General features: G+C 31.6%; 8 protein-coding genes across 10 annotated transcripts in view; 1 reads left to right on the top strand and 7 right to left on the bottom strand.

Annotated features, from left to right (window-relative positions):
* The window catches only part of LOC105628059 (electron transporter, putative (Protein of unknown function, DUF547)), a 4,860-nt gene extending 543 nt beyond the window's left edge, over positions 1–4,317 (bottom strand). The window contains exons 1-10 of one of the 2 annotated variants that reach the window (XM_089725984.1): positions 4,210–4,317; positions 3,989–4,102; positions 3,850–3,900; positions 2,874–2,993; positions 2,020–2,475; positions 1,182–1,627; positions 781–880; positions 609–668; positions 413–496; positions 202–321 (exon numbers count right to left, since the gene is read on the bottom strand). In XM_089725984.1, coding sequence (XP_089582110.1) covers positions 202–321; positions 413–496; positions 609–668; positions 781–880; positions 1,182–1,627; positions 2,020–2,475; positions 2,874–2,993; positions 3,850–3,900; positions 3,989–4,042 — 1,491 coding nt within the window. In that variant the 5' untranslated portion in view covers positions 4,043–4,102; positions 4,210–4,317. Of the gene's footprint in view, positions 1–201; positions 322–412; positions 497–608; positions 669–780; positions 881–1,181; positions 1,628–2,019; positions 2,476–2,873; positions 2,994–3,849; positions 3,901–3,988 lie in introns of both variants that reach the window. The other variant, XM_020676853.3, reaches the window with a different exon arrangement.
* Positions 4,318–5,371: 1,054 nt separating this feature from the next.
* Positions 5,372–13,409, bottom strand: LOC105628058 (OVARIAN TUMOR DOMAIN-containing deubiquitinating enzyme 12). The gene is made up of 11 exons (XM_012209374.4): positions 13,219–13,409; positions 11,880–12,318; positions 11,596–11,768; positions 10,889–10,962; positions 10,629–10,683; positions 8,219–8,293; positions 8,050–8,123; positions 7,915–7,963; positions 7,000–7,084; positions 6,172–6,228; positions 5,372–5,834 (listed from the first exon to the last, which is right to left on the bottom strand). Exons 2-11 carry the CDS (start codon positions 12,205–12,207, stop codon positions 5,749–5,751), a joined length of 1,056 nt encoding a protein of 351 aa, XP_012064764.1. The 5' UTR covers positions 12,208–12,318; positions 13,219–13,409; the 3' UTR covers positions 5,372–5,748.
* A 5,076-nt stretch (positions 13,410–18,485) lies between these two features.
* LOC149498854 (uncharacterized) lies at positions 18,486–20,339 on the bottom strand. Its single transcript, XM_089718629.1, has 5 exons — positions 20,246–20,339; positions 19,953–20,146; positions 19,314–19,889; positions 19,044–19,238; positions 18,486–18,827 (listed from the first exon to the last, which is right to left on the bottom strand). The coding sequence occupies exons 1-5, from the start codon at positions 20,337–20,339 to the stop codon at positions 18,486–18,488; spliced, it is 1,401 nt and encodes a 466-aa protein (XP_089574755.1).
* A 4,381-nt stretch (positions 20,340–24,720) lies between these two features.
* On the top strand, positions 24,721–32,672 carry ABCG28 (ABC transporter family protein). The gene is made up of 14 exons (XM_012209713.4): positions 24,721–25,147; positions 25,234–25,310; positions 26,363–26,638; positions 27,420–27,483; positions 27,572–27,718; positions 27,892–27,926; positions 28,142–28,215; positions 29,026–29,891; positions 30,001–30,297; positions 30,437–30,916; positions 31,134–31,282; positions 31,556–31,845; positions 31,931–32,061; positions 32,152–32,672. Exons 1-14 carry the CDS (start codon positions 24,915–24,917, stop codon positions 32,306–32,308), a joined length of 3,276 nt encoding a protein of 1,091 aa, XP_012065103.1. The 5' UTR covers positions 24,721–24,914; the 3' UTR covers positions 32,309–32,672.
* A 1,316-nt stretch (positions 32,673–33,988) lies between these two features.
* LOC105628057 (ATPase GET3B) lies at positions 33,989–39,314 on the bottom strand. 2 transcript variants are annotated; one of them, XM_012209370.4, is made up of 11 exons: positions 38,906–39,297; positions 37,665–37,876; positions 37,469–37,531; positions 37,278–37,364; positions 36,888–36,962; positions 36,725–36,793; positions 36,581–36,646; positions 36,177–36,251; positions 35,997–36,095; positions 35,098–35,238; positions 33,989–34,441 (listed from the first exon to the last, which is right to left on the bottom strand). In XM_012209370.4, the coding sequence occupies exons 1-11, from the start codon at positions 39,039–39,041 to the stop codon at positions 34,304–34,306; spliced, it is 1,161 nt and encodes a 386-aa protein (XP_012064760.1). In that variant the 5' UTR covers positions 39,042–39,297; the 3' UTR covers positions 33,989–34,303. The 2 variants fall into 2 exon arrangements, with proteins under 2 accessions (XP_012064760.1, XP_012064762.1); XM_012209372.4 differs by lacking the exon at positions 35,098–35,238 and having other exon boundaries at positions 38,906–39,314.
* Positions 39,315–40,908: 1,594 nt separating this feature from the next.
* CRR2 (Tetratricopeptide repeat (TPR)-like superfamily protein) lies at positions 40,909–43,290 on the bottom strand. The gene has a single exon (XM_012209369.4). It carries the CDS (start codon positions 43,079–43,081, stop codon positions 41,123–41,125), a length of 1,959 nt encoding a protein of 652 aa, XP_012064759.1. The 5' UTR covers positions 43,082–43,290; the 3' UTR covers positions 40,909–41,122.
* An 826-nt stretch (positions 43,291–44,116) lies between these two features.
* Positions 44,117–47,631, bottom strand: LOC105628055 (DNA-directed RNA polymerase II subunit RPB7). Its single transcript, XM_089716049.1, has 6 exons — positions 47,391–47,631; positions 46,328–46,493; positions 46,178–46,228; positions 45,231–45,296; positions 45,056–45,124; positions 44,117–44,364 (listed from the first exon to the last, which is right to left on the bottom strand). Exons 1-6 carry the CDS (start codon positions 47,504–47,506, stop codon positions 44,302–44,304), a joined length of 531 nt encoding a protein of 176 aa, XP_089572175.1. The 5' UTR covers positions 47,507–47,631; the 3' UTR covers positions 44,117–44,301.
* A 2,440-nt stretch (positions 47,632–50,071) lies between these two features.
* On the bottom strand, positions 50,072–50,800 carry LOC149498855 (transcription factor TCP7-like). Its single transcript, XM_089725467.1, has one exon. It carries the CDS (start codon positions 50,768–50,770, stop codon positions 50,198–50,200), a length of 573 nt encoding a protein of 190 aa, XP_089581593.1. The 5' UTR covers positions 50,771–50,800; the 3' UTR covers positions 50,072–50,197.
* Between the last annotated feature and the right edge of the window lie 9,670 nt (positions 50,801–60,470).

Genomic DNA, 60,470 nt, shown 5'->3' on the forward strand with positions numbered 1-60,470 from the left:
CAAATCCATTAACTTTTCCTGAGAATTAATCATTGAAACTTCTCAGAGGATTTTCATTGAAACTTCTGCCAGGATTTTCATTGAAACTTGTGCTGACTTTGGGTTTAGTTTCACTCGGTTTTGGTAAGTTTTTTCCCTTGTTGTTGTTAATTTCTAATAGAACTGATTTGATTGCTGACAAAAAAAAAATAGAAAACTTACAGCAGGAGAAGAACGGGTTCCGCAGCAAAGAGCGAAGGTGAGATTAGGATCCATAGATTCGAGTCCATAAAGTTTGCGAACAGTGGCTTCTTTATCATCTTTTTCATTCTTTGTTTGAATCTATACAGTAAGTTAATGGTGTCAGTTGAATAAAAATACATGCTTGTAGTAGTTTACAACATTAACAGGTAATTAATAATTATTAAATCACCTTGTTGGAAGATGTTGGCTTCCTCAGAATGTATTGCTCTATTGCCTGAGCATTTATTGTGTTTCCACCAATATCTAGAGTTGCCTGAAATAAAGCAATTCATATATATATATATATAGGTTAAAATATTGTAATTGTTGAAATTTCTCCTTAGCATTTTTAAGATCGTCCATTTTTTCAAAAGTTTGAGATGCACCTTGTTCATTAATGTCAACAGTTTTTCTGTAGAAGAAGGCACTCCATATTGGAGAAATCCCTGAAATATGTTACAATATATGTGAGATTATAAGTAGCACATCAGGATTAGCCAATATTATCTCTATGGCATATAACAAAAGAAAAATAAGAATAAAATTTTCAAAATATACATGCATGATACAAGCATTGTACATGTTGATCCAGAAAGCTAGTTTCTGTTGGTATGTCAAGAATCTCAAGTCCACAGTCTGCAGATTGTCCATTAAGACCCTGCACTCCACAAAAATCTTTTGTTAGTGCTTTAATTATGTCACTGAAATTAAATTAGCTGTGAAATTATTGGATATTTCCTTATAATTATTAAATGATGTTCAGCTCAAGTACTCATAGAGCCTTACCAATCTTTTATATACTTATATATAATATTTATTTTAGGATACTCAAGCCTCAAGTCGAGCCAAAAATTTTTAGGCTCGTTGAGTTTCGAGCTGAGTTTCAAACCTGACAGATTCATGCTCGGACTTGGCGCATTCAATTAATATGTGTTAAGTGTGCAATTTTTGAAAGATACCTTAACCTTCTTAGCAAAGGAATAGAACTGGAACTTGAAATGCATTTTGGGTCCATGGAGCTTGATGTGAAAATAACCAAGTTCTTGTAAGGACCAATATCTCTTGGAATTGACTCTTCCACATTGAAAATGCCATATGGGTCTTGTTGTCTTGATTCCTTTTGTAATAAAAGGTTTGTCTTGGAGTTCGAGGTGGTGTCTGTCCTGAAACTTCTTGAAATTAAAGAATTCTGCAAAGATCTAGAAATTGGGCCTGACTTTTCTAACTCCATAGCTCTTGATGTTCTTAGCAACCTAATATATATGAAGTTCAAACACTTGATTATGTTTTCTGATAGTTTGTTGGGCTGACATTGCTGAATGTTGCTGCTCTCTTCTGATAGAATTGCATTAGATAGTGATTTTGGTAAGTGGTCCAATGAGAATTCCACATGTCGCTCCCTTTGCTAAAGCCCAAGAAACCAAAAATATATATAATAATTTAGAATCACTAAATGGTTTACCATAAAGATAAATGAAAATGGAAGTGTAAATAATAATATAATGCTTAAATTTGACCGGCGATTTTTTTTGTAGCGCTCTGAATTTTGTAGGAGACCTATTATAACCTTGAAGTTTCATATTTTAATAATAAATATGTCTCTCGACCAAAATAAAATGTGAAAGTGCAAGATAATGATTAAATTCCAATAAAATTATTTCATTTTGGCGATAGACATAATTAATATTGAAATATGAAAATACAGGATTATAATTGAACTCCTCAAAATTTAAGGGATCACAAAGATAATCCAACAAAATTCCGAGTCAAAATTAATAGGAAAAATTTGAGGCGTACCTTAGGTGATGGATGTCGAGGGTCTCGCAAAGGAGAAGGAGACTTGAGCAATCCACTTTTTCTTGGCACTCTATCTTGAAATTTGGATTCCTCGTAGAAATTATTTTCTTTCTGGTCAGGAAATATTCTTGAGCTTCCCATCTTCTCATTGAAAGTGAAGTCATTAAGATTATAATCACCTTTAATTGCTTTACTTATGAAATGCAATGCCTTGGTCTCAAATGCCATTTTCTCTTGATGAACACCAACACCACCGCTATGTAAAGGGCTAGGCATCCATAAATGACTTTGAAAGTTGCTTATATAATTACTTCCAGCTTGCTGCCATTGTTGTGGTTTTGTCTCTTTAGTAATTTCTTGTTCACGTTTTAACCCTAATTGAAGTTGGCTGATTTGGGATTCTAATCGAATTATTTCACTTTCAACCATGGCTAATTCTGCTAAAAGCTCCTTTGCCTGTATATATAAACACAAATTTTTCAGTAACAACAGTCTTTGAACATATATATAGTTTTTTTTTCTTTTTCAAATCGAAATTTATACTGAGTTACATTCGAAAATAATAATAAAAAAGAACGTAGAACTTATAATTAAATAGGTTGTGGAACTAGTACAAATCAATATGTATAGGTGATTCTAATATATTCATTCACTCAGTTATAACTTATAAGATATATCATATTTAAAACAAAAATTTAGACGGAAATTATAAGTAAAAAAAAAAAAAACAATATACTCATATTTTTTTTCCTCTTTTTTTTTATAAAAAAATGTTAAAATTTAAAAGGTTTTATTTTCAACAATTTTGTGCTTTTTGCACATGAATAAAATGAGGAAGAGGAGAAAGATAATACCTTGGGAGGAAGGAAGTTAGGGATAGAGATCCCAGAGTTATGGTTACTCTTATTTTGCAAATGCTCCAAAATTTCATGGACCTTCTCTTCTTGTTTCAACATTTTCTGAAGGGCGGATACCTATTTTTATATATTTATATATAGGGCATGAAATATGTTAGAAATATAAACTATTTTTAGCTATAGAGTGAGTTTTTCTAACAAAAAAAAAAAAAAAAAAAAAAAAAGCTACAGAATTGAAATCGTTAAATTCCCTATTGTTAACCTGTTAATTAACCCTAGTTCAATCAGTTCATACAAAAATTTTCTTTACACGTAAAAATAAAACTAATTGACAACTAAAAATATATATTAAAAAAAAAAAAATTTAAGTCGTGCATTATGTGAGATAATCTGTTGTAACTTAGGCATGGTTGTCTGCGTGGCAATGGGCCCTAAAAATTTGAAAAAAGAATGTTATAATAAATTATATAGCTCACAATCAATTATAAATAATGTTTTAGTTTAATCGATGACAATTCTGATAAAAAAAACAAAATAGATATATTTTTTAATATATATATAAATATATTTAATTAGCTTGATATATAAAAGTACGTGTCATGATAGACAAGAAATTTCCTATATAATATATTTCATCCTTCTCTTTCTAGTTTGGCCACGTCTACTCTTCTGTTTTCACAAAATAAAACTAAAATTTATTACAGTTCTTGGGAATTAAAACCTAGACCTTTGCTAATTTTATGAATATCTTTTAATTATTTGCTTCCCTTAATGTAAATGATTGGCTTCACCTGGTTATCTATTTTTTTTTTTTTTGTTATATCTGAAATTGAAAAAAAAAAAAGGAAAAAAAGAATGTTACAGAATTTGAATCTCTATAACCACTGATTGGCTAGTAGTTGGATGGTATGATTCTCATTTATTTCTACGTACAATTTCTGGAAAACAATCAAACAGTATTGCAAATTCATACCTCTCTTTCAAGTGCCTCTCTCTTTTGCTGCTCACTGATCCTCTTTCTTCTCTGTACTTGCAAAAAATCCCATATTTTACGGTCAAAAGAGAGAACAGGAAAAAGAAGAAAGCTATAAAACAGAAAACGAACTGCTTACAATATCCAGAGGCACATTAAGATTGGCAGGTGAGTCGCCCTTATAACTAGCCATGAACAAATATAATAACACTTGTATATAGCTAAATCCTACTGTATCTCCAACCTCTTACGCCTTCAAGCAGGCATTAAAAGAACAAAAGAAACAATAATGAGCAACAATTAGCGTTGGTGATGGTCTTTTTTTAAAAGAAAAAAAAAAAAAACTCAAATTTGGCTTACAACGAAAGAAAAGAATTGGGTTGTTCTTGAAATTTGATTTGAGCAAGAAAAAAAATGTACATTAATGGCTATGCTTTTTAGGGATTTGAAACAGGAAGAGAGGAGATGAGAAGGAGCTTTCAAGGGTACTGAGGTTAGTTGAGGTAAGTCTTGAGTAACTATCTGAAAAATGTAGAAAGAGTAGCAACTCAGTTAGTGGGACTTTCTTGGTTTTGCTTTGGCGTAGCTTGCAATTGTGGGTTAGTTGTTATACCTTCTTTAACTAATAAATACTTTTTTTTTAAGGCTTTATGTGGCATTTGAAGAAGAAAGTTTAATAAATGATGTATCAGTTATATCGATCAACCTTCTTTAATTGCTTGTCTTTCAATCAAATTTATTATGAGATTGAATTTTCTACTCTATTGTACAATAATATATACTCCTTCCGTCTGAAATATATAATTTCAATTTTTCTTTTTTCATACAGTTTAGAATAGTTAGTTAAATTAGTTTAACCGCAATTATTTTTTTCCATATATATCCTGAGAGATTCTAAATATTGTTTATTATTGATTTATTGAGACTTTTATAAAATAGGATGAATAGTTAGTAATTATTTTTAAAGTATTTTAGAAATTCATAGTCACTGAACAGAAACTAACAAATAGATTTTATAGAGTAATGGAATTATATTTGAAGGTCTAATAGTATAATTTTCAAAATCAAATTATTACAAATGTATTTGAGAAAAATTCGATCGGGACAAGTATTGCAATAGGAGTGTTAACAACGTGGAAAATGTATACTAGGTACAACATAGAGTGATTGGTCAAATATAATTTCAATTATTTAGGGATAATTATATTGGTGTCTGAATTTCGTTAGTTTTTAATTTTAATTTTGGTGTCGTAATTGTATTATTTTTTATTAATTAAGTACCTAAATAGACAAATTTTTTCGATTAATATATTTGATCGAAATTTTTTACCAAAAAAAAAAAAAAAAAAAAAAAAACTCAATAAATTAGATCACAAGTAAGGATCCATTCATTTCATTATTGTTTCTTAAAATTTTTTATTGTCTTAAAATTTCTAGTTCTTAGAATGAAATCTAAAAGGTTCCCTAAAATATTTTTTCTATTCCAAATCACAATCAACAAAATTAAAGGGATCCTGCAATCTATCTGTACAATCAACATTTAATAAACACAACCGAGGAAAATTACAAAATTCTGAAGAAATTTCCCATTGGGAATCAACTAATTTCTTCAGTAAATATAGATATGCTTCCAGCAAGCATGCGACCGCAAAAACTAGCATGCGCAATATAAGAACATTCAGAAAGGAGAGCAAGAAAAGAGTGTATCAACATCAGTAACAGTCGAAAGGAAAAGGAAAGTTTAACATTTAACAACATATAATTTTGATCTAGAAATAATGTGGATTAGAGCTGCATCAATGTGTTCCTGAATCTGCTGTTAAATCTGGCAGAAAATAGGAATGGGAAAGTTGCTGCTACTTCCAAAAGCCAATAATGAACTAAACTTTGTTGTTACAGTCATTGGTATTCATCTAGTGAGTCCAAATGCTTGTTCCGAAACATCCGCCATTTTTTCTTTTTCTTGGTCTCACATACTGGCCAATCTGGATTATTGACAGCATACCATGACTCAAAAATAGTTTTGTTGAGAAAATCACATTTAAGAAAATTCAAAGCAACAAACCATATCCAACTAGAAAATCATAATGCTAATCAAGAAAAAAAAAATCATAGATTTGGCCCCATGAAATCAAGTTTCATCAAATTCAAGTAGTTGAATTGTGGCTTAACCCTAAACCTTTGTGAGAATATAGAACAACAAAGACATTTTATAGTAGTAATGCTATGAGAAGTTGAACCGGTGCAAACTGTACCATCCTGAACCTCTCCATGAAAAAAAAAAAAGAGCGGTGAACATTTGATTGTAGAAGAAAATCTTACCTCCTTGTGGAAATATTGAGTTGTAGTGCACCTCCGCCCAGAAGCTCAAAAGAATTACTGCACAGAAGATAAATCAATAAAATTCATCATAATTTTCTAAAGGAAGCTGGCATAGGAACTAAGAGAGATGTCATTTTGATATTCTTTTGCATCTGACTTTCAAGGAAGCAACATTTTTTAGCTTTGCCAGTGACAAAGGGACAATATTAAACTTGCATGCCTTGTGACAACTAACAACCATAAGAAGTAGACAAGAGACCAACTTTTTCTGCAAATCTAGCTCAAGACGAGGGAAAAGACGACTCAAACTAGAGCAGCATGCCAATTAAAAGAATTTCTTTATTGACCTTTCAGTTTTGAGCTAAAACAGAACTTTACCATACATCAAATCTTCAAGAGACAAGCTGGCCTATATACTTGCAGACTTTTTTACAAGTCAAAGAAGTAGCTCAATTCTTTAGGAGGCAAATAAGAGCATAATCAATATGCAAGAACATCAATCAAAATTATGTGTTTTCTACTTTAGCATTTTATATTATGAATATATCCTAAAAAGTCCTATCACTGCAAAAAGCATAACCACAGTTGCTACTACCAGCTTTTTCCAAATTTGCGTACTTTTATCAGTTGACATACCATGAGAAGGGTTCTTACGTGCACACATGTTCTAGGAATTCAAAAGCACTGATGCTTGAAGGATGATAGAAAATAAAACATGATGTTATCAGAATGCCTGAAACTATAGTTGCTTCAGAATTATTTGTAACAGTACAGAAAGATTCACTCCAGAAATTCTTTCCAGATAAACCTTATTAAGATAGAATGTACCTCTTTTTGATTGTTGAACATTTGGAAGAATCTCAATATAGCAAGTATCCTTGAAAGATGTTATGACAATTATTTTGACCCCATACTGCAATAAATTGCTAGAAAAATTAGGAAGAGAAATGGCCATAATCAAGCATGCAAGTCTTTTATGGAGGTCTAAGCACTGGAGAACCTTCAGAGGTTCTAAAATTTGATTGCAACACACTTGTGAAAATATTTTTGTAATATTCTTCACCTATGATGACTGTATCTCTGACCACTAATTTCATAGTAAATTTTTTTTTGAAAAGGGAACAGAAATACAAACTATATATATTTGTTAAGAGGCAAAATACATGGTGGTGTTTATGTAGCCATTCTTAATTAATAAAGAGAGGTAATACAATATCGGATGTTAAACATCATCATTTAAAATTATACTATTATTCCATTGCAAAACATTCTTTGCAACACTAATTCAGAGTTTTAATCAGGTGCTCCCATCCAATGGATGATACCCACATCGCATTTTACCAACGCATGCTGCTCATACTTTAAGCAGAAATGTTCAGAAACATTGATTTAAACAACTTTAGCTACTTTTTTATGTGCATTATATTCTTCACTAGCAATTGACAGTAATGTGAAAAATGGGAAGGTCGCCGAATCAGAGCATGCCTCCAAAATTCAAGATTGCACGTGATGTCTGAGGCTCCAATGCCAATGACTTAAACTTTTGTCTATTAGTAATGTAAAAGGCCCAGTAGAAGAGTAAAGAAAAGTGGCAAACAATTTCAGCAACTGGAATTCTGACATTAGAGAAGTAATATGTTGCAAGCTATGGAACCTGTAAGAACAACTAAAGAATGACACCATATAACAATTTATAATCACAGGAAAGGGAAGAGTCTCATGCATGGACCTCTAAAAACATACCGAATCTGCAGCAGCCTGTAAAGTGACATGATCACCCCATTCACCACTCCTATTTTCATCCAAATTATGGTAAAAGCAAGGTCAAATTTCATCCAAAGAAAATGATCAAGTCAACAAAAAGGAGAAGAATAATACTTGGACATCTTCTCCAAATAGTCTCCATAGGCCATGGGAACATAACCCTCATACGTCTCAGGATAAGATTTAAGCTGATGATCCATAACAACATAAGAAGTCCACAACAGTTACATTGGTAAATTTAATCAAACAAGCAGTTGCTTTTGAGGTAATAAGAATCGCTAACCTGATTTACAACTTCTTGTCTCACAAATTCATGGTGTTCAGGAGTCAGATAAAATTGATCTGACAAAGCACGAAACTGTAAACATCATTAAAATATTAGCAAGACATTATGTCAAAAATACATGCTCTCATGGAACATTTTTTGGTCTCAATAGTTTCATAACAGCACTTAGCATGAATTGATAGCATTTACCTTCTAGACTAGCATCTCAAGGAAACAGAAATATATCATCAGTACATCCACACAAATAAACATCAAAGCATCAGTAAACTTTTCAAGTGACGAATTTATAATTTGATTTACAGCCACAGTAATTCAGGACCATATAAAGTGTAACAGAAAAAGAGACCATTTATTTAAAGCATAATCTGGATTCGTAATTTCACAAGTGAAAGCAACAAATAAGGCATAAACAAGTTTAAATGTCTCATGACATATGACATTATCTGTGAAATAAGCTGCATGCAAATGGTATCCAGTTACAAATTATTAGAAATATGTTGTTTTAGGATGGATAAAGATTTTTGCTCAAACTCTTTGAATGGAGTTCCATACATCCTTTAGTTGATTAGATTCATGAATCGAAATAAAATTAATGAATGCGAATGATAAGTTTTTTGGTTTGGATTTCAAATGAAATCCTTTTACACATATTTCACATCCACCATCATATTATTGTTTTTTTCCAATGTACATTATGAATTTACTTCTATTTCGTCATTCTAATCAATTCAAATAAATTCATATAAAAGTCTTCCATTCAAAATCAACAACCATGAATATTTTTCCCAATCTAACATTCTATAGATCTTTCCAGCCAATCAAGTAAAAGAAACAAAGATACCATACAATGTACTCCCTCCTTCCCCAAAAGATAGTCCACTTTCTATTTTCACATAAATTAAGAAAGTAGCAAGTATTATAGTTAAAGGACAATTTTATTCATATAGCTTTCCTATTAACCATCTTAAATAACACATGAGCAATTATTATATTAGAATAATAAGTAAGAATTAATGAGGATTATTGAAAAAAAGATAAAATTTAATAAGAGCATAATAGACAATTTAAGGATTAATTATAACGCAAAAAAGGAAAGTGCATTATATTTTGGACAAACCAAAAAAAGAAAGATGGATCTTTTTGGGACGGAGGGAGTACATGATATGATACCATGCCAGAAAAATAGCACAATAAAAGAGTAGCTATTCAGGTGACATAACCAGGTAGACTAGATCATTGTAAGATCATATACCATGTGCAAAAATAAATTAATAGAGATGCCAACTAAAAAGTATATCATGTCTAACAAAAATAGTTGCAAGTATCTGCTGCTAATAATTTCTCTTCCTAGTCTTGTGACAGTAAATTACTAAATAACACTTACTCCAAGCTAAAATATAAATCGCCGAGCAGCATCACAGAACTAGTAAAGATGCAATTTAACTGTTTCCAAGCCTGATAATTATTTGATAAATGTATGATTTTATATTCATATTTCCAATAGAATCTGGTTTGATGTTACGGGTTCGGCCACACACATATATGCAAGTCTAGCAGCAAAACACATTACAGATAGTAATATATTTATAGTACAGCCAGTTAGAATGGGATATCATTGGGTGATATAACAAAAGTATGATGACGCCAACCAAGGGTGCATAGTTACAGGGGACAAGACTATATCCAGATTAACCTAAATCCAAGTTTGCCTCTCGGGACCATGCAGTCTTGATTTACAATTATACAAGAACATCACACTTTGTTTCCAATACAATTACAGCACTGGATTTATACATCATACCAAAACAAATATTGAAAGGATGACTAGAGGAAGTTGATATATTGGTAGTGAACTGATCACTTGAGAAAGAAAATTGGGATAGGATGAAAAAAAAAAGGACAAATTGTTAGTTTTGAGGAAGAAGCCATCAAGCAAGTATTTGGTAAACCAGCAATATGCAGAACTGGAGAGAAACCTAACCATGGAAACGCCTTCTCTGCAAAAGTAGGGGGATGGTTGCACACATCACCTCTCCCCAAAGCCCACATATGTGGAGTGCTTTGAGCACTGGTTACCCTTTTTTATGGAGAAAAGCCTAATCTCATACAGTATTAGTGGCCCATTTTAAGAAACGATAATGAAAATAATTTTAAAAATCACAGCCATGTGGACAGAGAAAAAGTCAACAGATCTCAAACATCTTCACTAGGTATTTTTCTCAACTACTGACTAATGCTTCTTTAAGCAGACTCTTCAGCAAAAGCAGCATCAAGGTTGCATATCATAGACAACCTCTCCCGGACCCCCAACCCTGACAAAGCTGGGAGCATCATGTACTAGGTACACCCTTATTTAATGCTACAAGAATATGGAATCCATATATATGCTCTAAGGTGAAAGGCTAACCTGACAATTACCATCTCCTTGAACTTTACGCTCAACTAAATCATATACCTGCAATCTGACGAGGAAAAAGCATTTCAACAATCATGTAACTCCCATAGGTAAAGGGGAAGGTGTCCTCACTATATATCTTACCAATTAACCAAAAAACAATAACCAGGGCAATCGCAAGATAGAAGATCATGAAAATGGAAAAAAATAAGATTGACGAGGGAAAGTAAGCTCCAGACAAAATTCTGCATCCAAAAGTCAACAAAGACTACCTGTCCAATAGCCTTTGGTGATCTACCGTTGCTTCATCAACAGAGGGTATTTCTCCATTAATTCTAGGCACATGCTGCACAATGCCAAATATTGAGGTAACAAATTACATTCCACCATTTGGATGTCATAATTAAGAAGCCAATGCATGCATATATTGGACCAATTCACAAGAAGTGTGTGCAATTTCTAAATTCTTAGTGTGCAATTCATTTGTTAGTTTTTACTGTAATCATTCATTTACTGATTGAAACTAACTCTAAAGAAGCTCCAGACGAACAAAAATTGAATTTACTAAAGGCATCAAACCTTTGGAAAATACACCATTGGGTCAAGTATCAACATTTAACATAGTGATGGTCAAATCAAAAGCAGGGAGATGACCACAGGAAAAGGTCATAAAACCAACAAGCATAAAGCACCTTTAACAAAATTATAGAAGGCAAGAATTTTCAATCAACTTGAAGTACAGGTTGAAAAGAAAAGGAGTTCATATGACATGTGATCAGAAAACAAGGATCCAATAATTTCAACAAGTATAATGAAAGCATCACGCAATCTAGGACAGCTGGGTGGCTTTACTTTTTCTAGAATCTAAACTTAGCAAAATTATTGGAAGGCAGCATTGGGATAAAAGTCCATTGCAAAAATGAGAGAATCATTCATAAGACAGGGACCAATAATGGCTTTACTTTGATGCTGCACTTACAGGAATGGGGGCCATTTCATTCAACCATTTTCCCACTTCATCTTCAAAAGCATATTCCTCTGCTAACTCCAGTGAGTATGACCAATCTTCTGTGGGATAAGAATTTTCTTGAGGACTAGAGCATGAACTAGAAGGCTCCACATCATCTGCCCCTTCCTGACCACCCTCTTGCCCTATATGTTACAGATAATATAAGCATAATGGAGTGAAGCAAAAGCAATAGAACCTCGCCACTCCCCAAACTAAATAAATAATCAGATTTGTGCCTTAATTCTAGAATTTACCAGAACCATAATTCTCTACAGATTGACTATGCCAGTCCGGTTGGAAAGAAGAAACTTGCAAATGTTCATCTCCTTCATGTGGAGACTCAGGTACTTCTGCAACCGAAAGTTGTGATAATTCTTCTTGAAGAGCTTGTGCGATAAGCTCATCATGGTCTACATTGCAACATGCTGGATCATAATAGCCATCCTTGAAATGCTGCTCAGCATAATAATCAATATCGTCTTGTATAGCAGCATCACAATACACATAATTTGAATAAGGGTTGCTTTCAAACAACTGGAGACCCCACCGAACAACATCCGGATCTTGTTCGTGTGTAATCATTTGGATTTTATATATTTTCTTAACACAGATTGAAATCACAGAAATAAATAATGATCAACCCTTAGCCATTATTTATATGAAATTGCAAGAAATGGTTTTCACAGCTTCCACCTGAAACAAAGATCACAAAAAAATTTTTTGCCTTAAAGGGATTGAGAAACTTGCTTCAATATGCATGAACAATGCAAACAAAACCAAAATTTATAAGTAATTTTTTTCAAATTGCATTAAACCCAGATATCAAATCCCAAATAAAAGAAAAAGATCAAATTCAAAACTAACTCCTCTAGATCACATAGAGCCAACGAACTTAAGATATATAATCATCGTAGATCTTACCCATAACCACACAAAAACACTTGCCACTCCGCAACTAGAAAATTTACGTTAATGAAGGGAAAGATAAGTCAACATCTGCAACGATCAAACTAATACTTCACCAGTTCAAAACCTAGAAAAAGAATACTTAAAAATGAAAGTCAGCGAACTAAGTTTAATCGATAAAACTAATAAAAATAGAGAATCAAATGATATACGCATTTAGGCATTTTGATGATTAAACTGACCACACAAGTTCAGTGTACTAGAACATTTTCGAACTCAGGTACTAAATTGCTCTACTTTTTCTTGCGTTTTCTAGTAACCAAACAGACTGTACACTTCAATAAGTAAAATCATCAAAAATTAAAAATAAATAATAAACACCTGGTAACTAATAAAAAAATACTTCAGATCATCGGATTTTACTCGTATGCATATATCAACCAAAAATTTAAAAATAATGAAGAAAGAAGAAAAAATCGCAAAATTGCAGAACTGAATATTTCACTTTCAGCTTCGAATACTTTTTTATTATTTTTTTTTTTTTTGGAAGAAAATTGATATTGTAAAAAATAAATATGTATTTAAGAGCTGATTAAATTAGTGAAAGGTTTATAGATAGAAAGCGTCGTCAAGACGCCACAGAAAGAGAAGACGACGTGAACAGTACTCATTTGTTCACTGACTTACAATGGAGGTAGTGCGTGGTGACTGTGACGGACGTCACGATGCTAATGGTACTGTGAAGGTGGTGGTGGTGGTGGTGGTGGTGATTATGTTTGGGGCGTTTGTTTCAGAGACTGAGCTGACAGTGAGAGAGACTGAGACTGAGAGCTGGAAGAGGAAACAAGAGACGTCAATTGACGGCGAAGGGTCTGAGATTTGGCTCGTTATCTCTCTCAGTTTCACTTTCTTACGGTCACTCCGCTACGGTGAGTTCCATTTTTCCCTTTTTTTTTTTTACCAATCTTTTTTTTACTATAAATATAGCATTTATTTTTATTTATTTAACCCAAATAGACAGAAATAATATTATGAATTATATCAAATATATTGTGTTAGAAACTAACATTAATTCCATGATTAAACCTCGAGCCAGATTAAGCGGTCCTGGTAATGAGGTCCTGATACCGATAGTTTGCACAATAAAAAACTAACATTAACTAGTTATTTAAATAAAGAAAAAAAATATAATAAATGAAAGAAAAAAAATTAAATATTATTAAAAATCTGTGAAATTTTCAAGTTTTTGTTACCAAACCATTAGTTAAATTTGTATTTAATTTATTTAGAGATCGTTTGTTCTGTCTTATTAATAATTTATTAGACTTTAAGCTTATTTGGTCAGACAATGATAAAATAAATTTGTTTTTATATGCTACAAACTGAATTTTTTTGAATGAAAAAAAAAATTTAGAGTTGATATATTAAGTTGTAAAATTTATTAGATAAAAAGAATTGCACTTTACAATTATTAAGCCTTCGACTTTTAATATTAATTTTGAATCATTTAATTTAATAAAATATTAATTTATATTAAAACATTCAAAATTTCGTCTGCACAACGAGCTCGTAAATTCTAATTTATTAATGTGATATGATTAAGCATATTCTTAAGGATTAGAGCAAATTAGAATTAAGTAAACAAATTCAACTTAACACAAATACATACAAATCGTTAAACAAAATTTTTGAACAACAATACTTGGTAATTTTGGATTTGGGTTTAGCTCATAATATCATGATGTGTCATTACAGCAAATCAATAAGGTTGATGGCAGAATATAATAAGAGTTTCGATTATAAATTGTATGACAGAAATAAATAAAAAAAAAAAGTTATTTTGATGATTTGTCCATTAAGAAAGACATTTTTCAGAAATTTTGTGATTCATTGTGCATTTATGGATAAAAATAAATAATTAATACAATTTATTATTTTATTTATATAAAGCTTATTTAGTTTTAATTTTAATACTAGAGAAATTTTCCCGCGCAATGCTGCAGGTAAATATATATACATGAAGACAAAATATATGTCACTCACTTGAAATTTTAGGGTGTATAGGATTTTTTAAGAAGTCAAGGGACATATTTATATATTTAGCGAAAAACAAAAAAACCCGACTAAACTGCCATTATAAACTATATACCATAAGAAAAGAAAAAGAACAACTTTAATATTATCCATCCATCTATCTATAATCTATAATCTATCTATTTATCTATCTTTATATAAAAGTGAAAATAACGGGGAATAATAAAAATTACCGATATTGTCTTTGTAAAATTTAAGATATTATAAAATAATCTTAGTCTTAGCCAATTAAAAAATTTTAACCTAAAAATATATATAATGTTTCTATAATTTGATTGGATGTTTTTTTACCTTTAATTAATAAATAAATATATACAAATAATTAAGCATTTTAAATATTTAAATTTTTACTGTTATTATCTTATTATGTTTAATTATATTCTATTTCATTATATTATTATGTAGATTATTAATAATAATTTAATAATTTATTATTATTATTATAGTTTATAATTTAGCTTCAATGTTATTATTTTAAATAATATATGTAATTATGAGGCATTTGAAAATTTTTATATATATTTTTTAATTTATTTGAAAAGAATATATCTAGATGATTCAAATTTTTATTTTAAAAGGATATAATTAAATTTCTTTAGTTACAAATTGCACTCTAATTTGATTGGCCAAAAAGTAAGATAAAAAATTATTATTTTTAAACATCTCAAATTTTATTACTTATACTGGTATCTATATAATTCAAATCCTATTTCTTTTTAAAGAATATAATTTTATTAATAATTTTTTAAATGATTTCATGATTTTAATCAGCTAAAAAAATAAAAATTTATTATTATTAATATATATTTAATTTGATTTATTAGATTGATTCTTTACTCTATTGTTAAAGTATATTTATTTACTATAAAAGATTATAATGAAAAGTTATTAATAAAACATGTAAAGTTATTATAAACTTATAATAGAAGTTATATAATGATTTTTACAAATCAATTTGATTTTTCTTTAAAAAAGAAAATAAAAGCAATTAGCGTATAATAAAAACTATATGAATCAGCACGTTGACATATGACAAAAAAATATATTTATTGTATCTATATAGTGTAATGTATTTTAACGATTCAATCTAAATAAAAATTTATACTTAATATTATATAAATAAAAAATTAAACGAGTATAAAGAATGAGTAAATAACGAGTATAGTCAACATGCAAGGCACGTCATAAAAAATACTAATATATATAAAAGTACAAATGAGGGAGAACTACGTCATAAAAAAGACTAATATATATAAAAGTACAATTGAGGGAGAACTTTGAATTCCTAAAATGTCTCTGCTAAGTTTATGAATCAACAAAAATATCATTATTAATCTTATTCTAATTATGATTTCAATTTATTATTTTTATTATATTAATATTATAAATTTAATCTCATTCTAATTAGGAATTTGTCTCATCATACCACTATATATATATATATATTTAATTTTAATTGTTTTTGACTATAAAGAATTTTTACATCAAGCCTTTACTAATTTGAAATTATTGAGTTTGCAATCATGTATTCTTCTTGCTGTCAAGTATAACCTTTAACTCTCTATCTATTTACCAATTAATATAATAGTTTTTATAATATGGATTTATATGCTAACTGTAATTATTTAATAATTGTGAATAATTACAAGCTTACAAGCGTTTTCTCCTAAATAGTATTATTATGAAATAATTTAAAGAGATAGACCCTCTAATTAGAAAAAGTTTAATTTTATTTATCAATTAAAATTATATAATTATTTGTAAATAGATTGATTATATTAGTTTCCTTAATCATATTATTTTTATTAATTAACAAATCTTGTTTCATTATTTCCGTTGCTAAGAGCTGATGAAGGTTCCACAAGCGTGTTATCAACGGAATTTTTTTCCGTTTCTGTAGTTATAGCCTAAATTAATTTTTGGGAAAATTATTATTTAATCCCTCAGGTTTTACATAATTATCTAACTAATCTCGAGGTTTGCGTTAATATATAACTAGTCCCTCAGGTTTAACTCCGTCTAATTAAAAGGTCCTTCCGTCCGAAAAGTTAGTTTTTTTCCATTAAAATCAGTTCAAAACAAAGGCAGACATTTTATAATGACGAAGAATGCCCTTACTGAACTGTGCATGAAAATAAAGGAGGTTTGACCAAATTTCATTCTCACAAAACGCAAAGAAAGGAAGAAAGGGAAAAAAAAGCTCATCTCCATTTCATTTACAGGTAACAAGCAATAGCCTACAAGTCTTCTTCAAGCGCAGCCGATGGAGCATGGGAAGGAAGGTATGTGAATATGCATTGCAAGTGTGGGAAAAAAGCAGGCATTAGGATCTCAGAGACACAAAAAAACAAAAATCGATTGTATTATTACTGTATTGAAAATGCATGCGGGTCTTTTCTTGATTGGTGTAAAGCTATAGATTCATCAGATCGATCTCAAGGAAGCGAATTCGAAGTGAGGCAAAGAAGTGTCGCTACTGACTTGTTTGAATTTATGGAAGAGATGTTGTACATGAAGAGGGAGATGATGAAAATGTACAGTGAGATTGTGACCATTGGAGGAAAAAGGGAGTGCTTGGAGTCGAAGATTGGCAGCTTGGAGAAGTTGATTTTCATATGCTTGATGGCTATCATGATGCTTTTCACTTTACTTGTAATGTTGCTGTTCAAGGGTAACAGAGGATTGTGAATAATATATATTTTTTTTTTATGTATTTAGGGTAGTTTGGTTAGTTTTTTGTAGTTTATGTTGTTTTTGTAGTTGGCTGTGTTAATGTGGTGGGTTAGTTGTTGAATGTTAGTAGCTCAGCTGGGCACAGTCAATTTGAAGATGACTTGAACGTAATATACTTTCTGCAATAAAATGTATACTTTTTGTTTAAGTATAGCAACTGCAAAGCAAAAATATTTATTCAAACTTGGCTCCCATGCAGAAGAGTGGTTACAAATAGTGCCATTATCATTAGTCAAATGTTTCCAATTCACAAAAGAGAAAAACAACATATTTACATAATGTGCATCACAAAAACCCTACTCAAATCAAACTTGGTCCATACTTGCGTGTTTGCTGTCAAGAAAAAGACAGACACAATGGAAAAAAAAAAGTTACACATTTGTTCCTGTGCTTGCTAGAAAATCAAAAGATTCCTTGTTCTCCCTAACTGTGCAATCTGTTGTCAGCAGCAGCACCTGTTCACACAAAATGCACATAGCAGGATATCCATACTGCAAGATGTGAAGCCCAAAATACCATCTGCAACACCTCAACAACCCAAAAGAACATCCGCATCATATTAGTCTACAAAAAACCATCTTCAACACTTGAACCAAAAAACCAAATCTGCAACATATTTAACACAGAACAAAATATATATATTCAAGACATAGGATGTCCTCTCCCTCTCAAACCAGAAGCTCCTCTCCCTCTCAAACCAGAAGCACCTCTCCCTCTCAAAGTAGAAGCACCTCTGTCTCTTGTTGCAGTAACACCTCTCCCTGTTGTTGCAATAACACCTCTTCCCATAGTAGCAGCAGCACCTCTTTCCACAATAGCAGCAGATCCAGATGAATTTTTTCCTCCTCTTTGCACAAGTTGTTTGTTCCTCTAATAAAACAAATGGTACGTATTAAGTATTCACATACTATAAAACATCATAGTAATTATTGAGATTGCAAAAGTGAATCTGACCTGAGATATGGCTGGTGGGGCTTGCTCGCATTTTCTCTTATTATGGCCTAGTTGCTTGCATGTCACACACCTAACTGTGCAAGATCTTTTAGCTGTGCTTGGATGAGCTTCTTCCTCTTGAAGTATTCTCCTTTCTTTTGGTCTGCCAGGCTTCCTTTTAACGTTTGGAGGCTTTAGGAATGGAAAGTCAGTTGTGGTGGGATGTTGTAATTTGGAATTGGATGAATGACTCCTTTATAGGCCTTTTCATACTTCTCTACTGTGAAATACTCGTGACAAAAGTCTTCAAGATTGAGTCTCATGTATCCAAGTGCAATGCAAGCATGTTTACATGGAAGACCTGAAATGTCCCAATAATTGCAGGTGCATGTCCTTTTCCCAATGTCAACAGCAAAAGCCACAGGCCCCTCTCTCACCTCAAACTCATTATTGTTACTCGGTAGTATCTTGCATTGTCTAGATTCTTTTATCAATCTGTTCAATGCACTCTTGCATTTTGGAGTTACTCTCCCTTCCTAAGCAGTAGCCATTGCAAACCTTTTATGAAGCATAACCATAAATTTCTGCCTAATAGAGTCTATTAGCTCAACAATTGGTTTGTTCCTCAAGTTTCCAAGCCAGCTGTTGAAACTCTCTGTCATGTTATTTGTCACATCAACGCTTTTAGCTGCTGGATGAAAGGCATGTCTACTTCAATGTGAAATAGGAATATCCAGTAACCATTTTATAGCCCTTCCCTCATTCTTAGCCTCAACATTCTTCATATGCTGCTTAAATGCATAACTATGGCTAGACTTAGCTGCCATCCAAAATTCCTTCCTCAACATCACCCCTGGAAAGCACTTCTTGAAGTTCATTAACAAATGTTGACAATAATATCTGTGGATTGAACCTTCAAACTGTGTCCTCACAGCCTCAAGCAATCCCTATGTTCAAAAAGAATTCAACATCATTAGCTAAATAGTTGAAAGTGAAATATAAAATACTTTGGAGGAAGTTACCTTTTGTCTGTCTGAAATGAATGTCCATGGCTTTGAATCACATCCCGGTCCAATGCATTGTCTAAGACAGTCAAGGAAGAAGGTGCATGTTGCAGTGCATTCATTTTGAACAATTACAAAAGCTAGTGGGAACACCCCCTTATTCCCATCTAGTGTAACAGCACTCAGTAAACATCCTCCAAAAGGGCCCTTCAGGAAGCATCCATCCAATCCAATGAGAGGCCTACATCCCTCCAAAAATCCCACTTTCATTACTTCAAAACATATGAAAATGGAGCTAAAGACAAGTGGCTCATCCAAGTTGTTCCTTGGCATTGATTCAAATTTTATAAAAGTTCCAGGGTTTGACATTTGAACTTGTGCAATGTATTCATGCAACTTATTATAGCTCTCAACGTGTGAACCTGCAACTTGCTCTCTAGCAGCTGTCCTTGCCCTATGAAGCTGCCAATATTCAGTCTCAATGCCCCATTTTGCCTTTAACTCAGCTTGCATTAAAGCACAGCTCATTCCTGGATCAGCAGCCAATTGAGAATCCAGTTTCTTCTTCACCCACTTTGTTGTTGCATTGGGATTCTAATTGTTTAATGACCTCGTGCATGTATGCTCAGGTTGTAGGGTTTTTACTACAAAACTCACTAAGTCTGGAGCCACACTAGCATGGAACCTAAATGTGCAGCCCTCCCCCTTACATTTTGCTGTCACTCTTCTACTATCATTCTTGATCATCCTCAGTATGAACCCTCCCCTAACAGCATAATCCCTTAAAGCTTCCCTACAACTATCAACACTTAAGAATGCATGCCCAACTCTGAATTCAATATCACCTTCAACTGGTGTTTCAAATATATTGTCATATATTTTCTTTCAAGGATCTCGTGTTTTCTTTTTAGGTCTTCTCCTTCTTGGTGCATCAACCTCCATGTCACTACTTTCAGCTGACTGTTCCTTGTCAGTATCAACATCACTGGGACCATCATCAACATCATCATTGAAGTCAACTTCCTCTTCTGGATCTGATTCCATTCCCTCAGGTGTTTCAGATTCACTACTCTCATCTTCAGTATCAGAAAAGACATAGTCATCATCTGTGGACTGGCTATCAACAACAGTTTCTGTTTCTCCCCCCTCTCACTCCAATGGTTGTTGTTGTTGTACCCTATCTCTAAAGCTGTAAGAGGCTCCAACTGCAATTGCTCTTTTCCCCTTCCTATTGTCCCTATTCACATTGGCCTCATGAACATTTGCCCTGCCTCTACATCGCCCTCTCCCCCTCCCTTTTCCCCTGCCTAACTGGTTTACATAGCCTGAATACTCAGTGTTGTCAGCCAGCACAATATCCCACATCTGTGATCCTATCAACATTTCTGCCCCCTTCCCCTTACCACTACCTGTACCCTCTGTATTTTCAATCCCAGCACCTACATTTTCTTGCTCAATAATGGTCACATCTCCAACATCCCCACTTATCTCAGTTTGTGACCTAATATTACTTTCTGCCTCCCCAACACCATTGCCTGGAACTTCCCTATTAGGCTGCAAATTTTCATTATGTAAACTCATATTATTTGCCAGCTGACTGTGGAACACATTTGGCATAACAACACTTGGTTCACCTTGCCTCCTAACCAAATTCAGTTCAATATAATCAGTGTCCTTGAATCTTTCAAACATTAGAGTAACGTCTGCATCATTCTCTATTCTATAATTTTCAGAACATGTAATATCCACATTCCCATCTTTTATCTTGTGAACTTTGCATACGTTTTGTAAGAGGATAATGTAACTCATTCTGTCAGGTTGTGCATCATACAAATACACTGTATCCCCTTCATATATGACCCCAGTGGTGCAACTTTCAGGCAAAGCCATCAAATTCAAGTTTTCCTACATTGTAATTTAACACATGTGTTACAAAAAAGGCATTATCGTCTGCAAAAACCCTCAATACATTATCATTACACACAAAACAACTCATAACGATGCTTAAGCATTTCAATATACCAAAAATCATCATCATAAACATCCTCAATGATATTGATTTTCAATTTTTTTTTTCAAGCAAAAAATGAAGTGGGTCTGAGTATGTGGTATTTACCTCAAAACGAAGCTTTAAGACTGTGATTCCACGCAAACGAAGCACTACATGCTACGACCGCTCATTTCAGTTCGTCAATAAACATCATTTTCTACAAAAATTCTTCAACACCTCCATTGGAGATGAAGACGTTTTTTGCGTGAGAGAGTTGGGAGAATAGCAGTCTGACCTTTCATTTCCCTCGCTTGGAAGGTCATACCGGTCCACGTCAGCGAGGAAGGGGTGTTTAAGTCTTTTAGTCTTCAATTAACGGAAAAATAATCAACTTTTCGGACGGAAGGACCTTTTAATTAGACGGAGTTAAACCTGAGGGACTAGTTATATATTAGCGCAAACCTCGGGATTAGTTGGATAATTATGTAAAACCTAAGGGACTAAATAATAATTTTCCCTTAATTTTTTCTTCGGTTGCTGAGAGTTGGTTCTACAAATAGGTTAGTAACGGAATTTTTATCCGTTGCAAATTTATAACCAAAATACAACACCTATTTTCAGTTCCTTTTCTCTTTTCTTCCTCCCTTTTATTTTATATTTTATTAATAAAAAAAATTTATTTGGATTGTAAAATTAATATTGATCAAGATAATCTTTATTTTTTATTTTTTTAGTTTAAAGTATTTCGATGAAAGTGAAATAACCATGAGAATTTCAATATTTAAATTATAATATAATAAATCATAATTTTTTTTGCATGTATAGAAATTTCAAATTATATATATATATATATATATATATATATATATATATATATATATATATATATATATAAAAGTGTGAATAAGAGGGAAAGTTGAGTTTCTAAAATGCTCTTGTAGACTTTTAATTTAATTGGTTAATTGAATAATAATTTAGTCTTATTCTAATTAGAAAACTCTTAATTTTATTAGTATTTTATTAGTTGATTAATTGAAAATTTCATTAAAAATAATTTAGTCATATTCTAATTAGAAAACTTTTGAAATTCCTAAACATATAAAGATACTATGATTTAATATCTTATAATATAAATATATTATAATATAAGATATTAAATTTATTAATCCCTTATTGGTAGCTTTTTTTATTAATATTATAAATTTAATCTCATTCTTATTAGAAATTTGACTTTAATCCTATTATCATTCTGATATCAATTTATTATTTTTATCATATAAATATTATAATTTAATTTCACTCTAATTAGGAATTTGTCATTTAATATTATTCTAATTAGGAGTTTGTTCTATCATATCACTATATATACGTTTGGTTTTAATTTTTTTTGAATTTTGACTATCAAGAATTTGTTACTCTTGATTATCACGAATTTGTTGCTTTTGACCATGAAGAATTATTACATCAAGCTTTGCTAATTTACAATTATTAAATTTACAATCATGTCTTTTTTTTGCGGTAAATATAATCTGAACTTTCTTTATTTACAAATTAATAGAATAATTTTTATTTATATTTATTAAGTATATTCTAGCAACCATAAGAAGTTTAATCTACTAAACAGAAAATTATTAAAGATTTTAATTTTATTAGTTGAAAAATAAATATAATTTAATTATTAAGGATTTTAATTTTCTATTTAAACATAAATTCTATTGAAAAAAATAATAAATTACATTATATATTATATAAGAAATATATAGTAAAAATATAAAACTTTCAAGATTTTAATTTTATTAATTGCAAAATAAAGCTAATTTGATTATTAAGGATATAAAATTTTCTATTTAAATATAAATTCTATTGGATAAAATAATAAATTCTATTATATATTATATAAAATATATATGTTAAGAAAATAAAATTTTGAGAATTTTACTTTTGAATAAATAAATTCATTAGTTGGAAAAAAAGTAAGGAATAAACATCGTTGACTTTTGTGAATATAATTTGTATTAGTTAATTGAAGTTTGTATTATCTTGACAGTTAATACAAGCAAAATGTTAACTAATATTAAATTATATTTAAATTAATACAAAATATAATAAACCAATCAAATATATAGGATTCCTAATAATAATAAATTAATTAATAAAAAAAAAAAAATATATATATATATATATATATATTAATGTCAAATCAAATATATATTAGAAATCGTAATTGAAAATTCTATCCAATCTTAATTAGCAATGAAAATTCATTTTGTTACAAAAAGATTTAATTATTTTATATTAAAAATTTTAAATAATTAAATTTATAAATTATAAATTGAAATTCTTTTTTTCTCATATTTCATTTTGTTTGCTTTTTTAATACTGTTAGCTACTTTTCGTCTTATCTTTTGAATGTATTAATTATTTTATCTTTAATTTACTAAGTAAATTTCTCAATCAATTTTCAATTAGTATAAATTTGTTAATTTTTTTTTTAAATTATTTAAATCATGATTGTAATTTTTTTAACATTTAACGCTCCTTTTTTTTTTTTTTTGTTAAAGTTGTTGCATATTTTTAGTTTAATATTACATATATTATTATGATAATAAAGGATAAATATTTAAATTATAACTCAATTGAAAATTTAATCTATCAAATAATTATATTTTCTTTGGCTACTATCAAAGATTTTTTTGCTTTTATTATCAATAATTCATTAAAGACTTTTTACCATTATTCTATTAAGAATTTCTTTGCTATTGTTATATCGAAAACTTCTGGCTTTATTATTAATAATGACTTAGGTACTAATTTTAACTTTTGATTTTTTTTATTTTGATATACTATCACAAAATTTTTTTGAATTTGATTACCAATAATTTATATATGTATTTTTTTCTACGGCGATATCTTAGATCAAATGGTTATTTATTTTCAACTTTGTAACTATTTCATTTTATCAAAAAAATCTATTGTAAAAAATTATTAAAATTTTTCATCAAATACTAGATATATATGATGGTAGTTTACACCTATTTTTATTCATATAATAATTATAACAAAAATATTAAATTTTTATATTGTCTTTATAATAAAATAAATTATAAATAATGGATATGTTACACAGCTGCATGTTTTTGAATACTAGTCTTAATACAAGTGGAGAATGGATGATTAAAAAAAGAAATCTAGAATGGACAAATCCTATTGGCCAAAAGAAAAAAAAATCTTACTATAACAAAAAAAAAAAAAAAAAAAAAAAAAAACACAACCGAGTTGGAATATATGTTTTTTTTTTTTTCTATAATAGATTCCTTCCTACTCGAGCAAACGTATAAAGCTTTCCAATTAACCCCTCTGCATTTCTAAACTTTCCCTCCCCTATTACCCCGCCAAATCATTCTCTCCGCCATTTCTTGCTCCGACAAAACACCAACCTTAACGGCTCCAAATCCCTTGGTTACTATTGCTCCAAATTCATCATCTTCGCAATCTCTCTGTTACCATCTTTATCAATACTCCTCTTTTGAACCTTTTTTCTTTTGGTTAATCAGTTTCTTATCTTATCTTTTTTTTTTGTCCTCTTTATGTACAATATTACCTACTGTAACGTTTCTTGATAGAAAGATATGAGCAGAGAGAAGAATAATATACAAAGTTGTTATTTTCTCTCTGTAATCCATGTCTTTGCTATTATCTTATTATTATCTGTGCAACCCATTTCTTGCCAGGATGCTCAAAGCAACAATAATCCAGCCGCGGAGCAACTCCTCTCCCAGCTGGTCTATAACAGTTTTTCAAATTTCACCGCCGTTTTCAAGAGTGACATAAAGAAACACTTTGGTTTCTGCATAACGGACGTGTGTGTATAAGTTCATAAATTTTTTTTTTTTCTTAAAGAAAAGATATTTGGAATGGAGGTTTAGATGTCTTGGCTTGGTTTTGCAGGGATTCAGATTGGAATATGGCATTCAATTTCTCCAAAAATACAGATTTTATTACGGATTGTGCCAGGAAAACTAAAGGTATGGTATATTCAATTCAATTCCTATTATTTGTATCTGTCTATGTTATTAAGTTCAATACGGGGTAGGCAATGTCACTGAACTAGTAGCCATTTGATCGAGCACCTGCATTGGTTGGTTCAATCCCTGAGAACCCCCTTCCACTTTAAAACATATTTCTGATGTATTTAAAATAATAATATAGAATATGAAACAAATATTTACAGTAACATTATTCTAAAAGCAGAGGGGTTCCGGGGATTAAAGACTTGAGCTCCTGATTTAGTGAAGCACTGCCTCATCTATTGAGCCATAGAAACATAAATAAGCTGTATGCATTTCCTTAGAAGATGCAAAGGTCATAGTTGACATATAATTCATTAATTTTGCTTTTCAACTTCAGTAGAAGCTCTACAACTTGGTCCAGATGAATTTTTTTACTTTTTGTTATAATTTTGTTCCTTTATGGAAACTAATTTAGAATTGAAAAGAAAGAGAATGTGCTTTTCTAAAAGCTGGTTTACAAATTGGAAAGAAAGAGTATGAGTTCTTGTTGTAAGCAAAGAGTAGAAAGCCTTGGGGTAACAACTACATAAAGAAATTAATCTTGTGAATCAACCATGTTTAAGCATAACAACAGGATATTTAGATGCAGTTGGATTCATCAAAACTCAAAAGTTTGGTTCTCTTTCCTCCTGTTTTTTTTTTTTTTTCCTGCTTAGATTATGAGAATGAGGATATTGTGCAAGTAATATGCTTTCGAATTAAGGGCCTAATGCTTTGATTTACATTGGCTTCATTCAATACTTTGCACTTCTTTACCCCAATAAACAACTTATGTTGTGTTTGGTGATGAAAGTGAATATAATGTAATGAAATCAATTAAATTTTCGTTCATTTTTTCTGTTGAATTTTATTTGATTCCATTAATTTTATTAAATTCAATTATAATCATACCAAACATAGACTTAATTTATTGAATAATTTCTTAATTTTATCATTATAATTGAGTGTCCTTTAGGCTTCAGCTATACAATTATCCTGAATATTTCTTATGGGCTTTGGTGGATCAGGAGATATGACACAGCGGATATGCACAGCAGCAGAAATCAAGTTCTACTTCAATAGTTTCTTTTCACAAGGATCAAAGAGTTCCAATTATTTAAAACCTAACAAAAACTGTAATTTAAGCACATGGGTTTCTGGATGTGAGCCAGGATGGGCTTGTAGTGTTGGTCGTGGTAAAAAGGTTGACCTCAAAAATTCAGAAACTATGCCTGATAGAAGCACAGAATGTCAACCCTGTTGTGAGGGTTTCTTTTGCCCCCATGGTCTTACGTGCATGATACGTAAGTATTCTTAATCTTTAACTGTGCAGATTGTATTTGTCCCTTGGTATTTGTTTTTACATTTGTTGGTTAGATACAGCCTTTTTCTCTTATGCCTCAATAACCATCCATATCACCTTTGATGCTCTCTATAAACATTCTCTCTCATTTATCATTTTACTTCTGGATGATGAGATAAAACACTTATATCTAAACATAAGTATTCATATAAATAAGCCTACGAATATATGCTTTGCTTGGATTGCTACCGAAAGCACTCTATTCCAATCAACTTTGTGTTATTGCTATTGCTACCAAGGAAAGTCCTGAATATCTAAATATTTTGATTGATTGCAATGAAAAACTATATAATCAATTTACTCAGTGTTCCTGAGTTTGAAACCAATTAGGAGATGGACTTTTTTCCCAAAACAACCAAGAATACATCTTGTTAGAATGTGTGAGATTTTTTCTAGAGACATATTTTGTAGTTCAATTCCAGAAATTAGGAAATGAAATTGTAATATGATCTAACTTAATAGAGTGCACCTTGCAAAATAAAGTTGCGTTAAAAGTTGCATGCTCAGAAAAAAGAGTTGTAGCTTACTTTAGTTATATAGAGAAAGTATCAGCAGTGCCTTCTCGTAAATATACTTGGAATTTCTGTATTGAGGCACAACTTCTTGGAACTCGCTGGATTTTCTTTCAGTTATCTTGTTTAGTGGATGCACTGTCATTTGTTCCAAATTGAGCTTCGACTAATTTTTTTGTTGCTTGTCATTTGTCCATCTTTTCACTGAAGCATGCCCGCTAGGTGCTTACTGCCCACTTTCAAAATTGAATAAAACCACCGGTATATGTGACCCGTAAGTTCATTCTTGTTCTCTACCCTTTTGCTTCAATTTTCTTCTACTTTAGCATACATTAATATTTATTAGCAGAAATGTTTTGCAGATACAATTACCAAACACCTGCTGGAAGGCCAAATCATACTTGTGGGGGAGCTGATATTTGGGCTGATATTTTGAGTAGCAGAGAGATATTCTGTCCACCAGGATCATTTTGTCCATCCACTGTCCAGAAACTGCCTTGCAGTAGTGGGTATTGATAACTATCCCAAAACCTCCAGCCCATGTATTTCTATAGAATTGCAAGTTACATTTATTTTTATTTGGCTGTAAAAAATTTTATTTTCCCCTTCACTGCATATCACGGTTATCCATTGCATCATTTTCTTTATTACTGATGCAACTTATCTGCTTTCCTTGTTTCAGATATTACTGTAGGACTGGTTCTACATCTCAAGCAGGTAGGTTCCTTTGTCCATAAAAACACTATTAGGTGTTGAATTTTAGGATATCTAAATTGGAATACCAAGTTTTAGCCATTTGGGTGTCTCTTGGGGACTACCCTTCTTTTTTTTTTTTTTTGTCTTAAGTATCTATGCCTTTTGAATTAGAAATTTGGTTTAATTAACAAGATGATGGTTCTGATTGCCTGTTGCTCTTACTGATGTCTTTGCAGGGTGTTTTAAGTTGGCAACTTGTGAACCAAAATCAACAAATCAAAACATCACTGCATATGGCATCTTGATTTTTGTAAGTGACCAATTACACTTTAATCTTTGACATTATGACATATTTGAGCTTCTATGATGATTTCATTTGTGCTATATTTCAATTCTTGTTATGCTTTGGAGAAGAATTTGATATTTCATTCTCCTGCTTGCTATCAAATTTCAGAGTGTTATATTATGGGCTAATTTAAAATAAGAACAGCCACGGGCAGTCTGAATATTAAGATAAGTGAAAGAATCATCAACTAAACTGCTTTCTTTATTTGGTTACTTTTTTTTTGCTTTTCCTCTTGTTTGGTAGAAAAGAACTTGAAGGATAGAATTCATTCATAGATAATAGAGTTTAGTCTCTTAGATTGAATTCCACAAAATTGAATTCATGGGACTGAAATGAATATTATCATTCAAATCAAACATGAAAATATGAAATTTCAAATGAATTCCACAAAAATTTTATAGACTTCATTTATACCAAACAACCCTTGGTGTTGGTTCCCTGACTGGATTGCAGCTTGGATTCGTGTTATTTCTTATATAATTAGGAAGGATGCAGGATTGATTGAAAAAGCATTATGCAACTCCTTTTAAAGGCTCGAATGAAAACATATCTACTGATCTATTCCTAGGTGCATTTTATTTTACATCTTCAAATTATCAGTGAAATTATTGGACATTATATTTTGCCGTTAGTGGAAATTGTTGATAATTTATGTTGTTGGAACCATTAAACATTATCCAAATCCTAGGCGTGCATATATTTTCTGCTATATGACATATACAAATTATCTTATACACAGAACCATCATCTCTGACATTTCATTTTTCAATGCAGGCTGGATTGTGTTTTTTGCTTATCATCATCTATAACTGTTCTGATCAAGTTCTCGCAACTCGAGAGAAAAGACAAGCAAAAACTAGGGAGAAGGCAGTTCAAAGTGTGAGAGAAACTGCACAAGCACGGGAAAAATGGAAATCTGCAAAAGACATTGCCAAGAAGCACGCAATTGGACTGCAAACTCAATTATCTCGCACATTTTCTCGTACAAGATCTAAAAGACAAGCAGAGATGTCAAAAGGCACTGGTAAAGGTAAAGATGGAGGTGATTCAAAAGGAAAGAAAAAGGAAAAAGCGAGCCTTACAAAGATGCTGCATGAAATTGAGGATAATCCTGAGAGTCACGAAGGCTTCAATATGGAGATAGGAGATAAAAATCTAAAAAAGAATGCACCAAAGGGTAAGCAATTGCATACTCAGAGCCAAATGTTCAGGTATGCATATGGACAGATTGAGAAGGAAAAGGCTATGCAGGAGCAGAATCAGAACCTAACCTTTTCTGGGATGCTTTCAATGGCTAGTGATATTGAAATTAGAAAGAGACCCATGATTGAGATAGCGTTTAAAGACCTAACCCTCACTTTGAAGCATAAAAACAAACATCTGCTAAGGTGTGTGACTGGAAAATTATCACCTGGCCGAGTTTCCGCTGTCATGGGTCCCTCTGGGGCTGGAAAAACAACATTTCTTTCTGCTTTGACTGGAAAGGCAAGTGGATGCCATGTGTCTGGAATGGTTTTGGTAAATGGTAAGGCAGAACCAATCAAGGCATACAAGAAAATCATTGGTTTTGTGCCTCAAGATGATATTGTGCATGGAAACTTGACAGTAGAGGAGAATCTTTGGTTCAGTGCAAGATGCAGGTATGCAATAGTGAATTCGTCCAACAGGGAAGCTACATTATATATATATATATATATCCCCTTTTCGGTTTATTAAGCATCTTAAATTACTGGCTTTTCATTATCGTAGGCTTTCTGCTGATCTACCGAAACCAGAAAAGGTTCTAGTTGTTGAAAGAGTCATAGAGGCCTTAGGGCTGCAGCATGTGCGAGATTCTCTAGTTGGAACAGTGGAGAAGAGAGGGATTTCTGGAGGTCAAAGGAAACGAGTGAATGTGGGGCTTGAAATGGTTATGGAACCTTCACTTCTGATATTAGATGAACCTACATCTGGTTTGGATAGCTCCTCTTCCCTTTTGCTGCTTAGAGCTCTGCGACGTGAAGCTCTTGAGGGGGTAAACATTTGCATGGTTGTCCACCAACCGAGGTAAATTTTAGCTTTACATTACAAGAATCCAGATGACTTTTATTTGCTGTGTACTGTACTTTCGTATTCTTTGCTTTTCTATAACATTTTAATGCCATATGCTTGCTAAATGAGAAAAACATTTTTTTTCCTTCTTCAGTTACACATTGTTCAGGATGTTTGATGATTTGATACTTCTAGCAAAGGGGGGCTTAACAGTGTACCATGGATCAGTGAAGAAAGTCGAAGAGTACTTTAGTGGCCTCGGAATTACAGTACCTGAGCGTGAGAATCCTCCAGATTACTTCATTGACATTTTAGAGGGGATAGTAAAACCTGCAGGAGTGAACTATAAACAACTTCCGATTAGATGGATGCTTCACAATGGCTACCCAGTTCCTATGGATATGCTGCAGAATGCTGATGCATTGGAAGCATCAACGAGTGACTCGACTCATGGAGCCAGTTCAAGTGAAAATGGATCTGAACCACAGTCCTTTGCTGGAGAGTTCTGGCAGGATGTGAAATCTACTGTCGAGGTGAAGAAAGATGATATAGAAAACAATTTTATAGACTCAGGCGACTTATCCAATAGGAGAACCCCTGGTGTTTTTCTACAGTACAGATACTTCTTGGGAAGGTAAGGCCAATACTTTTTATCATGATCAATTGTCAATAATTAATTACTCCTGTTTCTCAATTTCTTTTATTAATTTTTTTGTGAATTTGGAATTGCTGAATAACATGCTCTTGTAGTTTTACTGAAACCTTTGAATCTTTTGCCAGCATCAAGTGTGAGTTCATCATAATGGTTTAAACATGATTACTTTTGACTTCTTCTTTTTTTTCCCCTTCAGGATATGCAAACAGAGACTACGAGAAGCAAGGACACAGGCTGTAGATTATTTAATTTTATTACTTGCTGGAATTTGCTTAGGAACATTAGCTAAAGTGAGCGATGAAACTTTCGGAGTTCTTGGTTACACATACACCGTCATTGCAGTTTGTAAGTTCAAATCCTTTATAAATATTCTTGTATATGCAGTGACCAATGGTATGTATGAATGAGTAAATTGATTTGGCCTTTGTTTGATGCTTGATGTTTTGAATGAGAAAATTGTAGAATTCCTTTTAGGGGGAAAACGCAAAAAGCAGTCTTTAAAATGTCAATCTTACAGTAGCTATGTAATTTTCAGAAAAGTTTCAAGTAAAATTCCATACAAGTTTATTCTGTGCATGGTTTGCTTTCTCACTGGCCATAAATTCTGATGGATTTCAGCTCTACTTTGCAAGATCGCGGCTCTGAGATCATTTTCTTTGGATAAGCTACATTACTGGAGAGAGAGTGCTTCTGGCATGAGCAGCTTGGCTTATTTTCTTGCAAAGGATACAGTTGATCATTTCAACACATTTGTGAAGCCACTTGTGTATCTATCAATGTTCTATTTCTTTAACAATCCAAGATCAACAGTCACGGACAATTATGTAGTTTTGATTTGTCTGGTTTACTGTGTGACTGGGATAGCTTATGGACTAGCCATTTGCTTTGACCCTGGTCCAGCTCAACTGGTAAGTGTCTCGAAAACAATGCATATATAGACAAACTACAGATACACAAAGTTTCCCCTCACAAGCTACCTTTTATGTTATGCAGTGGGCAGTGCTTCTTCCAGTTGTTTTGACTCTAATAGCAACCCGCGGAGACAGCAAATTTATTACAAAACTATCTGACTTGTGTTACACTAAATGGGCATTGGAAGCATTTGTTATATCAAATGCCAAAAGGTTTCTTACACTATGCTTCCCCATATGTGATAATTAGTCTCTGTATGTTTACCAGCTTAATCTTGATTTTGCTCCATCTTTAACTTTCAGATACTATGGTGTATGGTTGATAACGCGGTGTGGTTCGCTCATGGAAAGTGGGTACGATCTCGGTCACTGGTATCGTTGTTTAATCTTCCTCATTGCATTTGGATTAGCTTGCCGTATTCTCGCCTTCATGAACATGATTACTTTTCATAAGAAGTAAATTCCACACTTCATGTACAAAGTAGAAAAATATTGATGCAAACATTCTTAGAAACTTACACAGAATTGAAACATGCTGAGAAAAGATATGGTCGGTAGTCCTTCAAGGAGTTGAAGAAGACTACTTGGGGGTTCATTGTTTATGGGGAAACATGTATAAAGGAATTTCATCCACAAAGCAGTATGTTAATCTAGATGAGGCCGCAATGTAAATCATACCAAAGTAACTTTCTGTATTATCGTTTTGTGTAAAGGGTTCATCTTTTTTCTTTTTCTTCTCTTTTCCCCTTCTCTTGTTATACCTATTTGACAAACACCAGAGTAGGAATTTAATAAAGGCACGCCCATTTTCCCCTTTCTTTTTATTCCTCTTGTTCTCTTTTTCTTTTCATTCTTTTTTTAAATATAAACTGTAACATCTTTTATAGGAGCATGGTTAGTTTTATTTCCAGCGTAAATAATATACATAGAAAGTGATACACACACAATAAAAAAGTTCTATTTTCTTCCGTTTGAATATCAGGAAAAAGCTTAGCTCCGTCCAAATTCTAGAAGAAATGACCAAATACATGGATTGCATGCTGAACCACCGCACTCCTAACTTTGCAGGGACTAGCTATACACCTCTAGTTAATCTTTTACACCAATTAAGTACCTTCCCAAGCTGGCACCTTTCCAAGCTGGCAGCTGAGAGTGAATACGGCTGCATAATGGAGCGTGAAAGGAATATATTCATTTTAGTGCAAATCCCTTTTTTCTTTAGTTCTTTTAAAAAAATTCAAATTTGTTTTTTAGTTCTACAAAAAAAAATTCGAATCCAACTCTCAACTCTAAATTTCTGAATGAAAAAAAAAAAAAAAAAAAAATCCTTAATCCTGATCCGGTTTGAAATAGAAGAGTTTATCATATAAAAGAGAGAGTTTCAACAAATAAAATTTAATTATAAATAAAACTCTTTTATTGCCTGTTGCATAGTGAGAGAACTCAGAGTAGGAGAAAAACGATGCTTTTACAATGCTCATCAAACGCCTATTCTAAACTCATGGATCTCTCCCACAAAAAAACTCTATCCAGATCCTAAAATTTTACATCAAACCAATAAGACTCGATCGCTTATTTTAGTAGTTTCTTCTTCTCCTTTAAATTCATTATGTTTGGCTTCTATTTCTCCTCGTGATGAATCAATCAAGTAAATAACCAAAGCTCTCTCCGAAACTGATCTTAGCAACCTTTCGATGCTTAAGAAGAAACCCATCAACAAAATCATGAAGGAGATCACGGTGGAAGAGGACGAAAAAAAAAATTTGCCATTAGATTTTGGAATCTGGTGTGTTTAATAAGGATGTGAGGCTTCCATGGAAGAAAATAATGGGTTGTTGGGGCTTGAGATCTGTGGTCGGTGCCAAAAAATTTATTTTAGATGCATAAATGATCCCCCGTAAAATTGGAGGTGCCATTTGGTTGTTTTTCAAAAGTTCGGGATGCAATCTATGTAGTATTTTGGCCAAGAAGAAATATAACCTCTGCCCATTAATTTGTTTCCTTTGTATTAATGCATTTGCTAAGGACAATAATGCAGTGAAAAATAAAAGGTTGTAGGTTCAACCAGTACTCCGAGATAAAGAAAGCTGGTTAATCATATTTTCCCATCAATGATAATATTCTTTCTGGCACTTATACCTTCAATTAAAATATTTGAATTCGTTGCTTAAACAATATTAAAAGAAAACATTACTGCAGACATTCCAGTTCTAGATAAAGGCACTTCTGTTTCTTGTTTTTTACATAGTTGAAAGCAGTGAGCATGAAAAAAAACTTCTACTGGCTGCAGAGAGTAGTTTCTCTCAAGTTTTCTTGCACCTTCCTATGTCAGCTACAACCCTAATGCCTCCATATAATCAGCTTGCCCGAGGCAATGTAAATTAGAAGTCCTAATATCCAGACATTTTGTTAATTTAGCAGAATATCTAAAGATGTATATTTCAAAAAATAAATTCTATCTCCAAACTGTATTGCCCATAAAATTAAGTGCTGGGACGCCTCTTATCTCGACATCAAATGAAGGTGCCTGGACTAATCTCAAACTGCTGAGTTGTGGGTCGTTCCGGATGATATCAAGCGCACGCATCTGATCCTATAATATTAGAAATGCAAATGAAGCTGCTGTAATGCTTTAACAGAAAGTAATAAGCATATTTGTATCTAAAAACATCTTATGAGAAATGTCTAGCAAATGGGCTACAAGGTGATTCATAACTAATGCGGTAACATGCATCACACAATGTTGAAATGAGGAACTCTAGGCATAATTTTCAGCAGATTATAATTTGAAATTTTTCCTAAAATCATTTTTGGAACCATAGAAATCTTTATTGCAAATAGCTACATCAATAGAACAATGAAATTACTCCTATTCTTGGCCTAAACTCTGGTGCTCGTAATAGCAATTGCAAGGGGCCTTGAACAAGATAATCCTACTAGGCTATAAATGTATTTGGAGGTTACAAATATATCCCACTTCTTTGGAAGGTATCACATACTTTACAAAAAATTGCAAGGAATTTCTGCCCCAGCTCCCCAGGATATATCTTCCTCTGGGCAACAGAGAGAAATTTCTCTACTTTAAATGTGCAAAAGGTCAAGGTGATACCAGAATATTTAAACCAGGAACGTTTGACAAAAAGTTAGTAAAGATATTTTTGTGGCATCTATGACTCAAAGCAAAGTGTAGAAGATATATAATACTAAGGAACGTATACTACTTATCGTGAATGGAAATATCAGATGTACCTTCCTTTTCATTGCACAGAACTTGCAATCTGAATGTGATGCAGATGGAGGCAGAACCTGATTGACAATAAGCCTCCAAACTGGAACACTTTCTTTACTTAGCGATGCACACAACCTTGACGACTCGTTTACTGCCATAATCTTAAATGGACAAAAGTCAACAGAGTGACAAGGTGATTAATTAATAATTGTTCAAGCAAGTGCTTAAGACCCATTTTTCACTGTACAGAAGCTATGTGACAACCATATGTTTGAGGCATATTACACTAACTACGTTACAGCTTTTCTTGCCATTGTACCCTATTTTTAACTTTGTGGCTATTGAATCCTAAATTCGGAAACTTGGTTGCAATTCCACACTGCCGTTCAAGTTGAGAAAAATAATCGCTATGTATATCTATAGCACAAATATATGTATGTGTGGGTATTTCTGAACGGCATAAAGTTCCTTGGTGGATCCTGCATCATGTAGAACTATGGGTTTGACCATTAGAAAGAGGTTGTAAAATTGCAACAAGTCATTTAGTATAATCCAACTGCTTACTCCTGAATGTATTTAGATACAACACTATTTTCCTAACTTAGTACTAAAATATAGATATTAATCTGCACAAGTTTCCGTATAAATATGCGATATTTTATTGCTTCTCACAACACATCCATTTTACTCTTCAAGCAAAGCGGACAACTTAGTGCTGAGAAAATTTAACCTGAAACTGAATTTATGTAATTGAGTTTTCATCAAAAAGCACAATAAAACATATCACAGATGCAGTACTGGAAGAAAATGATGTATGAAATTTGATAGCACAAATTGAAAAAAGTAAATGAGCTTATCTTTCATTTTTATTACATGAGAAATTGATGTCCATATTGAAAAAGGTGAGCTGATGTTATACCGTTGGAATTGTTACTATAACAAACTCGGTTCTGTCTGAGTCACGGAAAAGGTCTCGCACTTTAGCCATCCTCTCTCTTAATACCTCCAGTTTGTCCTCCTGTTTGTCAGACTACAAGTTTAAAGACAAAATATTTGGAGATTAAAGAGCACAACTATCAAATTCAACCTCTATACTCACAGTATCTTGTTGTGCCTCTTCTTTTCTAAACATAGATTTGAGTGCTGAAGTTGCTGAAGCTAGCTTCTTTTTCAGCTGGATTCAGTAAATAATTGGGAACAAAGTTTCAGTTATCTAACAGCAGTAAGACAATGAAATGACTGTATACAATTCCACAAGAAAGTCAAATACTTCAAGAACTAGCTTTTTTTCTATCACGATGGACTTCCAAATAAAATATAATGTATCTTAGGACACAGAATGAAAAACCATGTTGTAAGACATTTAGAACATGATTATAAGACCCACAAAAATCTTTTAGACTTCTTTCACGTTTAACATCAATATTTTCTTTCAAACGTTGGTTAAAAAAGAAAGAGAAAAAGAAACAAATGCCCATCTAAGTTTGGGCTTTGAACTCATACCTTCATCATTTTGCCTAAAAATGCATCCAAGAAGTCAGGCAGGGATAGAAGCCGAAGTGTATGGCCCTATAGAAGAGAAAAATAAGTGATAACCAGATAATGGAATTTAAAGTGATATCTAATATTCCAAAAAAAATCACAAACCGTAGGTGCAGTATCAAATACTATCCGAGTAAACTTATTATATTCTTGGGATTCAACAAATTGCATAACCTACAAAGCACCATTGCAATTACAAAGACTGCTTCAAAAGTCTAAAAAGAAATTTAGCAAATCAGTTAGAGTAAGAAAAGGAGACTCTACATGCCTTTGAAATCGCAATAACTTCATCCAGACCAGGTGGAAAAGTGTCCAATAGCTCTCCCAGTTTTAGTTCCCCTAGCTACAGCGAGTACACAAGATAGCCACAACTATACGAGTCAAACATAAGCCCTATATCCATAAAAGATATGCAAAAAAGTTCCCAAAGTAGATTTAGAAGAGATATAACTATATAAGACACTAGCACTCAAAATCTCTTGGGCTGGCAAAGTTAACAACTTCTAAATCTCTTGGGCTAGAACAGTTAATCAAGATTTAATTGTGTATTTATTCACAAATTAGTACTCGCTACATGCCTATAGAAATAATAAAGCAAATGGAGAGAGGAAAGAGCAACATTTATGTTATTGAAACAAAAATAATTAGACATGCTGACCTGGTCAGCAAGCATGCCAAGGCCCATTCCATCCATAGTCTTTGGGTTTACTGTGTGGAATTCTTCTCTAGCTTTCTCAGGGTTTATCTATCACAAAGCTAAAATTTAAATATGCATATAAATGAAGTGACGATGAAATATTGGCCCATCATGGAAAAAAAAATAAATAAATAGTGTCATTTAACAAATACCTCAAGAGCAAATAATGGAGAATCCACTCCTTCAACAGGAACAAGCATCCCTCCTGTTAAATCCTGGAGATAATAAACCAAATGCAAGTTTGTTCTAAAGATTAGATGTCACTGTGTACAGTTTCACATAAATGACAACTTAGAAAAAAAGGCGCGAATGATTAAAGACATAAAAAGAGGAAGTCAGTCCTAATACCTGGGCAAAGGAATCACTTAAGGAGTGAGCAGGGTCAGTTGAGACCACTATTGTGGGATGGCCATTGTTAGCAAATTTTACAGCAAGGGAAGCAGCACAGCTTGTTTTTCCAACACCTCCTTTTCCACCCAACATGTAGAATTTTTGTTGGGTCCCAACTACCATCTCATCAAACCCAGCAACAGTTTCAACAGCAGTCACTATTGATCTCACTACAGCCAGAAGCAAGAAGCTGAATAAGCAACAACTCTTATACTAACTATTGAATTTTGTTGCACATTGATTTGAACTTAGAGCTTGCAACGCAAAGTTTGTTCACTGTTCAGGAGCGCACGTCCTCAAGAATGGCATATCTAAACATCTTAGCTTGGATTTTGCCAACCTCCAAAATTTTTCAATCTTTGGAGTTAAATCACTGAGGAATTCCTCTCAATTATGATAGCCCTCGAAAAGGAATAGAAAAATAAATTAATTGTCCTTCAGATCATTGCTTAAAGGCTAATAGGCCCTCACACTTGGCAATTCATTCCAATTTTAGACCTAAGAAACAATTCTTTAAATTCTTTCTTGTTTTTAAAAAAAAAATCTTTATCTTTCTTTTTATGGGTAATTACTTTATAGTCCCTATGTTTTTATCAAATACACTAGTAAGAAACTCAGTTTTCAAAATTATACTATTTATTCTCTGCATTATAATTTCTAGTATACTAGTAAGTCCAATGGTTAGTTCCATTAAATGGTTGTGAAATATCAAAAACATCGTTAAGGAGAATTACTGTGCAAGGACTAAATAATGTAAAATTATGAAAATCGAGGTCCTTATTAGTGTTTTTCACTAAAAGCATAAAGACTACATAGTAACCATTTTTAGAGTTACTTTTGACATTTCATGGTCACTTACTTGGAAAAACTGTCGTTGGACCTTATAGCATAGTGGAATTATAATGTAAGGGCTAACTAGTATAAAAAACTGAGATATTTACTAGTGTATTTGAGCAAAACCTAATGACTAAATAGTAATTAGCCCTTCTTCTTATGTTCAACCATAGAAATACAGTACTCCTAACCATATATCAATGAATAATGAAGTATCAATAGGTATGAGTTACGCCATAACACAAAATGGGTTATTATTTTTACTTTTGCTTATGTACTATCAATAATGCAATGAAATTAAAATCCACAAAAGGGATTGAACTGGAAAACCATACTTCATTGATAAAGAAGAGAAAATGGATTACCTTGGCAGGGGACTCCAATGGGATTCCTGTCCATTAGAGCTGAAATAGAAGTGAAATTTAAACTTCTACTGGGTCTACAAAGGAGACTCAAGTTTTGGGTTTTGGAGACACGACGCAAAAGAGCTGCCGTCGCCATGAAAGTTTAAACAAACCGAAAATCAAATGAAATGGCGGATTACTATTTAAGCTTTTTGTTTGATTGAAGGGGAAAGAAGATCAAGTGACTTGCGCGACTTCGCTTCAAAAGTGGACTGTGAGTGAATTGTTCTGTTGTAGGACACGGCGGGCTAGGGGTTTTTTTTATCAGGGTTTTGTTCTTTGAGTGAATTGAGAGATTATTATCAACTTTTTAGTTTTTACTTTGATTCATGGAAGATTTGATTTTATAGAATTATATTAATTAAATAGAAGTCCCAAAAGTCAATAGCTAATGGTCTAGTTACTCTTCATTTATATATGTATGAAATGAAAATATTTCGAGTTTGAATTTTTTTAATTATATCTGTAGTAATCAATTTGATGGTAATTAATATTATAAAATTTCTGATAAATATAAATTAATATTTTGTATATAAAAAACGTAATCCTATTGAAATCTTTCTTAAATTTGAGGTTTCCATGTAAATTTTTCGGTTCCTGAAATTTTAATGAATATTGAAAAAAACTATTTGGATCATAATTGGATAATTTTTTTCCAAGAGAATACAATGAAAATCAACCTCCATAGTCACAACACATTGTGAAAGAACCACATAATTATTAAATATTAATTCATAAAAAAATAAGTCAATCACAATAGCATATATTGATTGGGGGGATTTTATGTATTATATGAATTTTGTTCAAGCTATAAGTTTGGCACATATCTATCATTTCATATTACATAACAAAAACAAGATAAAACGTATAGTTTGTTAAAAAAAAAAAAAAATTCATCATATGTCTACTCTAATTACAATCCTCATTTTAATAATTACTAATGAGAAGTGAGATTTTATCAAATAACTCATTCTAATGGACGAAAAATTTTAAAAATACTTAAAATTTAAATTCTACACCAACCGAAAGAAATTGTACAACTGTATGATAATGCTTTTTTTTTTTTTTTTTTTCAATATTAGGGGAGGGAAATTCAAACCGGATCAATTGTCGGATCGTATATGCACTTACCATTACGCTATGTCTCGGTGTGCACTCTATGATAATGTTTTTAATTCTATATATTTTGATGAATTTTATACAATTTTAAACCTTCGATCCAAACATTCGATCCAAACATTACCTTATAAGTTTCTCTATATAACAAATTAGTAAATACTTTATAAAATAAAAATGAAAAATATTCAATTTTGCTTTTGAACAAATAATAAGCACTACTCTGATTGAGTTGAGGGTTTGGAAATCTAAATCTTATTTATCTTGTCCATCATAAACAGAACATTATACTTAAAAAGGGGGGAAAAGAAAGAAGCATGATTTGATTCTTGTTCATATAAATTGGCTGAATCTGTCCAAGTGGAAAGCCAGACGACATGTTTTTACCATGACCACAAAATAATTCTTTACAACCATTTCCTAAAACAAGCATTTGGTAAATTATACAATTCAAATAAGAACTTCTAATAATTGACAGCAAACAAGAAATTCACTTTTATTAAGTAATTCTTGACAATCATCTTTTTTGAATTTTTATTATGAGTTTCAATTTTATGCGTGCATAGTTATAACAGAAACCAGAGATCACTCATAGTAGTGAACTGAAGGAAAAGATCATATTCACTAATTCTAGTAATAATAAACCATAGAAAGCACATGTAAATCAAATTATACTTGGAAGAAATTAGAGGCAATTAATCTGAGTTATGGCAACAAATCTTCACCTTTTTCGGATGATTCTTTTTCCTTTTTAATATAGTATCAGATTCCATTTAATCTCTGCTTACAAGCATAATTATTTTTATTGTTGACAGAAAAAAAATTAGAATTGCATACGAGTGCTTAAATAATAGAAGTATTTGAAAGTTGATGCAATAACAAAAATATAAAGGTTCCTCAAGAGTTTTCATTAGAATTTCTCAAACAAATATGTATGCTACTATACATATATTTGTGTGACCTAAGCTCTTATGGAATTTTTTTTTTTTTTCGGTATAACTTATGAAAATTATTTATTATGAGGGAAAAAAAAAAAAAAATCAAACTGGTTATTGCATATAATCACCAATAATCCCCACAAGAACAAACCCCACCTTGGAAATGGTGAAAGCGATTCACATCTCTTACCAAAATCTCTTTATTGGTGAACTTGGAAATGAACTTTGTAAAGGAATGGCAATCTTCACATAACCTCAAGTTTTTGGAGATCCGGATTGTTTCCCCTTTCCTTGTATTGATAAGCCCAAATGCAACAGCTAGTTTTTCGCTATGGCCTAGTACAATTCGCTCCTTTTCCCCTGCATCAAGATCATAGAGCACAACTTTAGTTTGTGGCACGTAGCCTTTCTCCTTCATCTCTGTTGATAGTTTAACTAAAAAAGCGTGGAGCTGCTCAATCTGTGGATTGAACTCATCAACAGACACAAATGAGTATATTTTTCTTTTAACTTCAATCCAACTGCAACCGGGTACTTTTTGTAGTCCTTGAGCTTCCAGCAGCTTCTTCACTCTTTTTACTCCATCCCAGATACCAGCTTCTGCATAAACGTCAGCAAGAAGCACATAATTCCCAGCATTTGTAGGCTCAAGCTGAAAAAGCCTCATGCTTGCCCTCTCTGCAAGTTTAACATTACAATGTATTCTACATGATCCAAGGAGAGAACCCCAAACCTTGGGCCCTGGTTCAATTCGCATATCCTGAATAACTTTAGCAGCCTCCTCTAACCTATTGGCACGACCAAGGAGGTCCACCATAGAAGCATAATGCTCTACACTAGGGTATATCCCATACTTCTTATGCATCGACTCAAACAAACTCTTCCCCTCCTCAACAAGGCCTGCATGGCTGCAAGCTCCTAATACACTAACAAATGATATAGGACTCGGCAGTACACCTTTATCAGTCATTTCTTCAAAAATTTGGATTGCTTTCTTTCCAAATCCATGAACCCCGTAACTCGAGATCAAAGAATTCCAGGAAACAACATCTCTCTTATCCATCTGATCAAAAACCTTTTGCCCCAATTCAAGCTTACCACATCTTGCATACATAGTAACAAGGGCACTAATAACTGGCAAGATACTATCAAGTCCTCTCCTAAGAATATACCCATGTATCGGCCTCCCTTGCTCTAGAGCTGCAAGAGCAGCACAAGCTTGAAGCACACTAACCATTGTCACAGAATTTGGACACAAATCTTTGGTTTCAAGAATCATTTCTCTGAAAAGCTCCAATGCCTCAAAAGGTTTTCCATTCTTTGCATAACACGCAATCATAGCACTCCAAGAAACCACATTTTTCACTGGCATTTCACTAAAAACAGAACTTGCATACGATGCACAACCAAATCTTGCATACATATCTATCAAAGTAGTCATAATATGAACATGTGCCTCATACCCACGTCGCAAAAGTTGGGCATGAATCTCCTTCCCCTGCTTTAGTAGTGATATCATAGCATCCGATGCAACACAAGCTTTAAGTACATATGTATATGTAAATCTATCAGAGGGAATACCAAGAGAATTTATCCTACGATACAAACGCAACACCTCTTCTCCATGACCCGCCAAAGTAAGTGCACGAAAGTGAGCGTTATAAACATAGATAGTTCTCCTGCGAGTTTTATCAAACACTTTGCGTACATTATCAATGGAGCCAAAAAACGAATACATATTAATGAGTTTAGTAGCCAAAAACGGATCTTGATCAAACCCATTCTCAAGAAGGTGGCGGTGAACAAATTGAGCATCAATGAGAGAGTTTTGACGGGTGCAAGTAAGAAGCAGAAGCTCATAAGTGTGTTGGGTTGGTTCAGGCTCAACTGTAAGGAGCTTAAGTGCTTGTTTTAGGTTACCTTGTTCACATAGAGACTGTATTAGCTGGTTATTATTGGTTGAGGAGGAGGTGTATCTGGGGTTTACGTTTATGAAGCAAATTGGTGGCTTTGCAGAGGAACGATGTAAGAAAGAGGCATAGGAAGGTGGTTTGGCGGTTTGAGGAGAGCGAAAAGCCCACATTGAGAAGATGATAAAATTATGGCCTTCTGCTTCTAAGATTTAAAGACCAAAATGGTTTCAATTCTTTCAAGAAGATTTTCTACTTGGTTTTGCTTCATATAGTTCATCTCCCTCTCTGAAAATCTCAGACCAATTGAATGTATTTCTTTTGTATGATTTTGGGATCTTGGGATTTTTCTAATATATGCTGCTGTACATTAGTACAAAAAACTCATGCGCCGGTCCTAAAAAAAAAAAAAAATATTAAGCAAAATGTATCACGTAGTGTATAACTTCCACCTAATAATTTATATAAAAAATTTGCAATACTTTAAATTTTTATTTTTATATATTAAATACTTCAATTTAAAAAATAAAACTTATTAAATATCTTTAATTTTGTAAAAAATTTCTATCATATATTTTAATTTATAAAATTAAATTGATCAATACTAATTAGATAATCGAAAAATATATAAATTATTATAAAATTATATTGATAAACACTAATTAGATAATTGAAAAATATATAAATTATTGTTTCAAAAATTATAACAATCATCCGTCGGATCAATATTTGCACGCTTTAACTTAACAATTTATATTTTATTTAAGATTTTATTTATCAAATTTTCAATTGATTTGGAACAGATGAATTTAAACTATAGAATTTATATACAGAGAATAAAATTTGATCTAATTATGTTAAATGTCATTTTAATACTGATGGCACAAAAAAAAACAAAAAAAAAAAGAAAATTCTAATCCCTCCAATTTTTCCGGATGCAATCAATTATTTTGAACTCAACTAAACTAAACCTTAGTTCCAAGCTTGGAATCAGGCTTAGGGTTGTTGTAACTATAATAGAAAAATCAAATTACACGAGCTCAACTCATTTAGTATCAAAATTTCAGACAAGTTTATCTATTCTCAAATTAATGTGCAAAATAAACTTGAATAAGCTCGAGCTCAAACTCGAACTCAAAGATTCTGCAAGTTGAACCCAAGCGTGTTTTGACTCGGTAGACTCGACCATCAAGCTTGAAAATAAAGAATGATTTCCAAGGTTCTAATTTCAATTGCCTGAAAAAGAAACCTACTACAGTGATTCAGCAATATATGGTACCAGTAATTCTTAAGGTCCAAGACAAAGTTAATGCCCTTGGAACCATACAGTAAGCAGTAATACATTGCAAGAAGGTAAGTTTGATGCACTAGAAGTTTCTTGTGAGCAACTCCACTAAGCGCCTGTTGGATCATTGATCACACCCAGGAAATCGTCCTTTATGGTACCGATGCAGAACTGCAGACAATAGAAGAAAAAAAAAAAAAACACAATAAGAACTAGATTTTGATCACTGCAAAACAAAATTATAAATGGTTATATTCCCTAAATTGCTTTTCAAGTGCTAAATGTATGAAACCACCATCTATTGAAAACAACCCAAACAAACTATAGTTTCTGGATCCCCTTTATCCAGATATTATTATATCCAAAACTATAAGGTAGACTGGAGCCGAACTGATGCTGACAATGACAGAAAAGCACAGAACTATATAAGTTGAAACCAAAATGGAAAACTTCTGCAACATAATTGGTGAAACAAGTAAGCTTCTTTTTTTTGTTTCTGTCGTACTTTGCAATATTGTCATTTCCATGGAAATACATCAGCTGAAACAGGTCATATAAATATAAAATGCTAAAAAGGTGCATAAACAAAGGAATTCATTTAACCCAGATATATATCAATGCCAAAGCAGTTCATATATTTGAGCATTCCCTAATTCTCCAAATCATATCACGTGCACTAAAATGGAAATTATATTCCTCCCTTTGTAAAATAATTCTCATTAGATGCCAACCACAACCCGGTTCTAAAGAGCATAAATTCTTTATAATTCTAGTCCAGAGAAAGGAAATTCCATCTGAACTTATGGCTGATGAGAGAAAGTAGCGAGATATCAAGAAATAAACACGAGATTTAAGCACATACAATTTCTGTAGCATCAACTCGAGTCCCAATTATCTTTAGTCGTACTTCACTATCCTTTTGAATCTTAACCTGAAAGATGTGTCACACATGAATAACAAGTGTAAGTTTGTCACACAACCAAAGAAAAAAAAAAAGAGAAGATTCTCATTCAGAAGAGGTCCAAAGCAAAGTATACTGATCCATCTGAAGTTGTGTAGTTTGGCATATCCCCAGATTGGAACTCCATGTCATCAGGTATTAGCTACAACAAAAGATGAAAATGTTAAGTTGTAGATACAGAAGATACATTTAACAGTTTGTGTATATAAATGCACTCAATAGAGCAGAGAAATAAAACCATAATAGGAAAACTAACAAATTTGAATACAAGTGAACTACATTTAGGACATGACAGAGGTTTAAAATACAATAAGGATTTATTATTGTACACCCAATAAGTGGTACTGACAGAGAGAGAGAGAGAGAGAGAGAGAGAGAGAGAGAGAGAGAGAGAGAGAGAGAGAGAGAGAGAGAGAGAGGTAGAGAAATAATACATTCAATAGAATAGAAAAATACTATAATAGGAAAACTAACAAACTTGAATACAAGTGAACTACATTCAGGGCATGATAGAGGTGTAAAATACATCAGGATTTTACTATTATACACCCAATAAGTGGCACTGATAGAGAGATAAAGAAGTATCAGGAAAAAAAATGGCTTTCCAATTTTCCTTAAAACAAACACCTTTTTTTAGAAAAATCTGAAAATTGAAGTTTGACATTCAACTACTGTTACATTTCTTTTCATCCTAACATTAAACAAAAAATACATTTTTATTGCTAACAGAAATGTGAGATTGGCAAAAACAAATTCTTCCTACTCTCATTTTTGGCTTTCTGAAAGTTGCAAACCCAAACAACAAGGCCAAACAAAAGTACTGGAATAAATAAAATGATAGCTTCCATTTTCTTAATATCCTACATACTAACAAAAAAGTTTAAGTACTCCCTGCATTTCTATATAATAAAACAGCAAACATGCATAAATTATGAAGGATAAAAGCACTCTTGTAAGACAAGGTCATTTAAAAAGTTCATAATCCTCTAGGAAAGAAACATTCAAGTAAAATGCAGTACTTACATGGTTTGAAACAAAAATTTGAACTGGCCCTGCTTCTGCAAAAAAGCCCATCTGCCATATTTATGTATAAAATCATACATTTGGCTACACTGGAAAAATTCACAACTATAATTTCTTAAAGAGTTAGATTGGTAAAAGAGAAGCATATACCTTATTTACCATGGTAACAACAGCTTCTAAAATCTCTCCCTTAAATGGCCTGAACACAACGCACTGATACTTCACTGGAAATGTCACAAATCCTGTCCCATCTCGGATCAACCCTTTACCAATGTTCTCTATGCCTGTTATTGCTACCACAAAGCCATGCCGACCACTACAGGAATGCCAACAATTTAGAATGATGTTTACCCACAAAATAATTCATCATCTACTGAAGAGTAAGCAAGCAAGCAAGCAATCAATCAATTATCTTACAAAAAATGTGACTAATTTCATTTAGGTTCCCATATAAAGAATCTGAAATTTGAGCTAAACCACAATGGAGAACACTTTGCTGTTTCTTTTTGAAGGACGGATCCTAATCAATTAAATGCAGATAGAAAATTGAAGTAACTATATTCATTGGTCCATCTCTTGCATCACAGGTTATGAAGGCTATTCAGTCAAGGTAATATGATAAAATCTAGAAACAAATACAACTCATCTAAAAATATGCATCAAGCAACAGAAGTAGATCAAAATTGGATCTTTCCACAACAAGTTTCCTGTAAACCAACTGGCTTCTTCCCAAATTTTCTTCTGAGACTACATAGCTAACCCAAGGAACCTTGACTTCTCAGAATACCCATTATCAATGACCTGAAGTGCTACATTCTAGGATATCATTAGTAGCACCATCACTTCGATTCCTTTTCAGCTTTTACAAATATGCAGGCTTAGTCTAGTGTCATAACTCATAAGAGACATAGTGTCATAAACCAAGGATTCGAATAAGCAAAGTCAGGTTGAAAGTTGAGTTTCTTCTCGTGCCGAGCAAATAAAAATAACTAAGAACCCAAAAATACTAAAACGGAGTACATCAAATCTTCTCTAAAACTAAAATCTTATTTAAGAATCCATTCTTCCCTGGTAAATTGAAAATCTTCAATTTCAGAGATGGGATTGGTTAATTTCTTGAAATCCCATGAAAAGTTGAAGATTTTGATTGTTATTAAATTGATTGAAAGTTGATAATGTAAAAAGGAAAGCCAAAGCAGAAACAAAACATAACCTGCACGTGCCCTCAACATCTTTCATGAGCTTGGAAACGAGATTGTCGCGGAGATTGCGCCCGAAGTAACGCGGATGCAATTGCATATTCCTCTCCAATACTATGTGAAAAAACATCTTCTGCTTATGAGAATCAAAAACAGGCCAAAAGAGTGAATTACTGACTGTTTAAAATGGCGAATCGGTAATGACTGGGCGAACAAAATGACATTTTTGCCTCATATAGTCCCATTTATCTTTCCCATAACCCCTAGGGATGAGCATTCTGTTTATTCAATCGATTTTGGGCCACTTTCTAACCAAACCGCACAAGAAAGGGTACCAAGTCAAACCGAACAAAGAGGGAAATTATCTGGAGCTAATACTATGGGCCGGACAGATATTAGTGCCAAGTAGGCTTAAGACCACCTAGATCCACTGTAAATCTATTACTCAATCCTTTATTCATTATAATTTAAAAGATCTTATCGCGAGAGATAAAGGAAAACAAAAAATATATTCTTTTTATTTTAATATTTTTTTTCTTTATACACAATTGATCACTTTGGGATGGGATTGAAAAAGGAAGACAACAGTACGATTTTAAATTGAAATTCAACCGGTCAATTTTGAAACTAAACCATGATCAATAGTTCTTGGTTTCAGATATAATTGAAATTATGTATTTAAAATTTTGATTTTGATTTTTTATTTTTTAAAATTAGAACTTGTGGTTCCGGTTTAAAACAATTAAAATCATATTTTTAAAGAAACACTCAATTTATATATTTATTATAAATTTTTAAAATAAATTTTAAAAACTTTATTAAATTGATTTGGTATTTTTCAATATTTATTATTATTTATTCAAGCTACAAATCTAAAAAAAAATTAAAAAGTTTGAAATAAATTATTTTGTTACTGTTTCAAGTCCTAATAAAACTAAAACCGGGTCGTTCCAAAACCATTGTCGGAACCGCCTAAAAATAGTTGGGTTTCTGTTCCACCTTTCTTTTAAGTTATATCTGTCTTTGATTGATTCTCAGGTGGAGCAGTGGAGGAATGTTGATGGGTGCAGAAACGAAGCAATGTTGTGGCCTTTAACTCAAATGAGTCTTAAACAAGCCTGTCTAAAGGTTTGATTTTGTCCAAATTAATCTGCTAAAATTTAAAAGCATGGGAGCGAGAGAGTGGTTCTATCGGGACAGTTGGGAAGGACCCTAATTAGGTTCATTTCGTGGCAGTTTCCGCCAGCTGATTGGGTAGTAATTAACACTGATGTATGCTCTAAAGGCAACCCAGGCTGGGTTGTTTAGACGTGATAATGGCAACCTCATTATGGCCTTATGGGTTTTCGGTTACGTCTGGGTTCTTTCCATTCGAGGAATTTGATTCGGGCTTGTCGAGATTTTTGAATAAGGAATGGCAGGTTCAATTGGATGGATGGCTACTGCTAGCTGGTGATCACCGGCAGCATGAGAAAATACACGGAGGAGTCCTTCGTCAGAGTAGTATTTCAGAGAGAGAAGTAAAGTTTTAAAAACATTTTTTTAATACGGACACATATTTCAGACGGTAGCGGTGGCGGTGGCGGAGCCGGCTGGAACTATGAATTGAAATAAACATAGCCGGATATATAACCGCTGCCCTCAAGAAATGGACAGGCGGTGTTTTCCGGCGGAGATTATACAGTCGACGACCACTACAAGTACACTGGCAGTGCACGTGCATGTGAAGTCTCAACTGTTGGACTGCACTGAACCATTGCTTTCAAAAAATGTAATTGTGGATAAGAAAGAAGCCTCACCTGCAGAATCTGTTGTACTTATTCCTGACAATAGAAAAACAACTCTCGAACCCTATTTTGTACTCATTCTTCTCTCCCGTGGAAATCGAGGTCTGTTTGAAATATTTCAACAGCAAATTTCCATAAAAAAAAAAAAATAAAAAAAAATAAAAAAAGAAAAAGAAAAAGAAAAACTCATTGATTCCCTTAATTTTATTTACCATTTGAAACCAAAACCACACCACGTACGTCTTCTCTATTTTGCGGGACAACCATTACTGAAACTAAAAACTAACTGTAGAATAAACAGTAATCATAATAAGCTACGAGTTAGTGGATCAGTGGATAACGAAAACCGAACACGTGGGAAAAATTTTTGGGTTTGAATTTTATTAAACACATACAGAAGGGACAAACAGTTTTAAGTGTGATTAAGCCCGAGCCGAATTAGACAGTATTTAATAATAGGATCTGAATAACGGTGGTTTACACACAAAAAAAAAACAAACAGTAATCGTAAGAATGAATTATTTGCTTCTTCCTTCCTTCCCTATCTTATATATATCATACTTCTTTTTTGAAGTTGATATAAACTTAATTAGTTCAAGAATAAAATGATTAATGAATTTAGCTGAATTAACTGTGAAACTCAAAACAAAATTAGTCTTATGCTCAAAAAGGCTAATTAATAATTGTTTTTCTAATTAATTATAAGAGATATTTTAGACCCTTTCCAAAACAAGAAGAAATGAAATATAAGGAAACTGAATTTTTAATAATGGTAAGATTGTAAATTTTGTTGAACATTTGCCATAAATTATCCTTAAACTCACGAAAAGAAAAAGAAGCCAAACATACACTAAAAATCTAAAATGAAGGCCAAAAGCGAAAATAAAAATCAAGAAAAATTATGCCAATTATCATAAGAAGCATAATTATTATTTCTTTTCTTCAATCTGTTACAAACTAAAAGATAAAAGAGAGATCAAGCACACATGCAGCAGCTCAATTGTTGCACCTCTCTCCTCCATAATCGCTACCAGTCACAGAGGAAACGACATGTCGTTGACAGGAAGTTCCATATCAAAATTGGCAACGAAATGGTCAAATTCAAAGGAAGGTAGAAAAGCTTGTTCAGGTTTTGGAAACTCACAATTCTTGGTAGTCAACCCTTCGATTTCACCTACACAAGAAATATTAGTATTATTATCCATGAAATGACCAGTAGAACCTGAAAAATCCAAACTACCCATTTGCTGTAACCCATTTGAGAAAGGACTAATAAAGCCATTACTTGCACAAGAACTTGTTTCTACAGTAGCAGAAATGCCAGTTCCAGTGGCAGCAATGATGGAAGGCTCAGCCATTTTCAATAGCCATTCAATGGTTTCACCATCAGTTCTGTTACCGAGTTCACGAGTGAGTTGAAAGATTCTGGCGGCACAAACGGCAGGCAGCCTTATGCGGCGGTCTCGACCGTTCACCTTTGAATGGCGATCTTTTCTTTGTTTTGCATTGATGAGTTTGGTTTTTGAGGTCTTGGGAGAAATGGATTTTGGTTTTTTATTGCTTGGAGAGAGAGTAGGAGGAGTTATTACCTCTATTATCCTACCCATATCTTTTCTTTTTTTGTTAGAAAAATTATTTGAATAAAAAAAAAAAGAAGTTATGCACATTATTTATAACCTAGATGCAAGCGGTCACAAGACACGGGATACGGGACATGATACGATAGTACACGGATGGCATACGGAAATTTTCAAAAACATAAGACATGACACGTGACACGTTACACTAAAAAATATAATCTATTGCACTATAAAAAATTGCGATTTAGGTACCGAATTTAGAGATTAACATCATTCTGTTGCTGAGTAGCAACCGAATAAAGAAACCGACAAAGTTAGTGACACAACAACAAGGTTTGTTGCTAAAGTTGCCACCAAGAATTATGAAATTAAAATAGTACCTAAAATAATCATCCATATTATATAAATCATAATCATAAAATAAAAATACATAATTTTCTACTTCATCATCATTAGTTAAATCCTCAATAATAATATCATCATTAAAGATTATTGCCTCTACCTCTAACTCATCTAGAGGTAAATTGATAATTTCAAAAATTTCAACATCTTCAAAAAAGTCTGAATTAATCTCCTACAATATCTCACATTTTTGTTTGTTTAATATAATATTGTGGACTTCTTCCTCATAAAAGTCGAACATTACTTTAAACAAAACTAAATCTTCAATACATTTTGGAGTTAATTTATTCATTCTCACAGAATTGGTAAGTGAATATGTACTCTAATTCCTTTCACAACATAATGAAGAAGATGGTTGACCAAATAATTTGAAGGTTATTTTTTGAGTAAAGGGACACTTGCACCATGAATTGCCAACTAACACTTTGTTTCCATTGTAAATATATCCTATAACGTCCCTAAAGTGTCAAAGAAGTGTTCAAAATTAATAAAATTAAGAAAAATAATTGGACACATTTTTTAAAGTGTTTGATACATGTCCAAAGAGTGTCGATATCTAATATGAATGATACCAATATGCTAGACCTTTTTAAGGTGTCCGTGCAACCTAATAAATAACGGAAAAGGGTATCTACATCGGGCCTATGTGCTCACCTATACACCAAATTAATTACATAATAGGGATGTGCATGAGTTAGGTGCCATGAGAATTACATAATTTCCAATTCTACTCAAAATATTAGAGTGTAGAAAATAGAGTATCAGTCTTACCTCAATAGGTATATAGTTTCATTATATTCCGTCTTATTTTTTGGGAGGATGAGACAAGAATTCAAATCACGAGATAGGACAAAATAAACGAAATGAATGGGTCAAATATCAACTAGGAGTTCTTATACTAAATTATTTTTTTCACCAAAAAAGTGGAATTATTATACTCATTAATTGCAATTAAACAAAATTCATCAATATAAGTTTAAGTTGAAAAAAAAAAGAATAAACCAAATAATCTACTGCTAAAATTAAAATTATAATAGAAGATTTTTTAGTAGTTATTTTCTATTTAATAAGAGTATTAAATATGACAAAACAAAATAAGTCAAAACTCTATAAAATTAACTTTACATGTACTTATGACTTTTAATTTATTATTATTTTGTTATTGTTACCTTTAAGCTGATTTAAATTTGATATTTACTTGATTTAATCCTAAATATTATATAAAAAAAACAATAATAGCATTAAGCATAACCAATAATCTAATAATTAGATTAATTAGAGTTAATGTGCTTTTATCTAATATGGAACAATAGCAAATTAATAATCATAATCAAAATTTTATATTTATATACAATTCAGTTAAGTTTTTAAATAAATTTATAATATCAATAGAACGCTTCAAGTCAATTTTTAGATTTCCACATATATATGATTAGGTTTATTTTTTAAACAATAATTAATATTAAAATATTATTATTACTAATAATTTTTAAACATTTGTAGGATATTTATTATTGTACACTATTGTTTTTTAGATAAATCAAATATCAAATATTACAATTAATCAAATATTTATTAAATTAAGATCCTTTAATTGGTTATGATTAAGGATGTTGTACCATATTTAAAATTTCACTTTGTATACTTTAGAAAATCCATTGTTTTCCTATATACATGTGTATTATGTAAATATGTTATAATTTTTATAGATAAGTAAATTAAAATTTTAAATAAAATTGTAAATGATGAGATTATCAGGTTTGGGAATGACATAGAGATATTATGTTGTTTAATGAAGAGAATGTATACACTCCTGAATATATTTACGGGAATTACTTTGAGAGTTTACAGAATACACATTAGTGAGGTGGACAAGAAAGTGAAGTGAATATATGCACATATGATTAGGTTTATTTCTAAATATTAATTAATATTAATAAAAGTATTTAAACATCTATGCAATAGTTATTATTATATTAATCATAATTATTGATCTTTTACATATATCATATTAACTAAATTAATAATTAAAATGGATAATCATATAATTTTTGTAGATAAATCCAATATCAAATATTAGAACTAATGAAATATTATTTATATTTTAAAATAAAAATCTTTTAATTGATCATAACTTAGGATATTGTAGAAAAATTCCAATAAGTATATTTTAAATCGTTCCAATGTTTTCCTCTTTCCTACATCTACATACGTTTTTTTTATATTATTATTATTATTATTATTATTATTATTATTATTATTATTATTATAGATAGATAAATTAAATTTGTATTAATTTTTAAATAGGATTATAATTAATACAATTCTTCAAGTCAATATATGTGTTTTTATATTTATATTTATTTTTAAATATTAATTAACATTAAAAATAATGTCTTTATTAATTTTCAAACATCTCTAGGATATTTATTATTTTATAGATAAATCACATTAATTAAATTAATTAATTAAAATGGATAATCGCATTATCTTTATTATTTTAGGAAAAATCATATTAAATAAATAAATTAAAATAGATAATCATCTTAATTTTATTATTTCACATAAATCATAATAATTCAATTAACTAATTAGATAATCATATTTATTTGATTAGTTTGCATAAATCATATAAATTAAATTGATTCATTAAAATGGATAATCATTTTAATTTGATTTTTAGATAATCCATAGAATAGACAATCATATTAATTTGATTTTTTTTAGATAAATCAAATATCAAATACTATAGTTAATCAAATATTATTTACATTTTTAAAATTAAAATATTTTAATCGCTATGACCGAGGATATTATAGGATATATAATATTTCACAAATGACATTTTAGAAAATCTCATTTTCTCTCCTCATTTTCGTATTTATATATATTATAGATTATAGATAAAAGATTTTCAATCTTATTGGCAATTTTTTAATTTTTGGAATTAACAATAATTATTATCATTAATCAGTCTAATAGTTTAGTTGTTAATATCTACTCTATTTATAGTGAAACATAAGTCATTTTGAATATTTTAATGAGTAATAATGATTTTTTTCAATGTTATCCTTATTTATATCAGATGCAATAGTTATTTTCAAATTACCTTTGGTTTTGATATAAAATATAAATTGGTCAAACTACTCTTAATTTTCTTATAAGTTAGGGGGAAATAATATTTTCTTAATTTCCGTGCAAAAATCTTAAGCGTCTTATGTTTTGAGACAGGTGAATATGTAATTATAAAAGTCATTAAATTTTAATTTACCGTTATTAGAGTGGTTTTCAAGACCCATAATTTGTAAGTTGAAATTCTAATTAGAATTACATTTATTTTAAGAAGCATAACGTTCATTAAGAATTCAAGTGGTAATAGTCTGATATTAGTCTCCTTTCCTTTTAAAACATTTTCAATAATGTTAAGTAGACTCTAATTGAAAAATCTGAGTCCAATAATACTAAGTACAACTCACTGTTGTTTTGAAAGGGAGAGAAAGATGATTGAGATGACAAAATTTGTTTGTCCAATCTGTGGGTGTAATTTTCTGACAAGTTTTGTACAAATGCCCAATAAAATCTTAATAAGGTACCTCTTTTTGTAACGCTAGAAAGTGACCTAAGCCTTTAGGGTCACAACCGTTGGATTTAAAGTTGGTGAATTTATGATGTTAATCCAATGACCACTAGACATTCTAAACTGGCTTTGTTTTTCTTAGGAAGGTGTTTGTGTTTTATTTTCTTACTTAAAATGGGCATAAAGAAATGGTAATATATGAGTTGTGTTGATAAGGCTCACATTAACCCGTTTAAGATCTTGCTTTGGTAAGTATAGAAAATGGGTGGTTGCCAAGGTGTCATTTATTCAAATTGTATCTCAGAAAATGATATGGTTAGAGTATCCAAGATATGGAATAGAAGGTGTTGATATTAATGTAGCTGAATATCTATTTATAGATATTGAATTTTAAAAATCTTTCTTCGATGCACTACTTTTGAATCATCATTTTTTTTTTCTTTTTTTCTTCTTTTTTCCTGCCCGCATTTCAATATGCAATCAATCATTGTAGAACAATAAATGTTCATATTGTCTAAGAGACCCTTTAGAAATAGAAGGTTTGCTAGATAATTTCTATTTATTTTTCTGACACCTTAGTTTGACATACCAAATAGACATTAACATTGGAGATCTTTTTTTTAAAAAAATATTTTTATTTTTATGATGCGGCAATTAAATGAGTGCAATCCATATCAGAATTGAAGATCTCTTAGTTTTTTCACTTTTTTTTTTTTTTTTAAAAAAAAGGAAGTTAGTTTCTTGACTTTATGAAGGGAGGAAGTTCTTTATAAAACCTTCCATATATTCCTAATCTTGCAAATTTTAACTTTTGAATGTATAAAAGTAATTTCACCTTATAAGAATATGGTCATAAAAGTAAATTTCATGGCTAACTTTTTAAACAACATTTTTAGGTCAATGCATGTTTAGTTTACTTTATTATGTTAGCTATAGCTGATAACTGATGATGATTATTTGGTAAAATTTTAACAGTCAGTGTATTATTTGCTATCTTAATATGTTTTATAAATAAAAAATATTAATTGAAACAAAATAATTTAGTAATAATTATTTTTATAAGATTAATAATATTGTCAAAAAATATAATTTCAAATCATATAGTAGCTCATAGGAAAAAATTCAAAAATTCAACTGATGGAACTACCAACTAATTGTTGAAAGTTAAACCGAACATCCCTCCTAATTGAGTACACAAGTTGAGGGCATACACCTAATATAAGCAATTAATTTTATGAAATATTCTTTTTTAAATAAATACATATAGATAATTAAGTATTTCGAATCTTAAATTTTATCCTTTTTAAATTCATTTTTTTAATAAATATATATGCTAACAAGATATTTGAATATTTTATATTTTATTTTAAATATTTGATTCTATTTTAATTATAATTTAAAATATTTTATTTAGGAGAGAGATAAAAGGAGAAAAAAGTTTACTTTTTTATAATATTTTTTATATTTACATTAATCTCATATTAAATTTTATTTTAACATTATAAAAGTAAAAATAATATAAGAAAAAAAGTTATAATCGATATTTAATGTTAAAAAATAAATATAATAGAAAAAATACTCATTACATTATATAACAATTCATTGCGGTCATATTCAAACTATCATTTTTTTTTTTTGAAACAAACAATATTTAAACTATTGTGAAATAATTTTTTAAAATGTGTTAGATATTGAATCTTTAGACTAGCATTCATAAGTTTAAGAGCCTAAATTATAGTTTAAATTTCAATTTGCGTATATTAATATAGATTTAACGTGAAAGAATTCTTGTTTCATATTAAATAAGAAACCAACTTATTTATTTCCTATTAATTAACTAAGAGCATAACTCTTTTTTGTAAACTAAAATATTTGAATTTAAAATATTAAAAATTAAACTACGAGTACCTACGACAAATATAAACAATGATCAAAACATGCCTATTGTATCTATGATTTATAATTTATAATCTATATTATATATAAATATAGAAATATGGGAAAATTGAATTTCTGATAGCGTCGTTAATGAAATTTGAATATCCTAGAATAATTTTAGTAATGACTAATTAGAAAATTATATTTTATTAGTTGATTGAATATAATTTATTAAAATTATTTTTTTAATTAAACACACATAGATAATTAAGTATTTCAAAATATTAATTTATCTTTTTAAATTTATTTTTTAATAAATATATATGATAATGAGACCTTTGAAAATTTTTATATTTTATTTTTAAATATTTGATTCTATTTTTATTATAATTTATAATATTTTATTTACGAGATATAAAAAAAGTATATTTCTTTTATTAATATTTTTTTTCTTTATATTTATATAACTTGATTCGATATATTTTAAAAAAATAAATTATCAAGTAGAATATACATAATATTTTATTTAGAAGAGAGATATAAAAACAAAAATATTTTCTTTTTATTAATATTTTAATATCTTTTTTCTTTATATTTATATGATTTGATTGTATATATATTTTTTTAAAAAATACATTTTTGAATAGAATATATATAATATTTTATTGATGTCACGACCCGATTCCATGGGCCGGACCGGCACTAGAGCCCAGGTAAGCTTAAGGCTCCCGAGGCCCGTAGTAAGCCTGAAACACTAAAAATTTACTATCTCAATATAATTTTGTTAATATTCAGCCCATACTGATAGGAAAATAAACTTCAAGATTCTATTAAATCTCGGCCCAAATTTAAAACATCTTAAACATTTACAAATTACCCTGCTTACAATACACTATATTTATAATATAGACTCACCAAATTTTTGTCTCTATAATAATATACGACTATAAATATACAAATTCTATAACTGCGGAGTTCACTAACAAATGAATACAGATAAGTCGTCGGACATTTATCTATTTAATAGATCAATACTAAAATTAGAGAAGTCTTTTCTAACAGTGAAAGAGCAGAGTTATAGCTGGGACTTAGAAAGAGCTACTTCCTGAAAGATTTAAACAAAAGAGATGTGAGTCTATTAATGAATAATAATTATTGCACAACACACGCATTCACACAAATGTATAAATATATCAATCTAGTCATCCGACTAGTTATATGCTCACACAGCCAGTCACACAAATGGCATATCACCAGCACTCACAATTATTAACATCTTCATATAATCACATCACGTGGAAATTAGTCAGTGGCACCACCTGAAACCCCAACGAGCCGTCCTCACACATGGCTCGCCCTCTCATACATGTGCACCAGGGAGCCGATCCCCCATACGGCCAACTGGTCTAATCCTCACTGACCAGTCCTCTCATTGTTTTTCCCATTCTCTCTTTTCTTTTCCATACCAACAGGAGGCAACCCGGTGGTCTCCATCCAATCTAGATCATCAAGTGCTCACAACAGGAGGCCACCCTGCGGGCTACAATCAAATCTAGATTATCAGGTGCGCAACAACAAGAAGCCATCCTGTGAATTCCCATATAATCTATATCATCAGGTGCACAAGGGGGCGCCGATCTCCCATTTTCCCGGCCGACGGTCAAGTATCATATCATAACCGGATCCATATCACAGACCGTCCTCACAAACCCATGGTGGTCCACTTCATCCCAATTCCACACAAACAAAGCATAGCATTTTCACAACACAATTAATCAAACATTGCAATCAAATGCAGACATATTGATCAGTTGAACATCATAATGCAATGCACAATTAGACATCCATTCTCAAATGCAATTAAATAATTAAATAAATACCATTAACAATAAACAACAATAAAATAAATGATAATAATAAACAATAACAATGAAAATAATTAAATACTTAGATAATTAAATGAATAATAAAGATAATAAATAAATAATTAGAGCACTCTATTTATTATGCATTAAGTTATAGAATTAATCTAAATAAACCTATTAATTATGTTATGAATTAAAACTAGTCTAGGTTCTATCGAAATTTCGGCAGCACCTCCCCTAAAAATTGGACTATCTACCTGCTCAATATCACAATATTATTGTATATTTATCAAATCAATGCACACAGCCCATCCGTCGGGCAATCAATCAATTTAAAATCCCATCCTCCTTAACATCAGTGTCAACACCCAACTATCTCAACCATAAGTTCATAATTATAACGACTTTCAACCTGTTCCAACAATACTCATATAAGATTATTCGTTAAATCATAAACTGACCAAATTAATAGCTTTATGGTAATTAATCTGTTAAGTTGTTAAAAATCATTTTTAACAATAACTATTTATAACTACTATTTATTCAGATTCGATTCTTATATCAATGCCGGAAGTGGTTAGGCTTTAGAAACCTTAGGTCCTCAAAATTTCGCATCTAACCGTCAACCTACTAAAACTATCTTACTTTGTCTTATGCGCAACCAACTAGTTTTAGACTAATGATCATCTAATTAACTAATTAATTAATTCTAATTTATCTCCTCCTCAAGTCGCCTAATTATAATATTAATTCATGTAGTTTATTTAACAATATTAAAAATTAATTTGTAACTACATTATGCCAATTATCCAATTTCTAACAAGGATTATATTTGATCGGTTATTTATTTGAATTCAATTTAATTAAGTGATGGTTCTAAATTCGCAAGTTACAACACGAATCGGGAAATGGAACTTAGAGCGTACCGATCGAAATTCAAGTGACGATTCCACGATCCTCACAAAGAGAGGGAGATTCTGTCCCTTAGTGCCTCGCCGGAGGCTCGCCGGCCGGTCACCGTACCGCCATCGCCGCCGCCGTCCACGGTGGCCGGAAGTTCGCGAATGCCCAGAAACGTGCAAGGTTACCACCACCCGACTCCAATTTTTGTGAGGAGTCCAAATCTACAATCATTTGTTGAGCTAGTGGCTCGCTTGGCCGGAACAAGCTCGACAGTTCCTTCCTTGCCGTCGGCCATGGCGTTTTCACTTCCTTCCACCAAAGCTGTCGTTTCTTGGATGGAAAACGTTCACACAGGATGGAGGAATCGATTGGAGCTCACCTAGAAGCTTCTCGTCGCCGGAATCATTCGATCTTCGCCGGAGTTGCTGCTGCGTCACTGGAAAGAAGAGGCTCGCGTCGTCGCCGCTGAAGGCCTGATCGACGTGAAGAAGGACTGGCCACGTGACCGGCGGCATGAGAGGGATCGATCGTCACCCGCCATCGTCAGTCTGGTGGCCGGAGACAGAAGGAGGGGGAAGGAGGAGGGAGTCGCGCGCGAGAGAGAAGAAGAAGAGGAGGGAAGAAAGAAAGAAAGAAAGGTATGTCGGTTTCTAGATGATTCCGGTTCGATTCGAACCGGTTCGATCTATTTCACTGATTGGCTTGATTCTTGCTCGGTTTACAGGTTTTCCACTAGGTTTTTGGATTATTCGTGTGGTTTTTCGAAAAATCAATTTGATTTTAAGGCCCGGTTCGATTTATTTTATTTATTTAGCTCGGTTCCATAATATTTTCTCCATTTTCTCAATATTAATAAAATATGAACGATTATCATATTCGATTGATAACTAGAGTTTCTTTTGATTTGTCAAAAATTTTAAGTATTCTCGGATCGAAAATTTCCGAATAATCTGCTCTTGGGCTTGGACCAAATTCTAAAATTTGGGCTCGAATTGAGACTGTATTACATTTACAGCCCACACGGTCAAAATTCTCGATTTTTAATTAAATAAAAATTTAAAAGTTTCAAAAATAAAAATTCGGGGTGTTTCAATCTCCCCCC

Source organism: Jatropha curcas, chromosome 1, assembly GCF_041381405.1.
Source record: "Jatropha curcas cultivar XTBG-Jc1 chromosome 1, XTBG_Jcur_1.0, whole genome shotgun sequence".
Classification (NCBI taxonomy): Eukaryota; Viridiplantae; Streptophyta; class Magnoliopsida; order Malpighiales; family Euphorbiaceae; genus Jatropha; species Jatropha curcas.

Excerpts from the sequence above, each read along its gene's own strand:
- LOC105628058 (XM_012209374.4), bottom strand. The coding sequence starts at position 12,207 with ATGATTACACACGAACAAGATCCGGATGTTGTTCGGTGGGGTCTCCAG. Across the intron at positions 8,294-10,628 it reads AAGGAGATGGTAATTGTCAG|TTTCGTGCTTTGTCAGATCA; the intron begins GTTAGCCTTTCA and ends TGATGTTTACAG. Across the intron at positions 7,964-8,049 it reads TATTTGGAGAAGATGTCCAA|GAGTGGTGAATGGGGTGATC; the intron begins GTATTATTCTTC and ends GGATGAAAATAG.
- LOC149498854 (XM_089718629.1), bottom strand. The coding sequence starts at position 20,339 with ATGGAATCAGATCCAGAAGAGGAAGTTGACTTCAATGATGATGTTGAT. Across the intron at positions 19,890-19,952 it reads CTAGTGTGGCTCCAGACTTA|AATCCCAATGCAACAACAAA; the intron begins GTGAGTTTTGTA and ends TTAAACAATTAG. Across the intron at positions 18,828-19,043 it reads AGGCTAAGAATGAGGGAAGG|GAAGGGAGAGTAACTCCAAA; the intron begins GCTATAAAATGG and ends GCTACTGCTTAG.
- ABCG28 (XM_012209713.4), top strand. The coding sequence starts at position 24,915 with ATGAGCAGAGAGAAGAATAATATACAAAGTTGTTATTTTCTCTCTGTA. Across the intron at positions 30,298-30,436 it reads ATGGTTGTCCACCAACCGAG|TTACACATTGTTCAGGATGT; the intron begins GTAAATTTTAGC and ends TTCCTTCTTCAG. Across the intron at positions 31,846-31,930 it reads ACCCTGGTCCAGCTCAACTG|TGGGCAGTGCTTCTTCCAGT; the intron begins GTAAGTGTCTCG and ends TATGTTATGCAG.
- LOC105628057 (XM_012209370.4), bottom strand. The coding sequence starts at position 39,041 with ATGGCGACGGCAGCTCTTTTGCGTCGTGTCTCCAAAACCCAAAACTTG. Across the intron at positions 36,647-36,724 it reads TATTTGATACTGCACCTACG|GGCCATACACTTCGGCTTCT; the intron begins GTTTGTGATTTT and ends TCTCTTCTATAG. Across the intron at positions 34,442-35,097 it reads TCTGTGCAATGAAAAGGAAG|GATCAGATGCGTGCGCTTGA; the intron begins GTACATCTGATA and ends CTAATATTATAG.
- CRR2 (XM_012209369.4), bottom strand. The coding sequence starts at position 43,081 with ATGTGGGCTTTTCGCTCTCCTCAAACCGCCAAACCACCTTCCTATGCC.
- LOC105628055 (XM_089716049.1), bottom strand. The coding sequence starts at position 47,506 with ATGTTTTTTCACATAGTATTGGAGAGGAATATGCAATTGCATCCGCGT. Across the intron at positions 46,229-46,327 it reads TTGTTACCATGGTAAATAAG|ATGGGCTTTTTTGCAGAAGC; the intron begins GTATATGCTTCT and ends TAAATATGGCAG. Across the intron at positions 44,365-45,055 it reads GAGTTGATGCTACAGAAATT|TTCTGCATCGGTACCATAAA; the intron begins GTATGTGCTTAA and ends TATTGTCTGCAG.
- LOC149498855 (XM_089725467.1), bottom strand. The coding sequence starts at position 50,770 with ATGGGTAGGATAATAGAGGTAATAACTCCTCCTACTCTCTCTCCAAGC.